Source organism: Alnus glutinosa, chromosome 6, assembly GCF_958979055.1.
Source record: "Alnus glutinosa chromosome 6, dhAlnGlut1.1, whole genome shotgun sequence".
NCBI classification, from domain to species: Eukaryota; Viridiplantae; Streptophyta; class Magnoliopsida; order Fagales; family Betulaceae; genus Alnus; species Alnus glutinosa.
The window spans coordinates 9,738,869-9,795,485 of NC_084891.1; the positions used below are offsets into that span (position 1 = coordinate 9,738,869).

The 56,617-nt window shown below is 36.1% G+C and overlaps 4 protein-coding genes and 1 non-coding gene across 5 annotated transcripts; 3 read left to right on the forward strand and 2 right to left on the reverse strand.

The window, feature by feature from the left end:
- Positions 1-1,279: 1,279 nt before the first annotated feature.
- LOC133870347 (uncharacterized) lies at positions 1,280-5,648 on the reverse strand. Its single transcript, XM_062307442.1, has 10 exons — positions 5,395-5,648; positions 5,204-5,309; positions 4,462-5,108; positions 3,375-4,284; positions 2,950-3,194; positions 2,616-2,849; positions 2,414-2,506; positions 2,198-2,299; positions 1,685-2,105; positions 1,280-1,577 (listed from the first exon to the last, which is right to left on the reverse strand). Exons 3-10 carry the CDS (start codon positions 4,477-4,479, stop codon positions 1,405-1,407), a joined length of 2,196 nt encoding a protein of 731 aa, XP_062163426.1. The 5' UTR covers positions 4,480-5,108; positions 5,204-5,309; positions 5,395-5,648; the 3' UTR covers positions 1,280-1,404.
- A 32,684-nt stretch (positions 5,649-38,332) lies between these two features.
- On the forward strand, positions 38,333-41,862 carry LOC133871409 (uncharacterized). The gene is made up of 4 exons (XM_062308864.1): positions 38,333-38,878; positions 39,884-40,421; positions 41,238-41,505; positions 41,599-41,862. Exons 1-4 carry the CDS (start codon positions 38,514-38,516, stop codon positions 41,733-41,735), a joined length of 1,308 nt encoding a protein of 435 aa, XP_062164848.1. The 5' UTR covers positions 38,333-38,513; the 3' UTR covers positions 41,736-41,862.
- Positions 41,863-45,051: 3,189 nt separating this feature from the next.
- Positions 45,052-45,124, forward strand: TRNAR-ACG (transfer RNA arginine (anticodon ACG)). Its single transcript has one exon. It is a non-coding gene; the product is annotated as a tRNA-Arg (tRNA).
- A 1,590-nt stretch (positions 45,125-46,714) lies between these two features.
- On the forward strand, positions 46,715-47,140 carry LOC133871503 (uncharacterized). Its single transcript, XM_062308943.1, has one exon. It carries the CDS (start codon positions 46,715-46,717, stop codon positions 47,138-47,140), a length of 426 nt encoding a protein of 141 aa, XP_062164927.1.
- A 1,710-nt stretch (positions 47,141-48,850) lies between these two features.
- Positions 48,851-52,181, reverse strand: LOC133871252 (trihelix transcription factor ASR3). The gene is made up of 3 exons (XM_062308651.1): positions 52,094-52,181; positions 50,891-51,456; positions 48,851-49,577 (listed from the first exon to the last, which is right to left on the reverse strand). The coding sequence occupies exons 2-3, from the start codon at positions 51,369-51,371 to the stop codon at positions 49,048-49,050; spliced, it is 1,011 nt and encodes a 336-aa protein (XP_062164635.1). The 5' UTR covers positions 51,372-51,456; positions 52,094-52,181; the 3' UTR covers positions 48,851-49,047.
- Between the last annotated feature and the right edge of the window lie 4,436 nt (positions 52,182-56,617).

Sequence of the window (56,617 nt, forward strand, 5' to 3'; positions counted from 1 at the left end):
TCACAGGGGGTACATCATGAAATTTATAAAATCACAAGAGGTATACAATTGAAAATCGAAGTACCATTTGTGATACTTAATGAAATCACATGGGGCAAAACATGAAATTAATAAAACCACAAGGGGTTCAAAGTTACATAATTTACATATATATATATATGTCAAACTACAAGTCAACGCTGACGTGGTGTTAGGGGACAGGTGTTGCAATATTACACTGACACGTGTTGAATGGCGTGGCAATCTATTAGTTTTGGACGAAAAAAATTGACAGAGGTACCATTTCCGTCTTTTCCCATAGCACAGGTACCTCCTATAAAAAAAATGAAAACTCCGGAGACGAAAAATAAAGTTTTGAAACCATAATGGGCAATTAGGTATTTAACCAAAAAAAAAAAAAAAACCCCGACGCTCTACACAGTGGCTGGCCGACCACCCGTTGGAGTGGTCAGCCAGCCACATAGGGCGCTGGTGGTACTGCGACCACCTCCAGAGCAATTGAGGGTGGCACAGGCCACCCCCAGGGTCTGGCCACCCATTTGGGTGGTCGACCAGCCACCATTTTTTCAATTTTTTTTTTTTAACATATATATATATATATATATATAATGTGGGGTTTTTTTAATCATTTTGATTGGATTCCAATTAAAGTTATGTGTTATCACTACAAAAATGTATGCACTTTGACACGTGCATTTTGACACGTGTACAGTGCTGTACACGTGTCAAACATTTAGACACGTGCACTTTGACACGCGTAAGACGCGTGTCAAATGTGCACGACATTAAGTGTACAAGTTGACACGTGTATTGAGATACACGTGTCAAATTTGACACGTGTATCTCAATACACGTGTCAAAGTGTTTTGACACGTGTATTAAGATACACGTGTCAAACCGTTTGACACGAGTATTTTAAATACTCGTGTCAAAACACTTTGACACGTGTATTGAGATACACGTGTCAAATTTGACACGTGTATCTCAATACACGTGTCAACTTGTTTTGACACGTGTATTTAGATACACGTGTCAAATTGGTTATATTTTTTTAAAAAAAATCCAAATCGAATTTTTCATTTAAATAAAATTTTAATTTAATTATTTAATTGTATTTTTAAATTAAATTAAAAATACGATTAATTAATTAAATTAAAAATTTAATTAAATAAAAAACCCAATTTGGATTTTTTTTCTTCAATTTAGTTTTGGTATTGGTTATTTAAAATTATTTGGTATAATAATTTTAATAGTTATTTCAAATTTTATTATTTCCGACCACAAATAACAAAATATTGATTTTACAGAAAAACTACACAAAATAATATTACACAAATCATAAGTTAATAACGTATTCGTTAACTAAGCAAATATTTACACATAAAAATTAATTACACAAAATATCTACAAATCTGAAGGGCGTCCCTGCGAATGAGGAGGTACCGTCCCAGGCGTGTTATCGCCAACCGGCGATTGCTGAGCAAGGAATGGTGTAGCGGGCGAAGGTGTAGCGACAATGGAATGCTGGGTCAGCCGTCGTCCAACAGGCGACAACGTACCAACCGTTGTCGAATTACCTGCAAATCATATAGACAATTAAAGTATATAATATTACTTGCAAAATTAAAGGGGTAATTAAAATAAATTGAAATTAATTTTTTCCTACACACAGTATAAATCATACCTGCAGATGCACTACTAACAGACGACGTACTACCTACGTGTGCAGGTGAAGGCGTACCAAGACATGGTGCTGATGCTCCCATGGAGGACATGAAGACCTCAACCTGTCGCAGGCGCTGCTCCAACAGGTCATTCCTCGCTCGCTCAGCCTGTAGCTCCGCTTGCATCTCTTCCATCTTCCGAGTGTTTTCGGCCCAATCCCGAGACGTGCCCTGAGATGGTCCCCCTTGTGACCGAGGCCTATATGAGAAACATGTCCCCCGAACAGGTGTGACGTTCGGCCCAACCTGCCGAACCCTCCCTGCATACTCAGGCCTCCCAACCGCCTGTTCGTAAGCGTCGTTCGGTGCCCAACGCACCGTGTCTGCGGAGACGCTTTGCGTGGCGGCTGGATCACTGGATAAACTCTGCGTCATCCTCTCCTGTACGTCGTCAACATGAACAAGTCATATATTGAATAATGACAAATCACACATAATTTTAAAAATAATAGTAAATTAAATCAGTAGCATACGCATAGGACCCGTGTACGTTCGTTCACGTGAGTGCCGTCCTTCCTTGTGTGGGTCTTCACGAACGACGCGGCGCGAGTGGGGGGCGTGCCAGATGTACATGTCTGTCGTCATGCAGTTGACATATATAAGAAACAGATAGCGATAAAAATAGTATAAATAAAAATAAAAACAATTATCAACAAATATATATAACATAAACATATATATTTTCATACCTCCTCGTGATTAAATCTGGCATAACTTTTAGATCCCGTACAATGAGGAAGGTCATTCTGCTCACGCAGCCTCTTCATCCGTTCAGAGGTTGCCTACGCATTTAACATGAAAATAAAAATGTAAGCATTGACACACTTAAATTAAAACTAAAATTAAATAAACTGTTATTAAAAAACCACAACATTTTCTTGGCTTACATACGATTTTTTGCTCACGGCACCAATCTCTCAGCAGGAACTCTACATCTTCTGCGTCATAGTTGCCAAAAAAATTGTCCGGCATTCTCGCACGGATAATCTCGGGCGTGTCACCGTCTCTAATACGTAGTTTGGTTTTGAACCTCGACTTCCACGAGCGGTGCTTACGGCCAATATCACATAAAGCCTCCTGTTGTGCCCTGCGCGCGTCTACTGATACAGGTACATAGAACTCCTCCTGCACATTCAACACATTTTTATAGGTTTAAAAACTTCAAGAAATACATTAATCTCAAGTTTAATTCAAATAAATAATTAAATTATATTCATAGACATACCATCAGCGCGTCCCACATTGCCTGCTTAATCTGCCTATTTACCTTCGCCCATTCGTCCCGCATGTGTATGTAGGACCCACTCCTGATCATCTTGCCCTCAGCCCGCCGAAATCGATTGCAGGCCCGTCCTACAGGTTGTATAGCAGCATTGTACTGCAATACAACCTTCTTACCCCTCGGGAGGACCCAGTTTCTCGCTGGGTCGTCAATCACCTCATAATAAATGGTCCCGTCTGGGTTGTACCCTAATGAAAGAAATATTCAACATTAATGTTAAAAATTTAATCATAAGATTAAAGAACATATATATATATATATATAAACAATTTCTAATCAAATATTTATTTATTTAAAAACCAAAAAAAAAAAAAAAAAAAATTTGGTAAGAGAATATGAGTTTTAAGGATGTCTAAATATGTACTTACCCATCAACCGAATCTGCTCAATCCGTATGTGCTGGGTCGCTGGGTCGCCCGCAACCTCCTCCCCAACCCCTCCGGCTTGTGGATTCTGCTGATCATCATCTGAATCCATATCCTGGGGACTACCGGGGGCCAACTGATCGGTACCCAACATCGCAACGTCCTCCTCATGGGTACTCTGGCTCCCCCCCACATCTGGCATCTGACTCTCACCGGAAAGTGGCATCTGACTCTCACCGGAAAGTGGCATCTGACTCTCACCGGAAAGTGGCATCTGGCTCTCACCAGATAAAGGCATCTGGCTCTCTACATGCCTCGGGCCCTGACTCGCCCCCGATGCTGGCATCCGTCTCGGCCCCGGGCCCTGACTCGCCCCCGATGCTGGCATCTGTCTCGGGCCCGGGCCCTGACTCGCCCCCGATGCTGGCATCTGTCTCGGCCCCAAAATCTGGCCAGGCATCGCCGCCTGTGCCGGTATCTGTCCCAACCCCATAGCCGGCATCTGCATCTCCCCGGTCTGTGACAGTGGAAATCCTACATCCTGCGTCTCACTATCAGGGTTACACGTCATAGGTCCACTATACGTATACGGAAAGTACGGCGCATAACCCTGTGACCCCATCCCTTCTCGCAGCCACCATCGATATGCGTTACCCGGTTGGGTGAACCCTATCTGAGATAATGTCGGCAGCTCCGACAATGGAGAGCTGCAAGGTCCAGCTGTGCTGCTCTGTCCGTGATCTGACGTGGGCACGGCCACCGTACCCGGCAACAATGGTCTATAAGGCCCGTCTGGGTGGTGTGGCCACGCTGCAGAATACAATGCCGTCGAAACAGTGGGCGTGGTCATGGGGGGCACGGGTGGGCTAGGTGCCCGATACGCATAATGAGGGGGTCTCTGGTCCATCAATACCTGCGAACAAATGCAGACAAATTAATTAGAATATGTTTTTTTAATATATTTTTAATGAACATACTAAAGAACAGCGAAATTTATACAATTAATAAAAATTTGTATTCAGTACAAGCGAATTGTACAAGCAATATATATATCAGTCAAGTGTATTGAGTTCAAGCTAATTATACTCACAACAAATACATCAATCATTGTATCACGGGAGCTTCAATAGGATCTACGTCGGGCCTGTCGTACTCGAATTCGTCATTCGTATCTGGTAGGTCAGCAGTGGCTAGTACGAGCGGTACGCACTCATGGTAGGTTGTACCATCCTCATTACTCCCATCCCCCTGTCCAACGTCGTACACGTTGCGCGGTTTGGTCCTAACCGCACAAACCCAATTTGGGTTCCTTCCATCTTCTACGTAGAATACTTGATCCACCTGAGATGTAAGCACGTACGGCTCGTCCTGAATCTGTTCTCCCCTGTGGACGAGGTGATTGAAGTTGACAAACACTAGGCCATACTCGTCTATTGTGAATCCTCTGTCCATTGTGGGGTCTGCCCAATTGCACTTAAATAAGACGTACGTAGTCCTGTCATAGTACTCGACCTCAAATATATCGGTTAACTGTCCGTAGTACGTTTCGCCTTCAACGGTAGGAACACAGACGCCGCTATTCTGAGTCCTCCTTCCCACATCATGAGCAAGCGTGCGAAATAATTTTCCATTTACCACGTACCTGTTGTACTTCACCGCTGTCTCCTTTAGCCCTCTACAACGCATAACCAACTTGTGGCCCAATTCCTCCCTACGTTGATCGTCCAGGCCATCGACCTATGTTTTAATTACAAATAGTAAACATCACATTGGGTTATAATCCTGAACCCGCATAAATTTATCCAATTTAAAATTTACAACTATTTCCTTACATATGCACGGTACCATTCGCAGAACTGCTCATGATGTTGTGCTTCAATAAGAGCCTCCGTAATGCGACCCCTAGTGCATGATCGCCTAAGCGCGTCTTTGTGCATCCTACATTCAGCGTATACAATTATGTAATAATTGTTATTAATACTTTTACTCGAATTCTGCTAAATATAAGGTTAGGACTACTTACGTCCGCAAATTGTGAAACTCTTCAGAGTTGAACACAATATAACGATGAATCTGGTGCATTATCAACCGGTTCATGGTAACACGCGTGCCCGCTCCCTTGGATCCATCAGGATTCCTCTGAGGTCTGTTGTGGAATGTTGGTGCGTTATTCAGATACCTTGAACAGAACGTTACCAGCTCGGTCGCTATGTACCCCTCCGCAATGCACCCCTCAGGAGCTGCTTTATTGCGCACATTATTTTTGAAATTCCCCAGACTCCTGGTTTAAACACATACACGACAATTTAATTGTCGTCAATTAGGATTACAATTAAATAAAAATATTTATTTACATATTACGCCGAATTTTACCTCTCTGCCGGGTACATCCATCTATACTGCACGGGTCCGCCTAGTCTACACTCGCGCACAAGATGCACAACCAAGTGGACCATGCTGGTAAAAAACCCTAGAGGGAATATCTGTTCTAGCTTGCACAAAGTGATACAGACGTCACCCTGCAGTCGGTCCATATCTTCTTGTGATAGCTTTGTTGAGCATATGCCTCTAAAAAATGCAGAAATCTCCTCAAGAGGTCTAACCACTTTATCAGGCAATGACTTACGCAGTGCAATTGGAAGAAGCTGTTGCATCAGTATGTGGCTATCATGGCTCTTCAAGCCAGAAATTGTACGGTCCTTGAGCCGAACACATCGTGAAATGTTCGAAGCGTATCCGTCCGGGACCCTAACATTTCGAAGAACCTTTAGAAAATTTTCTTTGTCCTCTCTAGACATTGTGTGACAGGCAGCGGGAATATACGTTTTACCGTTGGCGGCCGTGAACGGATGCAACTTAGGTCTCAACCCCATTTCCTGCAAGTCCAGCCGAGCTGCCAAGTTGTCCTTCGTTTTCCCTTTTATATCCAAAATAGTGCCAAGTATATTGTCCATGACATTTTTCTCTATGTGCATAACATCAAGATTGTGCCGAAGCAAATTGTCTTTCCAATACGGCAATCTGAAAAATATACTTTTCTTCTTCCATATAACATCGGAACTCCCTGCACCCTTCTTCCGCTTCTTCCGTTTCTTCTTCTTACCCGCGGTCTCATCTCCAAACGCAACTCCGTCCAACTGTTGGAGAACCTCGTATCCGCATGGCACAATCGGTGCGCTGGCAAATTCTTCGGTACCGTCAAATGTCCTCCTGTTAAGCCGCCACAGATGTTCAGGCGGCAGATATCTCCTGTGCCCCATATAGCAAAATTTGCACCCGTTCTTTAAGCGTATAGAACGCGTCGATTGCATACAGCAAGGACATGCCTTCGCACCCCTGTTAGGCCAACCTGATAAATCTGCATACGCTGGCAAGTCGTTTATCGTCCACATCAACTGAGATCGCATAACAAAATTTTCCTTCTTTGAAGCATCGAATGTTCGTACCCCTACATTCCACAGTTCCAGCAACTCATCAATCAATGGCTGAAGGTAAACATCAATATCCATACCTGGTGAGCTCGGTCCAGGGATAACCAAGGAAAGGATGAAGGACGACTGTTTCATGCACATCCAAGGTGGCAAATTGTACGGCACAAGCATTACGGGCCATGTGCTGTGAGATGTGCTCATGTTCCCAAATGGATTAAATCCATCTGCTGTCAAACCAAGCCGGACGTTTCTACTCTCTGCCATAAAATTTGGATGTAAAATGTCGAACGATCTCCATGCCTCACCGTCGGCCGGGTGCCTCAATACGCCATCCCTAGTGCGGCCTTCTGCATGCCATCTCATATGGGGCGCAGTATGCTCAGACATGAATAACCTCTGCAACCGTGGGATGAGTGGAAACCACCTCAAGATCTTCACCGGGCGTTTTTTTCTCGCTGATATGATCTCACCATCATCATCTACATGTGTATCAGCCCTCCACTTAGACTCTCCACATACGGTACATGAATCTAATTCTTTATTGTCTTTCCAGAATAACATACAGTCGTTACGGCACGCCGGAATCTTCTCATACCCCAGACCCATGCCACTTAGGAACTTCTTCGCCTCGTACGTGTTATCTGGCAATGCCTCATCGCAAGGAGGCAACAACTGATTGATGAATTCCAGAATGTCTGAAAAAATCTTGTTACTAATACCTCCAACGCACTTCAAGTTGTACATGTGTACAGTAGCACTCAATTTACTGTGCTTTGTACCAGGGTGAAGGGGCTTCTCGGCAGTCTTTAACAGCTCTTGGTACTTCAATGCGTCCTCGCACGACGTATCTTCATCAACTTGTTACGGAAGAGTACTTGCGGCTTCAGGAACATCGTGCACGCCGAAGGCGTCACGCAACATGGCGTGCATGTTATCATCCTGTTCCACGGCGACACCCTCCTGTTCTGTGACTTCACCATGTTCAGTGCTATGGTCAGCGGCCTCTGTGCCACTGTGATAACTCGAACACTGACCAGGAATAGCGGATCCAGTCGTAGTCTCACCGTGCATATACCACAAATGGTATCCCGGATTCATCCCCCGACCTCCAGTCAGGTGGGCAAGAACGTAATCAGGAGTGTGACGCTGGTTATTTCGACAATACTTGCATGGGCAGTAAATTTTTCCATCGACGGCCGTACAGTTACGAACGGCAAATGTCACAAACGCCCTACACCCGTCGTTATACGTTGTCGTACCCCTAGGTGCTGACATCCAAGACTTGTCCATATTCCTCTGTATAGGGTTAAGAGGACAAGACAAATCATACGTCAAACAAATAAACGTGTAAAAAAGTTGAGCATGTCACGCAACATGGGGTGTACGAATTTATTTCCCTTTTAAAGGGTTTATGGTTAGAGTTTAGGGTTTTAGTTTTTTTGTTAGAGTTTAGGGTTTAGGGTTTATGGTTTTTTAGGGTTTAGGGTTAGGGTTTGTAAGGGTTTAGGGTTTAGGGTTTAGGGTTAGGGTTTGTTAGGGTTTAGGAGGGTTTAGGTTTTTTTTTTTTTTTTAGGGTTTAGGGTTAGGGTTTAGGGTTTAGGGTTTAGGGTTAGGGTTAGGGTATAAATTTAGAAAGTGTAAGATTTTTTTTTTTTTAAAGGGTTTAGGGTTAGGGTTTGTTAGGGTTTATGGTTAGGCTTTTTTTTTTTTTAAAAAAAAAAAAGTGTAGGATTTTGTTTTTTTTTTTTTTCTTTTCTTAAGGGTTTAGGGTTAGGGTTTGTAAGGGATTAGGGTTTAGGGTTAGGGTTTGTTAGGGTTTAGGAGGGTTTAGGTTTTTTTTTTTTTTTTAGGGTTTAGGGTTAGGGTTTGTTAGGGTTAGGGTTAGGGTATAAATTTAGAAAGTGTAGGATTTTTTTTTTTTTTAAAGGGTTTAGGGTTAGGGTTTGTTAGGGTTTAGGGTTAGGGTTTGTTAGGGTTAGGGTTTAGGGTTAGGGTTAGGTTATAAATTTAGAAAGTGTAGGAATTTTTTTTTTTTTAAAGGGTTTAGGGTTAGGGTTTGTTAGGGTTTAGGGTTAGGGTTTGTTAGGGTTAGGGTATAAATTTAGAAAGTGTAGGATTTTTTTTTATTATTTAAAGGGTTTAGGGTTAGGGTATAAATTTAGAAAGTGTAGGATTTTTTTTTTTTTTAAAGGGTTTAGGGTTAGGGTTTGTTAGGGTTTAGGGTTAGGGTTTGTTAGGGTTAGGGTTTAGGGTTAGGGTTAGGGTATAAATTTAGAAAGTGTAGGATTTTTTTTTTTTAAAGGGTTTAGGGTTAGGGTTTGTTAGGGTTTAGGGTTAGGGTTTGTTAGGGTTAGGGTTTAGGGTTAGGGTTAGGGTATAAATTTAGAAAGTGTAGGATTTTTTTTTTTTTTTTTAAAGGGTTTAGGGTTAGGGTTTGTTAGGGTTTAGGGTTAGGGTTTGTTAGGGTTAGGGTATAAATTTAGAAAGTGTAGGATTTTTTTTTTTTAAAGGGTTTAGGGTTAGGGTTTGTTAGGGTTTAGGGTTAGGGTTTGTTAGGGTTAGGGTTAGGGTATAAATTTAGAAAGTGTAGGATTTTTTTTTTTTTTTTTTAAAGGGTTTAGGGTTAGGGTTTGTTAGGGTTAGGGTATAAATTTAGAAAGTGTAGGATTTTTTTTTTATTTTTTAAAGGGTTTAGGGTTAGGGTATAAATTTAGAAAGTGTAGGATTTTTTTTTTTTTAAAGGGTTTAGGGTTAGGGTTTGTTAGGGTTTAGGGTATAAATTTAGAAAGTGTAGGATTTTTTTTTTTGTTAGGGTTTAGGATATAGGGTTCGTTATGGTTTAAGGTTAGGGTTTGGTTATAGAAAATGTAGGAATTTTTTTTTTTTTTAAAGGATCTAGGATTAGGGTTTAGGGTTTAGGGTTTTAGTTTCTTAGGGTTTAGGGTTTAAGGTTAGGATTTTTGTTTTTAGTGTTAGGAATTTTTTTTTTAGAAAGTGTAGGAAATTTTCTTTTTAAGGGTTTAAGGTTAGGATTTTTGTTTTTAGTGTTAGGGTTTCTTTTTTTAGAAAGTGTAGGATAATTTTTTTTTTTAGGGTTTAGGGTTTAGGGTTTAAGGATAGGACTTTTGTTTTTAGTGTTAGGGTTTCTTTTTTTAGAAAGTGTATGATATTTTTTTTTAGGCTTTAGGGTTTAGGGTTTGTTAGGGTTTAGGGTTTAGGGTTTAAGGTTTAGGGTTAGGGTTTTTAAGTGTAGGAATTTTTTTTTTAGGGTTTACGATTTAGGGTTTAGAGTTTAGGGTAAGGGTTTTTTTTAAGAACGTGTAGGATTCAAAGTTTATTTAAGGGTTTATTATTGTGTTGGTTTTATGGTTATGATTTGAAGATATAAAGTTTAGGGTTGGAGTTTAAGTATTTCTTAAAAAGTAGACGGTCAATTTTAATATTTTTTCTTTTTTTATTCAAACCCATTTTATTGGTTGTTCCCATTTATTATTTTCAAAAGTGTCATCGTTGGTTTATAACGTTAAACTAATATCGGACATTGTTTGATTTTGTTTGACTAACAAAAAAACATTGTAATCCATAATAACACATTCAAAATATATATATATATATAACCTCTCAAATAAAAAATTAGGATAGGAAAAATTAAAAACATAAAAAACACAACATGGCAAAAAAGAACATGGCTTTCAAAAAAATAAAAATACATATAACACTAAATGACACAAAAATACAAACGCCTACACAATTTCTAAATATCAAATCTGTACTAACACAAAAATACATGCAGTATTGTTAAAAAAAAAAACACAAACTATAGCAAAAATGAAATACCTACTCCAAGAAAACCCCCCAAAAAAAAAAAAAAAAAAAACAGTAATTTAAGCTTACACTGATTCAGCAAAATTGAAAAAATAAAATATAACACAGTCCAAAAATTATTACAATTATCAATCAAGAACAAATGTCCAAATTATTACAATAAAAATTATTACAATATATATTCAATCAGTATTTCATTTACATGTTGAAAAAAAAAATGAAATACAAATTTAAGGGGAAATTACTCACTGTCGACGGTAGGTTGTGGATTTAGGGCTCCTTCTTTATATATATACCTGCATATTCGGATATACATTATGGAGAAAGGAAAAAAAAGTTAGCAAATGTATATATATATAACACTAAATTTATCTGCAATATATATTAAGAGCACCGGCGACTGAACAGAGAGAGAGAGAGAGAGAGCCACTGACCCGACCGGAGGAAAGGGAACCGACGGCCTAGCCAACCCCTGCCGGAGGGACGTCCCAGTAGAGAGAGAAAGAGAGAGAAAGAGAGAGAGAGAGAGAGAGAGAGAGAGAGAGAGAGAGAGAGAGAGAGAGAGAGAGAGAGAGCGAGAGAGCTAGAGGGAATCGGTGAGAGAGAGACAGTCGGTGAGAGGGAGACGTGACGACGCCGGAGCTCACCACACCGGCCGGCTGAGCTCGCCGGAGAGACAGAGAGAGAGAGAGAAGAAATGAGAGAGAGAGAGAGAGAGAGAGAGCGAGAGAGAAGAAATGGGTAGCTTCCTCTGGAAGCTACCCATTTCTTATATATAAATATAAGTATATAATTTATATAATATAATATATATTTATATTATTAATTAGTTTTACGTATATAATATATAATGTTTGGCCAGGTGGCGCGCGGGAGAATTCCCGCGCGGCATCCGGCCAAACAGTTGGAGACGTGTTTATAAATACACGTCTCCACATGCTATATATATTTAATATTTAATATATATATATATATATATATATATATATATATATATATATATATATATATATATATATATATATATATATATATATATATATATATTATATCTATTTTATATAAACCCATGCAACCCTAAGTTCATGCAATGCATGTACTGCATGTACATGCACTGCATGAACTCATGTTAATTATTATTATTATTATTTTGGGTCTACATATATGCTTCACAAAGTTGGTTTAATTATGCATATAGTACAATATGTCAATTTAGGGTTAGGGTTTACGTACTTATAAGTACACCATATATATATATATATATATATATAACTCATCATATAAACCCTAATCATAAGTGTATGTATTTTGTATAGCAAACAACCATAACCCTAACTGTATGTACTATATATAGAAAAAAACCCTAACCCTAAAATACACGTCCCCCATAGTAGAAATTGTATTTAATTTAAAAAGTAATAAATATATCTATATATATAATAAAAAATAATTATATATAGAAATAAATATATTATTTAAAAAATAATAATTTAATGGTCCAAAAAATTAAACTATAACTCTAAGTGTATATACTATATATAGCTATAAACTATAACCTTAAGGGTACGTACTATACTAAAACCTAAAACCATAAAAAATAAAAACTAAAACCTAACCATAAAATTAAACTCTAACCCTAAGTGCTAGACTATATATAGCTATAAACTCTAATCATGAGGGTACGTACTATATCTAGTCATAAACCCTAACCCTAATCCTCTATCCAAAAGTATATAATATATATATATATATAGCTATAAAACTAAACCCTAAGTAAATGTACTATAACTATAACTATAACTATATATATATATCGGAACAATCTAATTTTGAACTGCTCATGATTTAACTTATATATATATATACTTAAAAGTGTACAATAATGACACGTGAAAAATATATTGACATTATTATTCATTAAACGTAAAATCAATAAAATTATAACACATAGCCCTAAGTGTATATATTATATATACCTATAAACCCTAAAACCCAAACCCTAAGTGTATATATATATATATATATATATATATATATATAGCTATAAAACTAAACCCTAAGTAAATGTACTATAACTATAACTATAACTATATATATATATCGGAACAATCTAATTTTGAACTGCTCATGATTTAACATATATATATATATATATACTTAAAAGTGTACAATAATGACACGTGAAAAATATATTGACATTATTATTCATTAAACGTAAAATCAATAAAATTATAACACATAGCCCTAAGTGTATATATTATATATACCTATAAACCCTAAAACCCAAACCCTAAGTGTATATACTATATATATCGATAAACCATAATCCTAAGTATATATACTATATATAGGTATAAACCCTAGCCCTAAGTGTATATACTATATGCTATAAACCCTAACCCTAAGGGTATGTACTATATATAGCCATAAATTTACGAGGGACTAAACTATAAGTATTTAATTCATTATGTAGCGCAGAACTCTAAAAATAATTGCATTTACTATATATAGACATAAATAAAAAGGTTACTGTATATAGTTTCTAAACCGTTTACATGCATGCATATCTATATATATAGTATTAATTATAGGTTTTTTAACTTTGTTATGTTTAATTTTTTTTTTTTTTTGGTTTCTAAACGTAGATGGTGTACAAAACTAAACCCTAATTTAAACTATTTAGTTTAATTATATATTTAGCATCAAATTTGTATAATTATGCATATAGTACAATATGTAAATTAGGTTAGGGTTTACGTGCTTAATAGTATACTATATATATATATAAATAAGGAACCTAAAAAGTATAAATTCCAACCAACAAATTTACATATAGCATATAGTACAATATGTAAATTAGGTTAGGGTAATCTACACCGTATTTTTGGATTAGATTTGTATGATTAATAATGTAAGGAGTTTTTTTTTTGATTTTTTTTTTTAAATAATTAATACAACACAGAATTTTTTTTTTTAATATATATTTGGCGAATTAATAAATTTTTGACACGTGTATTAATACACGTGTCCATTTGGACACGCATATGAAATACACGTGTCCAAATGGACGCCTGTATTCCATATGCGTGTCCAAATGGACACGTGTATTAATACACGTGTCCATTTGGACACGCATATGGAATACACGTGTCCAATTGGACGCGTGTCTATATACACGCGTCCAAAATGGACACGTGTATTCCATATGCGTGTCCAAATGGACACGTGTATTAATACACGTGTCCATTTGGACACGTATATGAAATACACATGTCCAAATGGACACGTGTATTTCATATGCGTGTCCAAATGGACACGTGTATGTCATACACGTGTCCATTTTGGACGGCTTCACAAATTGACACGTGTCTAAAATGACACGTGTCAATTTGGACGCGTGTCTACAGTAACGGGTACTGTAGACACGCGTCAAAATGAAGGTGTTTTTGTAGTGTATTATCAAACTAAAGTTTAGGAATAATCATTCTATTTCACTCTCTTTTATTCTTAGGAATAACTATTCATTTTTCTAATGAAATACTCATTCCGCAAACTAAACGAGACTATAGTGTTGAACGAAAACATCACCATATAGTTGATACCGGATTAGATCTTTCTCATTCGAAGGTTCCCTTCACATTTTGGGATGAGGCTTTTGATACAGCTACATTCCTCATCAATCAATTACCTTCCTCAATTAATCGCCATAAATTTCCTTTTGAAATATTATTTGGTCGTAGCCTGATTATAGATTTTTTAAAATCTTTGGGTGTGAATGGTGTGAATGTTTTCCTTATTTAAGACCTTACAAATCCAACAATTTGTCTTTTCGTTTGAAATCATGTGTGATCCTTGGCTACAGCAAGCTTCATACGGGTTACAAATGCTTTGATATTCAGTCTGACAAAATGATCATCGCTCGTCATGTCATTTTCAATGAAATTGTCTTCCCTTTTCAGCAATGTTCCTCTACCGAGTCACTGTCTCCCAGCTTCCCTTCCCCAATTAATTTTCCTTTGCATTTATCACATGCTCACTCTATCTCACCTACTCTAGATAGCCTTCCCATTCATTCACGTGACCCCTCAAGTTTATTCCATGCGTTGTCCCATCTTCTGCACATCCTGGTGTCTCTTCTCACTCCAATGTCCCTCCTACAGGTATCCCCATCTCCACGCTTGAGCAATGTGTCACTCAGTCTCCTTCTTGTCACAACGTTATGTCCAACTCAAGTCTCGCAAATCCTTCACCACCGCTGAACCCTCGTAATTTTTATGAAACTCCTCACCCAATGTCTGACGCTACTCCTCTCATTGACACCTCTGTTGTCATACCTGCTGCTACTCATGCATATCAACCGGTGTCCTCCACTGTTGCACTGCATCACACTCATCCTATGTCAACCCGGTCTCAACAGAACATTTACAAACCCAAAAGACCCACCGATGGTACTGATGAATGTCAAATATTATATATTTAGACCCCTTAAATTTGTATTTTTAAACTTTTAACTTTATTATTTTCTGATTTCTTGGTTAGTTTTAGTATTTCAGTGTTTTGCAAGACTTTGAGATAAATTACAATATCTTTGTGGGATTTGCAAAGAAACAAGAGAAAAAGTCTTTAGAACCATTCAAAGCACGGGTGTTAGGGCTAACGTGGCAGCATCTTTGGAGAATCAAGCACCTGGAAGGCGCACAAGTACTCGAGCGATTATCAGGGTTGACGTGTCATGTGCGAATTTCAATGCTCTGGCAGCTGCTGACACCCTAAACCCTAGCACACTTTTCTCCTATTAGGGTTTTTGAGGGGTAGAAGTGTCATTTTAAAAATATAGCCATAAATCCTAGCATGCTTTTCTCCTATTAGGGTTTTGAGAGGTAGAGGTGCAATTCTGTAAAAATTGGGTTTAACCTATTTTTCTGCTATAAATACCACATGCTAGCACCACTTAGAGCATCAATTTCCTTTAGAGCATTGTTTTAGCTCTTGTCTTGTTCTTTTCTTTTGTAAGTTTATACTTCTTTCATATTTCCTTTAATTTAAAGTTATTTAGTTTTTGTTCTTCTTTCTTTCTTCTTCATTTTAATTTCTTTCTTCATGTTTTCAATTGAAGCTAGCGTGTTGTTTTGAGTCATAAGGGGCTAAAATCTTCAATTAAGGTTGAAGATGAAACCTCGTCATCGATAACACACGTTCTAGTTATTTTATTTATATAATCTCGTTTTTCTTTTTATTAAAACATTGTTTAAGTCTAAATTTAAATGATTAATGTATGTCTTTTGATTGAATAATTACTTATTTAAAATTGGATATTCGATGTGTTTCAAACGATTGAAAGATGATATCCATTGTGATTTGTTTATCAAAATTGATACATTAGATGATTTAATTTCAATTGGGTATTCGTTGTGATTTATTCAATGGTTGGATTCATTGAATGATTTAATATGTATTTTTTTGGGACTTTGAACAATTAATAAGGCATAATTGTTTATCGGGTGTATGAATAAAATACAAGAATGTATTGTTTGATATGGTGAGGTGGATTCTAAAACCTTAGTGTTCTTTTTTAATTGTTGTTATTCAATTTTAATTTAGTTTATTATTTTGTTTTATAAAAATCTCAAAAATTCGACACTAGGTTAAAATATGATTAATTTAATTAGAAATTGATTTTTGCAACGCAATTCCCTGCGAATTCGACCTCGCACTTGCACACACTATATTGCAAAAAACTCATGCGCTTACGAGTACTTTTAAAACTCACATCAGGTACCATCAAGTATCCCATACCTCGTGCCCTAATTGGTATCTATTACAAGCATTGATGCTGAACCCAATTGCTATACCTCTGTAGTTCAACATGCACTGTGGCAAAATGTCATGACTGATGAGTTCAATGCCTTGCTAAAAAATGGCACATGGACCTTGGTTCCTCCTTCTTCCACAATGAAAATTTTCGGCTGTAAATGGTTCTTCCACATCAAAAGGAAAGCTGACGATAGTGTTGACAAATATAAGGCACGCTTGATTGCCAAAGGCTACCACCAACAGCCTGGAATTGATTCCAGTGAAACTTATAGTCCTATCAAACCTATTACAATACGTGTTGTACTTTCTTTGGTTGTCTCTGCAGGTTGGATCATGAAACAAATCAATGTCAGCAATGCCTTCCTGCATGGAACTTTACATGAACAATTCTATATGCTACAACCACCCAGCTTTACACATCTACAATTTCAAAGGGTTGTATGTGCACTCAACAAAGCTATCTTTGACCTCAAACAAGCTCCTTGAGCGTGGTTCTCCAAACTTTGCACTCGTCTTCTTGACCTTGGATTTGTTGACTCTAAATCTGACTCTTATCTCTTCATTCTCAAGGCTCCTAGAGTTTGGTTATTTATACTGGTTTATGTGGATGATCATCCTCATAGGTTCCAATCCTACGGCCAGTGGTAACTTAATCAAAGTTCTTTCCTTAGATTTTCCTATCAAAGTTTTTCCTTGGTGTTGAGGTAACTCCAATTCCTATTGGCATTCATCTATCCCAACATCGATATATCACTAATGTACTCAGCCGAACCAACATGCTTCATGCCAAACCCATTACCTCTCCAATGGTAGCCTCCCCTACCCTCAACAAACTCTCGGGTACGTCCATATTGGATCCCACCATTTATCGAATGACAGTGGGGGCACTCCAATATATTTCCATAACATGAGCACGCATTGTATTTACGATTAACAAAGTTTCTCAATTTATGCAAGATCCTAGAGATACCCATTGGTCGGTTGTCAAGCGAATTCTTTGCTACTTAAAGCATACAATTACATATGGATTAATCATCAAAAGAAGCTCATGTTCTAAACTCATTGCTTACACGAATGCTGATCGGGCAGGTTGTCCTGATTGACTGCAAATCTACTTCTGGTTTCTGTCTTTCTTAGCAATAATCTTATTTCCTGGCACTCCAAGAAGCAACCCACAGTCTCTCACTCCAGTACAAAATCTAAATACAAAGCAATTGAAAATGCTGCTTTTGAACTTACTTGGATACAATCCTTATTGTCTAAACTTGGGGTCGTCTTACCCTCAGCTCCCTTATTATTCTGTGACAATATTGGGTCGCCATTTATTTAACCTCCAACCCCTTACTTCATGCTTGTACTAAACACATTGCCATAGATTATCATTTTGTTCGTGAATAAGTTATTGCCAAAACATCAATTGTCAAGTTCCAGTCCAGCAAGGATCAAATCACTAATATTCTTACCAAGCCCCTACTCTCCACACGGTTTCAACAACTTTCATCCAATCTCAACGTGTGTCCTTGCACATTTTTACGGGGGCGTATTTGTGATAATCACGTCAAACCTAAGGAAACTATTGAAGACTCCAAGCCTGAAGATCCTCTAGCTGTCCAAGGTGATTTACATGGTATCCAAGGTCTGCGTGACGTCCGTCCAAGATTTGCACAAAATCTGTTAGGCTCCAACAGCTCCTTGACTTTCATGTTTCATTAATTCCTTATGTGTACTTTGTTTTCCATATTGATTGTATTTGCTAGAATATGAATGATTGTTTCCTTTCTCGTTTGTATAATTTCCTTACATGTAATCCTCAATATACAATATAAGTAGAACCTAATGCCCAACATATTCAGTGGGCTGATTATTGTAATCCTTGGGTAATCATTTGATTATATGCATCACATACCGCCATCATAGTGGCCTTATACTCGGCCTTTAATTTGGTCAAGGAACTATAGGATTATATTGGATCTGTTTGGCTTTATTAGCCGTTTTATTTGTACTTTTATTTTCTTGCATTGTAATAATTGTTTTTTAAGGTATTTGTTGGGTTCCTCCACCTCTACAAACTTTTTTTAGTTCTCTTTTTGTTTTAATGAAATTATTTTTTTTTAAAAAAAAAAAAAAATCTCTTTAAAATCCATGGTTAGAAACCAAGATAACAAAGGGTTGAGTCAATACGAGACACCAATCTAAGGTATAATACGTTCTAGATTGAAGAAAAGTTATATGAAGAACAATAAAGTTAAATTTTGTTGTGACAGATTGTCTAGATTGCTCCCTTGAACATGTGTTCATATATGTGCACTAATATTGAGGTCCTTCAATTTCAAATATTGATGTAATGCATTCAAAATGAACAGTTTGAATTGACTCAAATAAATCTAAAAAATTATAAAAATAAAATAAATAGGTAGAGTAATAATGGGGTACTCGGAGCACCCACTTGAAGTGATCATTTTATCCTTTAAGGGAGTGGGTAGTTAGGGTGGTCGCACCACCTCACCAAGCCTTCAGAAGTGGTGCGATTGGGGGTGGTTGGCTCACCCCAACTACACCTTGGAATGGGTGGACCACCCCTTCAAAGATTGAGGGGGTGGGTGGCCACACCCTTGAGTGGCTTTGTTGGCCAACTACAACGACACTATTAGGGTGGCCAAACACCTCCTTAAAGGGTGATAGGGTTATCAGTCTACCCGAACCTCACCCTTGGGTGTTAGACCACTCCTTTGAGGGCGAGGGGTGGTCAATCACTCCATCTAGGGGTGGTACAATCACCCATTAGTTTCCTTCCATTCTTTTTACTTTTTTTAATAATTTTATTATTTAGTTGCTAAATATAAATAATTCACTTTGATCCAAAGGCCTAGATCTTTGGAATTAGAAGTCCCAACAATTTTAAGATATTGGAGAAATCTCAATCCCCACTTATGCATTAAACTCAATGACAAATCAAATGAGTGAAACATTAAGCACTAAGCTCACTCAACAAATCCATTGGGAATTGCCAGAGTGCTATTAATATGAATAGCTATTGGTCAGAATTTGTCTCTTATACTCACTTAAATAAAAAAAATTTCCAAATTGGTAAGTTGATAATGTTTGACATGACCCACAAACTCAATACAAAATTAAAAAGTTATGATTTGGTGTAAAAGGGTTAATGTCAAAATGGGTCAACCCAATTAGACCAGATTAATAAATAGGTCAAATGTGGGTCAACCCTATTCCTCAATAAACCCACCTAACAAAATTATATTTTTATCCTTAAAAGTTAAAAAACATAGGACCACTTTTATTTTCGTCACGCCACTTTTATATTTCAATTCTCTCGCTTACTATCTCTTTCTCTGTAACACTCCGCTTTTACAAAAAGCGTAAGTGACAATTTTTCAATTTCCACGTAACATTACGATCACATCAGAGTTATAAAATAGAAGCAAAATATATATAATTATCTAATAAACTTGATATGAACAACACATCAAAGCTTCTAACTGAAATACCTCAAAATAGCTATATAAAATGTAACTAAATAATTACATATAAGATAGTAGGCACATATAATTTATAAGCCAAAATAATTAGGGTATAATTATTACACACCAACGGAAATATAAATTGCATTCTCAAAATAATGTAATAAAGGACTGGAACAAAGCAGTCCACAAAATGGAGGCAAGCTAGCATCAAGTACTGATAGTAGGATCCACCTAAGGGTCTGGAAAATCCTGATACTCCTCCTCCTTATAGCCTATAATAGTATATATAATATAAAGAAGAAACAGTAATACAAAAATACATAAGTGAGTCCACTGTTTTCAATAATATCTGAATGCCAATTTATTTAATAAATGCAACACAATGCAAATATAGCTTCATAATCACATGTATATGCAATATATAGTCTACGGTCGCGAATCATAGACATAGATTAAATATAAACATAATCATAAAGCAATAATAGACAATTTTGAATGCAGAGTTTTAAGCATTATCATTTTTCCATTCAGCTGTTGGCCTAGGCACGGTTAGCATTTTATTTGAAGTCTAGACTTCCTTGCATTTAACTTTTCATTATATTTGTTTGGGAGCTTAGGCGCCTGGAAACCTGGGTCTTCCCTGGTGATCTAGATGCACCAGTTTTTGTATTTATTATTCTCTTTTTTGGCACTTCTACATTCACTGCACCTAGGCAAACTGATGAATCCTCATGTACCACTGGTATCTAGATTCCCAGCTTGGTATTAAGCAGATTAATTAAAATAATAAAATATGAAAAGCCACATGTGCAAACAAATAAATAAAACAGTAATCACAATATTATAGGAAAAATCTACCAGCATCACCCTCAGTAAGTATAAAGATACTTACTGTTTTCACTTCAAAGATTATCCTCAGAAACTGCATAATTATAACCATGCAATAATAACAAATTAGTGAAAAGGCACTACGAGAACATTTATTATCTACACTTATTCTTAAGAAATTATTTTTCATTACAACGGCTACAGATTTAAATATAAATATAACTTTATCTTTATTTTATTTCAATTGTAAAATGATTCCATTTATAAAAGTATTGATATTTTGTTCTTTTTAAAGTGGGCAAAATAACAGCATTAATATTTTAAATGATTGTTAACATTTAAAATATTCGAGCAACATACTGGTGCTATTAATATTATCATCTTTTCCAACTAAATATAGTTTCCTTTATACACACATATATGTATATATTTTCTTCAAAAATAAACCCCCACATGCTTAAACACTTTGTTCACACTCACTGTCTTCACTTAACACACACACACACACACATATCTCTCTCTTTTTTTCTTTTTTTTCTCACTCACAGTTCCTTTGCAAAACACACACTCACATCTTCATTTTATCAAACACTCACTCACTTTCACATACACACATGGTACCACAACACCCACATACTTCTCTTCTAATCAAACCACACACAATCACACCTTTGTCCAACACAGCACACGTGTCTCTTACCTCAAACACACACAGCCAACACACATGCACTTCACTCACTACACACACACACACATAGTAAAGCACACATATACACTCAACTCTTCACATCACTGTCCACCCACACTACTCACACAAAACACATATTTTCATTTACCTTACACACACACACATCCATCACAGTGACGCACACACGTTCACTCACCGTCCGAAACACACACATATTAAGTATATATATATATATTGTTTCATCCTTCAAAGCAGACGAAGAACAATCATGGTCTAAAGGAAAGGAAATCAGTGTTTTTTTTAGAAGTAGAGGAAGAAAATACTCACTGATGCTACTCCAAAGTAACCCAAATGAGTAGAGGTGCTGCTGTCCAGAACTAAGAGAACATTAAGACAATAATTGATGCTCTGTTTTTCGGTCTAAAAACAGGGGATGATTCTAACTTTGGTTCATACTGGTTTCGTGGTGAAAAAAGAGTAATTAAAGCTTGAATTCAGTTTACTAAGTGCTGGAAAACATGGAGAAACAAGAGAGAGTATTTTTTTTTTTTTTTTAATGCTTAGAGTTTTTGCATTCAAAAGAACAAGAAACAGAGAGTGCTTTCCATGTGAAAGAAAACTTGCTGAATTTCTTTGGTTTCTTGGTGAAAACCGATCACCCAGGTAATCCTTATATAATGATCTTGAATGGACGAGATCAAACTAGTACAAACTTCTTCAATGGCTGGATTAATGACAGATGGTTTTGTAAAATCTTCACCAAGATCGCAAATCATATCTTGTAAAATTATATTTTCATATCTTAAGTAATAATTGTATTGTACAAGCCAAACTTTGTTTGTTTTGAACTAAACTCAGCTAACTAAACTAACTAGATAGATTTTAATCTTTTGAAACCAATTACACAAAGTGGGTTCAAGAATTAGAAGAAATAAAATCGACACCTATAACTTACACGTATATTGCATCATACTGTAAAACAAAGTCGCTCGATCAACTTCGAGCTTTCATTTATACTATAAGATATCGCTCAATCTATTTTATTAAGCTTAAGTATTAAATCGCTTGATCGATTGCAACTTTTATTAATCGTTCAATTCTATTATCGCATGATCAATTTTAATCGCTAAAAATTCGCTCGATCGATTTCATAATATATATATATATATATATAGAGAGAGAGAGAGAGAGAGAGAGAGAGAGAGAGAGAGAGAGTACTAATTAATCTGCAAGCAAATTAATTAAATCCTAGACACATACCCTCATGCATATATTTATATTTATATGTATTATTAATCTAAGCATGTTATTCTATGGATGTTACATTCTCACTATCACCGCTTTGTCATCAACTATGACTATCTTGACTACGAGCACGAGTGCGACTCACACCACCATCATTTAGAGTCTTCCAACCAACCCTTCAACTCTATCTATTTCCAATTTTGTTAATAACTAATATTAATACTCAATGAGAAGGCTTTATATAAGTTATTTGTTGGAATATAATTTTTTATTATTATTATTCCAGAGTGTTTATTTATTTTGGTAAACTTTATTGGATTGTACTTCAATTTTGATTAACAAAGTTTTTCTCCAAATCAAGTTGGAAGAATTCTTCTAACCCTAATTATTAAACTTAAATGTGTTCAAAATGTATGTACATCACACGTATATTTTAGACATTTATTAGCTTAATAGAAGAGATTAGAGAAAAAAAAAATGTCAAGTTAAATTAGAGAAAACTTTGTCATACTCTCGCAAGGAGTAATGATATGAACCATTTTTTTGTTCTTTTTTTATCTTCTCAAAATTGATGTGACTTTTAAAATTATCATTGGTTTTGAGATTGATCACTATTGAATTTTGATCCAATGATTATTTTAAAAGTTACATCAACTTTAAAATGATAAAAAGATGGTTTCTAGTATATCTAATATATTTATCTCATTTAGATGATTGGGAGATGTATGGCCCACAAGGCTTCTCTTCCCGTCTTCCTTGAGAATGGTTAATTTTCTTCTGGCCATGGGACCCATTGCTCAACTTGTCAAGATAAGGAATATGAAAAATTATTAAATTGGTTTTTTAATTTAGGGTTGTGATAAATATAATTTCTTGAGATTTCAAAAGTGATTAAACACTCTTGGGGTAAAAAAAAAAAAAAAGCTTATGTTAAAAAAATTTATAGAATCTGTTAATATGTCACATCAATATTAATCATATTGTGATGTGTAAATTATAATAAAAATAAAAATAAAAATAAGAAATATATATATAAAGAAAAAACAAATTAATGAAAGGGGTGGTCTAGCCACCTTTATTTGGCTAGATTGGGGTGGTCCCCCTCCATTTTTAAGAAAAGGAAAGGAACAGCTTCAAAAGAAAAAGTTGAAAGAAAATTAAGGATGAACAATTGTGCTTTAGTTTTTTTTTAAAATATATATATAACATTTCTCATTTCAACAACGTCAAAATGTCAATTGGAATTTATATTAATAAAAGTGTACACGACTTGAATCCATCCCTTACAAAACTGAAGTCTACAAGTTTATTACAATTAATTAATACACAATCAATTTTATTTCCAAATCCAATTACATCTTTTAGAGTTATAAAATATTATGGCTATTAGGTTGTAATTAAGAAATTAATTTGAGAATCATACTTATCTAATCTGTGAATTTGGCGTGGAATGCAACTAATCACTACAAAAATAGAAGTAGGTTGACACGTGCAGTTTGACACGTGTACAATGTTGTACACGTGTCAAACATTTAGACACGTGCACTTTGACACGCGTAAGACGCGTGTCAAATGTGCACGACATTAAGTGCACAATTTGACACGTGTATTGAGATACACGTGTCAAACCAAACCGTTTGACACGAGTATTTTAAATATTCGTGTCAAATCAATTTGACACGTGTATGTGATACACGTGTCAAATTTGACACGTGTATCTCAATACACATGTCAAAGAGTCTTGACCCATGTATTGTAATACACGTGTCAAATTTGACACGTGTATCACATACACGTGTCAAATTGGTTATTTTTTTTAAAAAAAATTCCAAATTGAATTTTTCATTTAAATAAATTTTTAATTTAATTATTTAATTGTATTTTTAAATTAAATTAAAAATACGATTAAATAATTAAATAAAAAATCCAATTTGGGTTTTTTTTTTCAATTTAGTTTTGTTATTGGTTATTTAAAATTATTTGGTATAATAAATTTTCGTTATTTCAAATTTTATTATTTCCGACCACAAATAACGCAATATTGATTTTACCGAAAAACAGCACAAAATCATATTACACAAATCATAAGTTAATAACGTATTCGTTAACTACGCAAATATTTACACATAAAAATTAATTACACAAAATATCTACAAATCTGAAGGGCGTCCCTGCGAATCACGAGGTACCGTCCCAGGCGTGTTCTCGCCAACCGGCGATTGCTGCGCAAGGAATGGTGTAGCGGGAGAAGGTGTAGCGACAATGGAATGCTGGCTCAGCCGTCGTCCAACAGGCGACAACGTATCAACCGTTGTCGAATTACCTGCAAATAATATAGACAATTAAAGTATATAATATTACTTGCAAAATTAAATGGGTAATTAAAATAAATTGAAATTAATTTTGTCCTACACACAATATAAATCATACCTGCAGATGCACTACTAACAGACGACGTACTACCTACGTGTGCAGGTGAAGACGTAGTACCAAGACATGGTGCTGATGCTCCCATGGAGGACATGAAGACCTCAAACTGTCGCATGCGCTGCTCCAACAGGTCATTCCTCACTCGCTCAGCCTGTAGCTCCGCTTGGATCTCTTCCATCTTCCGAGCGTGTTCGGCCCAATCCCGAGACGTGCCCTGAGATGGTCCCTCCTGTGACCGAGGCCTATATGAGAAACATGTCCCCCGAACAGGTGTGACGTTCGGCCCAACCTGCCGAACCCTCCCTGCATACTCAGGCCTCCCAACCGCCTGTTCGTAAGCGTCGTTCGGTGCCCAACGCACTGTGTCTGCGGAGACGCTTTGCGTGGCGGCTGGATCACTGGATAAACTCTGCGTCATCCTCTCCTGTACGTCGTCAACATGAAAAAGTCATATATTGAATAATGACAAATCACACATAATTTTAAAAATAATAGTAAATTAAATCAGTAGCATACGCATAGGACCCGTGTACGTTCGTTCACGTAAGTGCCGTCCTTCCTTGTGTGGGTCTTCACGAACGACGCGGCGGGAGTGGGGGGCGTGCCAGATGTACATGTCTGTCGTCATGCAGTTGACATATATAACAAACAGATAGCGATAAAAATAGTATAAGGAAAAATAAAAACAATTAGCAACAAATATTAAAAACATAAACATATATATTTTCATACCTCCTCGTGATTAAATCTGACATAACTTTTAGATCCCGTACAATGAGGAAGGTCATTCTGCTCGTGCAGCCTCTTCATCCGTTCAGAGGTTGCCTACGCATTGAACATGAAAATAAAAATGTAAGCATTGACACACTTAAATTAAAACTAAAATTAAATGAAGTGTTATTAAAAAACCACAACATTTTCTTGGCCTACATACGATTTTATGCTCACGGCACCAATCTCTCAGTAGGAACTCTACATCTTCTGCGTCATAGTTGCCAAAAAAATTGTCCGGCATTCTCGCACGGATACTCTCGGGCGTGTCACCGTCTCTAATACATAGTTTGGTTTTGAACCTCGACTTCCACGAGCGGTGCTTACGGCCAATATCAAATAAAGCCTCCTGTTGTGCCCTGCGCGCGTCTACTGATACAGGTAGATAGAACTCCTCCTGCACATTCAACACATTTTTATAGGTTTAAAAACTTCAAGAAAAACATTAATCTCAAGTTTAATTCAAATAAATAATTAAATTATATTCATAGACATACCATCAGCACGTCCCACATTGCCTGCTTAATCTGCCTATTTACCCTCGCCCATTCGTCCCGCATGTGTATGTAGGACCCACTCCTGATCAGCTTTCCCTCAGCCCGCCGAAATCGATTGCAGGCACGTCCTACAGGTTGTATAGCAGCATTGTACTGCAATACAACCTTCTTCCCCCTCGGGAGCACCCAGTTTCTCGCTGGGTCGTCAATCACCTCATAATAAATGGTCCCGTCTGGGTTGTACCCTAATGAAAGAAATATTCAACATTTAATCATAAGACTAAAGAACATATATATATATATATATATATAAACAATTTGTAATCAAATATTTATTTTTTTCTAAACAAAAAAAAAAAATATTTTGGTAACATAATATGAGTTTTAAGGATGTCTAAATATGTACTTACCCATCAACCGAATCTGCTCAATCCGTATGTGCTGGGTCGTTGGGTCGCCCGCAACCTCCTCGCCAACCCCTCCGGCTGGTGGAGCCTGCTGATCATCATCTGAATCCATATCCTGGGGACTACCGGGGGCCAACTGATCGATACCCAACATCGCAACGTCCTCCTCATGGGTACTCTGGCTCCACCCCACATCTGGCATCTGACTCTCACCGGAAAGTGGCATCTGACTCTCACCAGATAAAGGCATCTGGCTCTTTACATGCCCCGGGCCCTGACTCGCCCCCGATGCTGGCATCTGTCTCGCCCCCAAAATCTGGCCATGCATCGCCGCCTGTGCCGGTATCTGTCCCAACCCCACGGCCGGCATCTGCATCTCCCCGGTCTGTGACAGTGGAAATCTACCATCCTGCGTCTCACTATCAGGGTTACACGTCATAGGTCCACTATACGTATACGGAAAGTACGGCGCATAACCCTGTGGCCCGAGGCCCTCTCGCACCCACCATCGATAGGCGTTACCCGGTTGGGTGAACCCTATCTGAGATAATGTCGGCAGCTCCGACAATGGAGAGCTGCAAGGTCCAGCTGTGCTGGTCTGCCCGTGATCTGACGTGGGCACGGCCACCGTACCCGGCAACAATGGTCTATAAGCCCCGTCTGGGTGGTGTGGCCACGCTGCAGAATACAATGCCGTCGAAACAGTGGGCGTGGTCATGGGGGGCACGGGTGGGTTAGGTGCCCGATACGCATAATGAGGGGGTCTCTGGTCCATCAATACCTGCGAACAAATGCAGACAAATTAATTAGAATATGTTTTTTTAATATATTTTTAATGAACATACTAAAGAACAACGAAATTTATGCAATTAATAAAAATTTGTATTGAGTACAAGCGAATTGTACAAACAATATATATATCAGTCAAGTGTATTGAGTTCAAGCTAATTATACTCACAACAAATACATCAATCATTGTATCACGGGAGCTTCAATCGGATCTATGTCGGGCCTGTCGTACTCGAATTCATCATTCGTATCTGGTAGGTCATCAGTGGCTAGTACGAGCGGTACGCACTCATGGTAGGTTGTACCATCCTCATTACTCCCATCCCCCTGTCCAACGTCGTACACGTTGCGCGGTTTGGTCCTAACCGCACAAACCCAATTTGGGTTCCTTCCATCTTCTACGTAGAATACTTGATCCACCTGAGATGTAAGCACGTACGGCTCGTCCTAAATCTGTTCTCCCCTGTGGACGAGGTGATTGAAGTTGACAAACACTAGGCCATACTCGTCTATTGTGAATCCTCTGTCCATTGTGGGGTCTGCCCAATTGCACTTAAATAGGACGTACGTAGTCCTGTCATAGTACTCGACCTCAAATATATCGGTTAACTGCCCGTAGTACGTTTCGCCTTCAACGGTAGGAACACATACGCCGCTGTTCTGAGTCCTCCTTCCCACATCATGAGCAAGCATGCGAAATAATTTTCCATTTACCACGTACCTGTTGTACTTGACCGCTGTCTCTTTTAGCCCTCTACAACGCATAACCAACTTGTGGCCCAATTCTTCCCTACGTTGATCGTCCAAGCCATCGACCTATGTTTTAATTACAAATATTAAACATCACATTGGGTAATTATATTGAACCCGCATAAATTTATCCAATTTCAAATTTACAACTATTTCCTTACATATGCACGGTACCATTCGCAGAACTGCTCATGATGTTGTGCTTCAATAAGAGCCTCCGTAATGCGACCCCTAGTGCATGATCGCCTAAGCGCGTCTTTGTGCATCCTACATTCAGCGTATACAATTATGTAATAATTGTTATTAATACTTTTATTCGAATTCTGCTAAATATAAGGTTAGGACTACTTACGTCCGCAAATTGTGAAACTCTTCAGAGTTGAACACAATATAACGATGAATCTGATGCATTATCAACCGGTTCATGGTAACACGTGTGCCCGCCCCCTTGGATCCATCAGGATTTCTCTGAGGTCTGTTGTGGAATGTTGGTGCGTTATTCAGATACCTTGAACAGAACGTTACCAGCTCGGTCGCTATGTACCCCTCCGCAATGCACCCCTCAAGAGCTGCTTTATTGAGCACATTAGATTTGAAATTCCCCAGACTCCTGGTGTAAACACATACACGACAATTTAATTGTCGTCAATTAGGATTACAATTAAATAAAAATATATATTTACATATTACGCTGAATTTTACCTCTCTGCCGGGTACATCCATCTATACTGCACGGGTCCGCCCAGTCTACACTTGCGCACAAGATGCACGACCAAGTGGACCATGCTGGTAAAAAACCCTGGAGGGAATATCTGTTCTAGCTTGCACAAAGTGATACAGACGTCACCCTGCAGTCGGTCCATATCTTCTTGTGATAGCTTTGTTGAGCATATGCCTCTAAAAAATGCAGAAATCTCCACAAGAGGTCTAACAACTTTATCAGGCAATGACTTACGCAGTGCAATTGGGAGAAGCTGTTGCATCAGTATGTGGCTATCATGGCTCTTCAAGCCGGAAATTGTACGGTCCTTGAGCCAAACACATCGTGAAATGTTCGAGGCGTATCCGTCCGGGACCCTCACATTTCGAAGAACCTTCAGAAAATTTTCTTTGTCCTCTCTAGACATGGTGTGACAGGCAGCGGGAATATACGTTTTACCATTGGCGGCCGTGAACGGATGCAACTTAGGTCTCAACCCCATTTCCTGCAAGTCCAGCCGAGCTGTCAAGTTGTCCTTCGTTTTCCTTTTTATATCCAAAATAGTGCCAAGTATATTGTCCATGACATTTTTCTCTATGTGCATAACATCAAGATTGTGCCGAAGCAAATTGTCTTTCCAATACAGCAATCTGAAAAATATACTTTTCTTCTTCCATATAACATCGGAACTCCCTGCACCCTTCTTCCGCTTCTTCCGTTTCTTCTTCTTACCCGCGGTCTCATCCCCAAACGCAACTCCGTCCAACTGTTGGAGAACCTCGTCTCCGCATGGCACAATCGGCGCGCTGTCAAATTCTTCAGTACCGTCAAATGTCCGCCTGTTCAGCTGCCACAGATGTTCTGGCGGTAGGTATCTCCTGTGCCCCATATAGCAAAATTTGCATCCGTTCTTTAAGCGTATAGAACGCGTCGATTGCATACAGCAAGGGCATGCCTTCGCACCCTTGTTAGGCCAACCAGATAAATCTGCATACGCTGGCAAGTCATTTATCGTCCACATCAACTGGGATCACATAATAAAATTTTCCTTCTTTGAAGCATCGAATGTTCGTACCCCTACATTCCACAGTTCCAGCAACTCATCAATCAATGGCTGAAGGTAAATATCAATATCCATACCTGGTGAGCTCGGTCCAGGGATAACCAGGGAAAGGATGAAGGACGACTGTTTCATGCACATCCAAGGTGGCAAATTATACGGCACAAGCATTACGGGCCATGTGCTGTGGGATGTGCTCATGTTCCCAAATGGATTAAATCCATCTGCTGTCAAACCAAGCCGAACGTTCCTACTCTCTGCCATAAAATCTGGATGTAAAATGTCAAACGATCTCCATGCCTCACCGTCGGCCGGGTGCCTCAATACGCCATCCCTAGTGCGGCCTTCTGCATGCCATCTCATATAGGGCGCAGTATGCTCAGACATGAATAACCTCTGCAACGGTGGGATGAGTGGAAACCACCTCAAGATCTTCACCGGGCATTTTTTTCTCGCTGATATGATCTCACCATCATCATCTACATGTGTATCAGCCCTCCACTTAGACTCTCTACATACGGTACATGAATCTAATTCTTTATTGTCTTTCCAGAATAACATACAGTCATTACGGCACGCTGGAATCTTCTCATACCCCAGACCCATGCCACTTAGGAACTTTTTGGCCTCATACGTGTTATCTGGCAATGCCTCATCGCAAGGAGGCAACAACTGATTGATAAATTCGAGAATGTCTGAAAAAATCTTGTTACTAATACCTCCAACGCACTTCAAATTGTACATGTGTACAGTAGCACTCAATTTACTATGCTTTGTACCAGGGTGAAGGGGCTTCTCGGCGGTCTTTAACAGCTCTTGGTACTTCAATGCGTCCCCGCAAGAGGTATCTTCGTCAACTTGTTGCGGAAGAGTACTGACGGCTTCAGGAACATCGTGCACGCCGAAGGCGTCACGCAACATGGCGTGCATGTTATCATCCTGTTCCCCGGCGACACCCTCCTGTTCTGTGACTTCACCATGTTCAGTGCTACAAGCAACGGTCTCTGTTCCACTGTGATAACTCGAACACTGACCAGGAATAGCGGACCCAGTCGTAGTCTCACCGTGCATATACCACAAATTGTATCCCGGATTCATCCCTCTACCTCCAGTCAGGTGGGCAAGAACGTAATCTGGAGTGTGACGCTGGTTATTTCGACAATACTTGCATGGACAGTAAATTTTGCCATCGACCGCCGTACAGTTACTAATGGCAAATGCCACAAACGCCCTACACCCGTCGTTATACCGTGTCGTACCCCTAGGTGCTGACATCCAAGACTTGTCCATATGTCTCTGTATAGGGTTAAGAGATCGAGACAAATCATACGTCTTACGGTATAAACTTGTAAAAAAATTGTGCATGTCAGGCAAAATGGGGTGTACGACTTTTTTTCCCTTTTAAAGGGTTTAGGGTTAGGGGTTAGGGTTTTAGTTTTTTTTTAGAAAGTGTCGGAATTTGTTTTTTTTTTTTATTTAGGGGGTTTAGGGATTAGGGTTAGGGTTTAGGGTTTTAGGTTTTTTTTAGAAAGTGTAAGAATTTTTTTTTTTTTTTCTCTTAAGGGTTTAGGATTAGGGTTTAGGGTTTAAGGTTGGGGTTTTAGTTTTTAGTGTTAGGGTATTTTAGGGTTTAGAAAGTGTAGGATTTTGTATTTTTAAGGGTTTAGGGTTTAGGCTTTAGGGGTTAGAGTTTACAGTTAGGGTATTTTTTTTTTTAGTGTAGGAATTTTTTTTTTTTTTTTTTTAAAGGATCTAGGATTAGGGTTTAGGGTTTAGGGTTTTAGGTTTTTAGGGTTATGATTAGGATTAGGGTTTAGGGTTTAAGGTTTAAGGTTATGATTTTTGTTATGGTTTAGGCTTAGGGTTTTTTTTTTTTAGGGTTTAGGGTTTAAGGTTAGGATTTTTGTTTTTAGTGTTAGGGTTTTTTTTTTAGAAAGTGTAGGATTGATTTTTAGGGTTTAGGGTTAAGAGTTTAGGGTTTAGGGTTTGTTAGGGTTTAGGGTTTAGGTTAGGGTTTGTTAGGGTCTAGTGTTAGGGTTTAGGGTTTTAGGTTTTTTTTTTTTTTTAAGGGTTTAGGGTTTAGAGTTTAGGGTTTTAGGTTTTTTTTTTTTTTTTTTTTTAAGAGTTAAGGGTTTAGGGTTTGTTAGGGTTTAGGGTTTAGGGTTAGGGTTTGTTAGGGTCTAGGGTTAGGGTTTAGGGTTTTAGGTTTTTTTTTTTTTTTAAGGGTTTAGGGTTTAGAGTTTAGGGTTTTAGGTATTTTTTTTTTTTTTAAGAGTTAAGGGTTTAGGGTTTGTTAGGGTTTAGGGTTTAGGGTTAGGGTTTGTTAGGGTCTAGGGTTAGGGTTTAGGGTTTTAGGTTTTTTTTTTTTTTAAGCGATTAGGGTTTAGGGTTTAGGGTTTTAGGTTTTTTTTTTTTTTTTAAGGGTTTAGGGTTTAGGGTTTGTTAGGGTTTAGGGTTTGTTATGGTTTAGGGTTAGGGTTTTTTTTTTTTTTAAGGGTTTAGGGTTTAGGGTTTGTTAGGGTTTAGGGTTTGTTATGGTTTAGGGTTAGGGTTTTTATTTTTAGAAAGTGTATGATTGTTATTTTTTTTTTTTTGGTAAAGTGTTTAGGGTTAGGGTTAGGGTTTGTTAGGGTCTAGGGTTAGGGTTTAGGGTTTTAGGTTTTTTTTTTAAAAAGCGATTAGGGTTTAGGGTTTAGGGTTTTAGGTTTTTTTTTTTTTTTTAAGGGTTTAGGGTTTAGGGTTTAGGGTTTATTAGGGTTTAGGGTTTGTTATGGTTTAGGTTTAGGGTTTTTATTTTTAGAAAGTGTATGATTGTTATGTTTTTTTTTTGGGTAAAGTGTTTAGGGTTAGGGTTAGGGTTTTTATTTTTAGAAAGTATATGATTTTAATTTTTTTGGGGTAAAGTGTTTAGGGTTAGGGTTAGGGTATTTTTTTTTAGAAAGTGTAGGATTTTTTTTTTTTGTTGGGTAAAGTGTTTAGGGTTAGGGTTAGGGTTTTTATTTTTAGAAAGTGTATGATTGTTTTTTTTTTTGGGTAAAGTGTTTAGGGTTAGGGTTAGGGTTTTTATTTTTAGAAAGTGTAGGATTTTAATTTTTTTGGGGTAAAGTGTTTAGGGTTAGGGTTAGGGTATTTTTTTTAGAAAGTGTAGGATTTTTTTTTTTTTTTGGGTAAAGTGTTTAGGGTTAGGGTTAGGGTTTTTATTTTTAGAAAGTGTAGGATTTTAATTTTTTTGGGGTAAAGTGTTAAGGGTTAGGGTTAGGGTATTTTATTTTTAGAAAGTGTAGGGTTTTTTTTTTTTTTTTTTTAAAGGGTTTAGGGTTAGGGTTTTTTTTTTTAGAAAGTGTAGGGTTTTTTTTTAAAAAAAAAAAAAGGGTTTAGGGTTAGGGTTTTTTTTTTTTAGAAACTGTTAGTGTTTTTTTTTTTAGGGTTTGTGTTGGTTTTACGGTTATCAGATTTAAAGTTTAGGGTTACAGTTTGGGTTTTTCTTAAAAAGTAGACAGTCAATTTAATTGTTTTTCTTCCATATTCAAACCAATGGTTTGTTTTTTTTTTATAATTCTTTTTTGTTTCCATTTATCGTTTTCAAAAGTGTCATCGTTGGTTTAAAACGTTAAACTAATATGCGATATTGTTTGATTTTTTTTCCACGAACAAAAAAAACTCATGAATTCATAATAACTCATTACAATAAATATATATAAAACCTCTCAAATCAACATTTAAAACAAAAAAATTAAAAACAAAATAAACACAACAACATAGTGTAAAAGTACAAAGCTTCATAAAAAAAAATAAATAAATAAAATAAATAAAACCCTAAATGACACAAAAAAATACCAAGATGTACACAAAAATTTCATAAAAAAAAACTAACCAAATATATATATATTAGGAAAAAACACCAAAACCCAAATGCAGGAGTCCATTACAAAAAAAGCAAAAACAAAAATTCAGTAACACTGCAATAAAATAACAGACCAAAAAAAATATCAATACAAGACAAATACTCGGCCGGACATGGAGAAAAATATGCAGAACATGGACAAAAAAATTAAATACAAACAATGAGGGAAATTATACTCACTGCCAAATTGGGTCTATGGACAAATTATGCAGGTATATATCTGCATATTTGGAGGAACAAAATAAACCAAAAAAATCGACGTTAGCAAAATATACCAAAATGCTATATATATGTAGAAACCGGTATACACAGAGAGCAAATGAGGGAAATACCGAAGCAAAATCACGCACGGCCGGAGAAGGAGCTGCCGGAGAGTAGTTCCGGTGGAGAGAGAGAGCTAAGATAGATCCGGTTAGAATATATATCGGTGAGAGAGAGCGAGAGAGAGAGAGAGAGAGTCGGTGAGAGAGAGATGCTCGTGCGCTGACGGTCACCACGCCGGCCGGCTGAGTTCGACGTCCGGGGGAGAGAGAGAGAGACAGTGAGAGAGAGACAGTGAACGTAAGAGAAATGGGTAGCCTCCAGAGGAAGCTACCCATTTCTATATAATATATATATATATATATATATATATATATATATATATATATATATATATATATATATATATATATATATATATATATATATATATATATATATATATATATAAATTATTATATAAAATAAATTTTAATTTTCAAAAATTAAAAATTTGAAACACGTGCACGATTTTTGGCCAGGTGGCGCACGGGAGAAGTCCCGCGCGCCAGACCTTGCCAAACAATTGGACACGTGTACAGAGTACACGTGTCCAATTGGAGACGTGTATTTTAATACACGTCTCAAATTGTAGATTTTTTTTTTTAGAAAAAAATTATATTATAATATTATATAAAATAATATATGAATAAATATATATAAAATTTATTCAACTAAATACAAATACAAACTCATGCAGCCCATGCAGCCCTAAACCCTAAACTGTAAACTATTAATTCAAACTCTAACACTTAGTATATATACTAAAACCTAAAACCATAAAAAATAAAAAAATAGAAACTAAAACCTAACCATAAAATTAAACTCTAACCCTAAGTGCTAGACTATATATAGCTATATATATATATATATATATATATATATATATATAGCTATAAAACTAAACCCTAAGTAAATGTACTATATATGTAGCTATAAATCATAATCCTAAGTATATGTACTATATATATCGGAACAATCTAATTTTGAACTGCTCATGATTTAATATATATATTTAAAAGTGTACAATAATAACATATGAAAAATATATTGACATTATTATTCATAAAATGTAAAATCAATTAAATTATAACCCATAGCTTTAAGTATATATATTATATATACCTATAAACCCTAAAACCCTAACACTAAGTGTATACAATATATATAGCGATAAACCATAACCCTAAGTACGTGTACTATATACATTGCTATAAATCATAATCCTAAGTATATGTACTATATACATCGAAACAATCTAATTTTGAACTGCTCATGATTAAATATATATATATATATAAAAGTGTACAATAATGACACGTGAAAAATATATTGACATTATTATTCATAAAATGTAAAATCAATTAAATTATAAATTATTGCTTTAAGTGTATATATTATATATACCTATACACCCTAAAACCCTAACCCTAAGTGTATATGCTATATATAGCGATAAACCCTAACCCTAAGCATATATACTATATATAGTTATAAACCCTAACCCTATGTGTATATACTATATATATATATCGATAAACCCTAACCCAAAGTATATATACTATATATAGCTATAAATCCTAAGTTTAAGTGTATATACTATATTTACATTTTATGAATAATAATGTCAACATATTTTTCACGTGTCATTATTGTACAATTTTATATATATATATATATATATATATATATATATATATATATATATATATATATAACCCATAATCCTAAGTGTATATATTATATATACCTATAAACCCTAATCGTATATACTATATATATATATCGATAAACTCTAACCCTAATCATATATACTCTATATATATATCGATAAACTCTAACCCTAATCGTATATACTCTATATATATATCGATAAACTCTAACCCTAATTGTATATACTATATATATTAGGGTTTACATACTTATTAGTATACTATATATATATATAAATAATGAGCCTAAAAATTATAAATTTCAAGCATAGAATTTACATATAGCATATAGTTTTCAAACCTAATTTTATGTGTATAAGTTATGTACACCGTATTTTCACAGATTTGTATGGTTAATAAGATAAGGAGTATTTTTCTTTGTTTTTTTTGTTTCAAAAAATTAACACAACAATTTTTTTTTTTTTTAATTTTTTTTTTGGGGAAAAATTAACTGTTTGACACGTATCTAGGAGACACGTGTCAAATTGTAATACATCAACAATTGGGAGCGTGTATAACATACACGTGTCAAAATTGGACACGTGTATTATTACACGCGTCAAAATGGACAAGTGTATTATTACACGTGTCCATTTGGACACGAGTATTTAATACGCGTGTCCAATTGGACGCGTGTATTTAATACGCGTGTCCAATTGGACGCGTGTATTATTACACGCGTCCAATTGGACACGTGTATGTTATACACGTGTCCAATTGGACACGTGTACGTAATACGCGTGTCCAATTTTGACACGTGTTTAACATATACGCCCCCAAATGTTACTGTGTTACAATTTGACACGTGTCAAATTTAACGCGTGTCTACAGTAACCGGTACTGTAGACACGCGTCAAAATGCTGAAATTGTTGTAGTGAATGGATATATACCACATCGTATACTTGACACTATCATAAATATTTCTATTAAATTAAATTCAGTTTTATAGGTTCCAACTAGCTTTTTTTTTCTTTTTCTTTTTATTTTTATTTTTTCCTTTTGTTAGTTTTTATTTATTATTATATGTTTATTTCCTTAATTTTGGATCCTTTTACCCATCTAATTAAGGGCATTGCAAATGGAAAAGCAAAGCAAAAGCACTTCCGGCAACGCTTTATTCTTCACTTCCTTGAAACCCCTACCAAAAGTCAAAGAGAACTCTCACAAGGCAAAGCAAGTTCTTGCCTTTTCTTTTCTGCTTTATAACTTCGTAAACAAGAAATTTATTTATGCTTTCGGCACCCCGATCATCAGTCCTGAGATGAGATGGCCGGGCAGACAAACAAGTGGCCGGTCAATATTAAGGTGCTTGACAGGCAACATCAAATTAAGGAGCGCCATATTACTTTTTATTAAGGGTGGCAATTCGTATTCATTAAGGGTGGTAATTCATGTTCACGTATATCTTGGGTTCAGATTATATAGAAACATAAGTATAATTAAGACTATATATATACATCAACTCTAACTCAACTTTTTTAAGTAAACGGGTTAAATCTATCAACCCTAATTAACCCGTTAATTTTGTGTTAAGTTCGTGTCAAATTCATGAATTGTATTAAAAATTGACAACCTTAAATATCAAATGTTAGGTTTAGGGTTTCGTCGAAGCATGTGTATAATATTATATAGTTAAATTCTAACTCAACTCGTGCATTTAATTAAATGGGTTAAATTCTAACTCACTAATTTCGTACCGATTAAGTGAGGATTTAAATTTTTATTCAAGTACACTGTACTCCTTTTAACATTCTAGTTAAGTGATCAGTCCAATATTTTAAACTCACACAGAAAGGAATATATATGCCATTATAATTAAAACTGTCGGTGCAACATCAATTCACGATTCTCTTTTTATTTTATTTAAAAAAAAAATCTGATTATAGAAACTCAACTTCTTAGATATAATTGATCAATGATAACTTTCTAAAAAGTGAGCTTTGTGATTAATGACAATCTTGTTAAGGGCTTCAATTACGAATTAGATCTATTTTACGGTCAAAAATAAAAATTTTATAAATTTAATAGTGAATAATGTATATGTTGTCCTATTATTTAAACATTTTAAATAACGTGACATATATATATATATATATATAAAATATGTAACAAAATAAAATATTGACTATAAAAAACAAATAGAATTGGACTTATATATATTTATTCAGTAATTAAATATATAATTAAAAAATCAACTTTTTTATGGTTTTAAATTTTTAAAATAAGTGATAATTTAATAAAAAATTTATATGTGCGTTCACCTTTTACACAATAATTAACATGCATGTACAGTAGTACTATATATTGAGAATCGAAGAAGCATATAACTCTTGTCCCATTTCCAAGCAATACTTTCTCACTTTTCAAAAGGCTTACCGGCCCGATCTTCACAACCAGAAAAGCTTCTCCTCCACCAATCCATATAAATATACACTCCCACACTGATCGATCATGTTCATGCAGATCTTCCAAACTCCTTAATCAATTCCCTGAAATCCAACCTCATTGATGAATACATCCGATCGTGTAGACATCAACATCCTTTTGCGTGATGAGTCCAACGGCAACACCGTCCCCTTACTCCTCCAGCCCTCCTATGCGAGATCGAAATCCATAATGTCCGACGAGCTCCGCAAATTCCGCATAAGCCTCAGATGGTGCGCCCTCGACCACTCTTCCTGTGTCGGAAAATTCATCTCCTACTTCACCTTCATATTCTTCGCCCTCCTCGTCCCCCTTATAGCCTGCTTCTCCGCTCGAGTCCCAGCCTCCGCCGCAATCGACGACCCTATCTCTTTCAACAAGCTTGTCCAGCTTCCCGAGTCAGGCCTAGCCGCCATAGCCTTCTTCACACTCTCCGCCTTCTTCCGAAGGTACTGTTTATAAAATCACCTAAACTGCACTTTTCTTCGCTATATATGTTTAGGCACATTTGTAATTAGCTCAAAAAGTTTTGTTTATACGTACTTGAGAAATAATATAAATATATGTCTCTAATACATCTCATTTTTTAATTCTATCAATAAATTTATGAAATCAACATTGAGTTCTATAAATTCAATAGCAAATTTAAAACTGGATTGTATAAAGATTTGTATGAAGATGTATGTGTATCCTAAATCTCGTAAATATTAATAGAGGACACCAAAATACTCAAAAATACCCTTTTTTTTCTTTTTTCTTTTTTTTTAAAAAAAAAAAAAAAAAACTTTTTAATTGTTAATTATTTAATTGGGATAATAAATCCTAACGGTAGCTAATTAGGGGTGACATTGCAAACTTAATTTTAAAACATAAAGCATTCACAATGGCTTCTTCTTAATTTCTCTAAATTTAACTCTAAAAATCTACTTTAAAAGTTTTAGTTAATTACTTTCTTAAACCATCAAACAACAAATTCTCTAAATGTTTCTCTACTTTAAATAAATACTATTTTTTAATCGTTCACAATACTATCATGAATATCACCGTCTTTAAATAAATACTATTTTTCTCTACTTTGGCACGGTTTGTAAAAAATATTATTAAAAAATTATAATATTGTCTTATTGGCTCTTTGAATTAATCTAGAGAGAAAATTTGAGAAACATTTGTTAAAGAGTCTATTATACGAGTCTATTTGCGATTTTTATTAAAAATATAAAGATCGAAAAACTAAATATAAAGAGGTAATTAATGGTGAGTGCCCTAAGAATTTGATATTTAAACTTTTTAAACTTTAAGAATATAATTAAAAAAGCCTCGAATTAAACATAATGATTTATTGGATTTTCCCTAGCTATTTCATGCATGTAAAAACTTAATTAATAAAGCTGATAGACATATATTAATTACTGTACGTTCTATCTATTCACGGGTAACCGGGCGGCCGGGCGCAGGTATGGCCTCCGCCAACTTCTATTCCTCGAGGGCTTACAGGAAGATTCTTCATACGTACAGCGGGGATACACGCGCGAGCTTGACAAGGCGTTCCGCTACCTGGCATGCATACTTCTACCCTCGTTTTTCGTCGAACTCGCTCATAAAATCATTTTCTTCTCGACCGTGACGATATCGTTACCCTTTCTCAGCCCCAGCGTCGCATTGAATTGGATTATGTTTGCTTTCGTTGTGGTCTCGTGGGTTTATAGGACCGGGGTGTTCTTGCTGGTCTGCGTTCTGTTCCGGCTGACTTGCGAGCTTCAAATACTGCGGTTTGAGGGGCTTCATAAGATGTTTGAGGGGTGTGAGTCCGACAGCGGTGTGATATTTAAGGGGCATGTGAGGATTAGGAAACAGTTGTTGGCGACCAGCCACAGGTATCGGTTGTTTATAATAGTGTGTATGGTATCCATCACCGTCTGTCAGTTCGTCGCTTTGTTGCTGGTTTTGTCATCAAGTTATGAGAAGACTTTCTTTAATTCTGGTGACCTTGTGGTAAGTATTCTATACATGCCCAAAGACCATTAATTTTATAGTTCATCACGAAAACTTTACTTGCCACACACGACCTTTCATCATTTTTTTAATTATATTTATAAATTTTAAAAAGCGTCACTTTAATGTAATTATCTTTCAATTTTTTTTTAATTTCACTTGTCTATTAGAATTTTCTTTTAAATCATAATGGAGGGGTGTCAATGTTCCTAAAATACTCTTACTTTTTATGATTTTTTTTTTTAAAAAAAAAAAAAATTACTAAGATTTAGGCGTTGGTCAGGATTTAACAGAATTTATAAAAATACTTATGTTTAAATGTTTGAAATTTTAAAAAATAAATAAATAAATAAAAATAAAAAAAGTTATTTTGAGAATTTTGACAGAATTTAATGAAAAATCCTAATGAAATTATGAAATTAAAATAAATTGAAACATAAATATACTAAATTGACATTTTTCTAAAGTTTGAGGGTATGATTGGAAAAATGATGAAAGATCAAAGGTAATAAGTGAAATTTTCTATTACTTTTTTTTACCAATTGTTAGCATTCCGAGCAAAAAATGTGGGAATCTCTATAAAGCTCACTTGCCTCAGCAAGCTAGTGGCGAATTGTTTGCATGTGACCTATTCAGACGATAAGTCTTACAAAAGTTCTTTCATATTTGCTGACCAAATTGTTAGCAATTTAAACAACAAAATTGTTGGGATCTCTATCTCAAAAATTAAAGACTTGCATGCATGCATGCAGTTCTCTCATATTTGTATATAGTTCGTTGATATATAAAATTATATATATTTGGACATTAATGCAGGTATGCTCAGCTGTTCAGCTTAGTGGATTCTTGTTGTGCCTACTTGGGGCTGCAAGAATCACACATAGAGCTCAAGGGATCGTATCTGTTGCAACTCGATGGCAAATGGTTGTGACTTGCGCATCTTCCGGATCAGGCCAATTACAAGGCCATACGCCGGAGGCCGACGAATGCGGTGACATTGATATTTCTGTGTCACCGTCCGACAACATTTTCACCTCAATTTCCCCACAAGACCCTTCCTTATTCCAAACCAGGCAAGCCTTAGGTAAGTATATATACTATATATGATCGATGCCGGCCAATGCCGCCGCTATTTGTTTGTTGTTTATGATTGGTTTCCCGGCCTACATGCTTGCAGTAACATACTTGCAACACAACACTGGGGGGATCACGCTGTTTGGGTTCGCGCTTGATCGTGGATTGCTTCACACACTCTTCGCATTTGAGTTCTCTCTGGTGCTGTGGATACTAAGCAAAGTGGTTGTTTTGTCTTGAACAAATTAAATCCTCTGCATGGAGTTTCTTCCCCTTCATTAAATTTTCAGTCAAAGCTGGGGAGCAAATCTGATGTTCATGGGTATATAAAGGAATAGCTAAAAGAAATATATTCATTTCAAAGCTATTATTCTTGTTATGTAAGGAAATAAGATTCAGCAAACGCAACTCAGTCTACTGATTACGGAAAATTTCATCGCAATGTAAAGGGAAAGTTTCACATACAGGCCCTGTTTGATAACCACTTTCCCCTCCCCTCCCCTTCCCTTCACTTCTCCGAAAAAACATTAACTTCAAAACATTCTTAACTTTTTTCACTTTTTATATCACATCAACACTTTCTTATTACTTTTTAAATAAAAAACTCACTACAATACAAATTTTTTTCACTTTTTCATATAAATTATATCAACTTTATATCACATCAATTTTAATTTTCAATCATTCAAAAAAAAATCCAAGGGGAGGGGAGGGCAAGGGGGTTTTCAAACGGAGCCACAATCTTTTATCTTTTGTCACTTTTATAAATATCATAACCTCAAACTTTAAAAAATGTTAATTTAGGGTATCTATTTTTTATTTTATTTTTTTCAATTTCAACCATCCATTAAAATTTTTCATTAAATCCTGTCAAAATTTTTAAAATAACCGTGTGTTTTTTTTTTCATATATAAAAAATTATATAAATTTTCAAAGATTTGTGCATGGCCGGGCACGTATTTTTACAAATTCCATTAATTTGTGATTAACATCTAAATCCTTTTAATTTTTTCTTTTTTTTCCTAACAGGGGATTAAACAGAAAAATTATGAAAGATGAAAGATTGTACATAATTGAAGTTTTCCCTTTATGATTACATGTAAATAGTTTTGCTACCGTACGTAGTTGCATGTTCTCAATGAGTAATATATGATTACTAATTAATTAAACATGTTTGATGAAATGCTTTTCGCACACTTAATTGGTGTTGAGATTTTGACTTTGTATTTATAATAAACTGACAACCTTCAAATCCACTGAAATCAAGGTTTTGTAATAATCTCACTGCTAATATGAAGGATGAAGGATCATTATATATCAAAACAATCTATACGTATTTCACATTTTCTGGAATGTTTTGGGTGGCACCATGACGCGGTAATTAATCGGCTTTCAGAAATTAAGAATCCATGAAATTAACCACATAACAAGATATGTAAACAGAGAAATTAATAAATAAATAAAAAATCTAAATATATATATACATATATATTTAAGAAATCTGGATGAAGGGGTAAATATTTTGGTAAATACACACCTCACTTTGGGCATTCTTCTTAAATATTGTTAAGAAATCTGGTTGATAATAAAACCTACGTTTATTAACAAAAATTTGCCAATCAAATTACATGTAAAGATGTATGCCAATAATAATCTACTGTAAAGCCCCTATATATCACCCTCGCCAGATTAGAGAATGAGAGACGGAGTAGTTATCCAGAATCTTAATTACCCAACACTTTTTCTTACCAAAAAACAAATAATAATGACTAAATGAAAAAAAAAATTTAAAAAAATAATAATAATCAGTTCATTAGTCAAAATCGTTATAAGGACATGAAATGATGACAATACCCTAAGCTTAGAAATTAAATTTACTTAAATGCTCTTAAAGTTAAAATGTAAAAATATATATATATATATATATATATATATATATATATATATATATAAAATAAATAAAATTAAAATTAAAATTAAAAAATAAAATAAAATGATGTACTTTGTCTTGGTTTTTACTTGTGTTCAATGTGGGTTCCGCATGAAAAGAGTTACAAAACACTTGGTCGCATGCTATATCAACTTCACTGTCATACTACTCTACCATCATACCTGTGTCGTATTTCAACAAAATTGGTTGGTGTGTCAAGTTGGCCCGGTTAATCCGCCAACCCGTTAGGGTCAATTCGAACCCGACACGATTAGTTAAACGGGTTAGTACCCTAAACCCTAACACGACACACTTATTTGCTGAGAAACTCAACGCAACACGACATACATACCTGTTGACACGAACCAATCCCATCTCTCTCATTTCTTTTCTTTTCTTTCTTTTTGATTTGTATTCTCCACTAGTACAAAGACCAATTTGCTACAAAATTAATAAAGAACCTAACCAGGGATGGGTTAGGACTTGAACTTGAATAATAGACCAATGGGTATACAGTATACCCACTTCACAAAAATTAATATGAGTAAGGAAAACGAGTTTACCTTAAGGGATATAATATAGTAGGTCTTTAATGGATTAATTAAGTTAGTGGGCCTTTTATCTAATGGGCTTTTATTTGTAAATAAGTTAGTTTGGTTGAACCTTTTACTTTGTAATTTTGTTAAGGTATTGGGCCTTATTGTAAAGAGTGAATTAGGGAGCAGATAAAGATAAATAAGTGATGAGATAGCAGAAAGCTCTAGAAGATTAGCTGGCAACATTCTGTTATAAAGAACCCATGCCAACGGGTAGAAAATGAAGGCAAGAAAAAGAGTATTGAGAATTGAGTGGTTAATCGGAGAGATCAGGCCTCTCGAAGAGCATATTAGGCCTCTCGAAGTGCCTATAGCTATTGTTTCCCTAGAGATTGAGCAATCTCAAATCTGCTCCTATCATTTCAATACAAGTTTATCTAGAATTTTCTATCATCAATCCATCATCTTAAAAAAAAAAAAAAAAACCAAAAATATCCTTAAACCTAGAAAATCCCATTACATTTACATCATTCACTAATCTAAAAATTACCACGGTATCATCCATGCATATTGCCCCAATATGAGGCCTACACAATACAGTGAGCATTCTCCTCTTCTGAATGCAATGATGTGTGGGAGAGAGAACCTCAAATTGCTATGCTAACTGCAGCGCTGAGAGATAGAGAAAGAGAGAGAGGGAGAAAGACGACGAGCTAGAGCAAGAGAGTCATGGCGTCTAGAGAGTGGAGAGTAACAGTGACTAGGGTTAGTCGGTTAGGACTTAGGTGGTTTCTCACTTTTTTGTTTTTTTCTTTTTTATTATTAACGAGTTGACAAGTAGACCTGTTTAAAACGTTTATAAACGGATTGACCAATTTATAACTCAAACTTGTTTAACCTAAATCCAAACTTTATATAACTGTGTGTCGTGTTAAAAGTTGATAACCCTAATTTCAATCAAGTAGTCCAAAGCCCAGAGATATGAAAAAAAAAAAAAAAAAAAAAAAAAAAAAAAAAAAAAAAAAAAAAAAAAAATTGACGAAGTAGTTTTATATAAATAGTAATTACTTCCAGCATGATTCAAACAGATGACTTCATGGCCCAATGGATAAGGCGCTGGTCTACGAAACCAGAGATTCTGGGTTCGATCCCCAGTGAAGTCGTATTATATATCTTCAGCTTTCACAAAAATTTTGAAGAGCTTTTGGGATGGCCTACGTCTCTCAAATGGAGCGTGGGGACTTGCATTGGTGGACTCACTATGTCCAGCTGGGTGCAAGTGTATGGACTTTTATCCAATTGACCAAAATCTATCCATACACCATAACGGTTGCCCAACTAACCACATTAGAACATTCGCTGCCTCACAAAAATAATTTCTTTTTGGCTATTTTGGCGAGGTAATTTGGTAAAAATATACAAAAATACACTCCAGCATTTGTTAATACTGTTCATTCACCAAATGTTTAAAATATCATTAAATTTGTTCTCTCTTTCCCTTTTCTTTTTTTTTTTTTTTTTTTTTCTTTTTTTTTTTCTTTTTTTTCTCGTTTCTCTCTCACACTGTCCATTCTCTTTGGTCCCCTCTTGTAATGCTAATTGCTGAGTAATGACTTGATGAAAATTGATGAAAAACTTGAATATATTAATCTTATGATTTTTGAGGTCTTGTGTCGTTTTCGTATTCATAAATATGACCATTAAGAAAAAAAAAATTAAAAATATAACCATTACAAAAAGATAAACATTCAAAAAAAAAATTATAGAAAAAGAATAAAGAAATTTGAAAAAAATTTATCTAAATAGAATGGTGACAGTAGATAGCTAAAATGGTGAGGCTGCTGGAAGTGTTTTTAAAAAGTTGATGGTTAAAATAGAGAAAAGTGATTTTTAACTATTTTGACTAGTAAAATTTGATGAGACTACTAGGATTCTATGAATGCTTTTAGACTCACCCAAAAGCTATTTTGATGAGCTAATTTGTTAAAATAATCCAAAATGAGCTCTAATTTGGTAAATGAATAGTACTCACCAATAATAGTGAGCACTGTTCATTCACCAAAACAATAAAAAGCTATTAAAATTTTCTCTCTCTCCTTTTTTATTTCTCTCATACATCACACACAACCTCTCTTTTGAAAAATAAATAAATTAATTAATTAAATAGAATAGTGAATGTGGATAACTAAAATGGTGAGGTTGTTGGGTGTGATTTAAAAAAGTTGATGGCTAAAATAGAAAAGACTGATTTTTGCCTATTTTGACTAGTAAAATTTGGTGAGACTACTAATAATACTCTTCGTAGTGACTTTTCTTATATATTTTTTAAAATTTAGAGAATCAAGCTACTTTTTTGTTTCACTATTCAAATAAACTTCATAACAGCTTCTTTTATCCTTTTTCTATACTATTTAAATATTATTTCAAATAAATACCTATAAAAAGTGAAAGAAAATGGAAAGTTATTTAAATATTCTTTCAAATACATGAGAGAGGATTTAAAAATTAAATAAATAAATGAGAGTGGGTAGCACTTTTGGTTCCTTTAGAGTATCTCCACCAGATGCTCTACTTTAGCCAAAAAGTCAAATTTAATTATTTTTGTCCTTTTTTCTTCTCCAGCAAATTAGCTACTTTAACCATTTTTCCTTAACAGTGAACAATAAATAGCCAACAATGGCTATTCACTGTTCAACACTACAAACATTTTTTATTAATATTTTCTTACTCTCCCACTCTCCCTCCCGGTCCTGATGCCCTTATTTCCTCCACCCCTCTCGGTCACCACCGCTGCCCTTCTTTCCTCCGTCCCCAGCAACGTCATCGTTCTCACCCAAGACCTCGCCGATGAACTCGTCCTCGTCGACACCAAGCTCGACAAGCTTCGCGGCGAGATGCTCGACCTCCAGCACGCCGTTGCCTTCTTCCCCCACACCAAAATTCACGCCTCCGTCGACTACGCCGTCACCGTCGGATCCGATCTCTACATCGTCACTGCCGAGGCCCGCCAGATCCTCGACTCATCCAACTATCCAAGTATTGGTTCCTCGTTCCCGATCATCTCGACGCTCGCCGATCCTCATCGCAGATCCTTAACTCCATCGACTATGCCGATCACTCGGCTTCGGCTTTGTTGGGATTCCTTCCATTTTGCTAGGTCTGAATACTCAAAGAAATGAGACAGGTTGGGGTTGGGGTTGGGGTTGGGGTTGGGGTTAGGGTTGGGGGTTGGGGGAGACCGGAGAGTGAGAGGGAGAGGGAGAAGAGTGAAAAAAAAAATTAAAAAAATAAAAAAAAAAATTAAAGAAAATGAAGAGTGGAATAGAGATTATTGTTGGAATGTTTTTAAGATAGCCAATGATTAAAGTAGAGATTAGTACTTTTTGTGTAATTATTTTAACTCCAACTGCTGAAGATGCTCTCAAATTTTTTCTTACTTTAGAGAACACCAAGTGAGTTTGCTGTTGCAAGGGTAATTTTAGGAGTTTTTTTTTCTATATTTAGGAAAGGAAATAAAAATTAGGGAGTCAATTTCTAGTGCTCTAAATGCTTATGTTTGTGGAAGAATTGTTACGCGCCTACTACGACAATATTTAACTCCTTGATTATTTCATTAACTTGCTGGTGTCTTTAAATAGACACTTAAAAATAAAATAGGATAAATAATAATCAATTAATGATAAAGCAAATTTAAAAATAAAACTAATCTTGATTCTTTTTTTTTTTTTTTTTTTATAAGTACATCAGAAACTATTACAAAGAGAAATTAAAAGAACAAAAACAGGGGTTGGGCAACCCAAATATAAACCTATGAATGAAAGTACGCGGGGCCAATGCTTCCGAAGATGCGGGCCCTTTGGCTCGAGGCACTGATGCCACAAAGCCGGGGTCACCAATAAAGGTGATATCACAAGTGTATTGAGTCACAAGGACCCAAACACAAACACAGGGGTAAACTGGGGGAGAGGGATACAACAAATAAGCCCAAAAAAACAAGGTTACAATAATAAAACATAACAACAATACAAAAGCAAGTAAAAAGCCAACAACAGAGGCCCGGAGGGCAGGGGGATGGGAGCCACCTCTGGTGGCGCGTGAGAGACACGCGCGGCCAGGGGATGGCCTCTCGCCAGTGGGAGACGCAGGAGCCGCCGAAGTACGCCGCAAGACGCGGTGGGGAGAGGCGGCGGGAGGAGACGTGTTCCACACGCGCCAGGAAGAACCCTGGCGCGTGCAGAAGACGCTCCGGCGAGTGGGAAGCGGTGGGAGGCACGACGACCGTAGACGGACTCGGAGGACGCCGGCGAACCCACTGGTGAGGCGCGTGTAGTGCGAAAATTGGCCGGGAAGTGTAGATCTAAATCCTAAGATGTCGACCCAAAAACCCAACCAAAAAACGCACAGAACACGGTGGAAGGAGGCGGGCGGTGAGCTCTGTGTTGAGAGCAGAAGAAGAAGAGCTGGAAAAAGGTAAGATAAGTCCGGTACAGAGCCGGCTCTATGGAACCAGTGCAAAGCCGGCATGGTTTGAGAGAAAGCTCTCAATCTTATTTGGGTATGGGTTGGTGTGATGTTGGGTAGTTGTGGGGAGAGTGAAAGCACAGCAGAAAACGATGGAGAGGGAAGCATAAAGCTTCCCTCCCATGGAGGGAGCACCAGCAGCAAACTAGCAGAAAGAATTGTAGAGAACTAATCTTGATTCTAATTGAGAACTAGGGATCCTTATTAAATAAAATTCTACCTTAACACAAATTCTAATCTCACATAAATTTTAATCCTAATCCAAACCGTAACAAGAATTTACTTTAATCCTGGAAAGAGGGGGAAAACACACACACACACACAAAATAGATGCATTTTAAACGCGAAAAGCAAGCACAAAGGAGACATTGAGCCTTGAACTGCACAAATTACCAAGGCCAGAGGAGGGACAGAGTATTCATTCATTCTTGCTGATTTTGTTCTTCACTTGCAAGTAACATGGAAATGGAAGCTACCTACTACATCACAACTAGCATTTAATTAGAAAATTTAACGTCAATTTCTTAACTAAAAGGCTTTATATTTCACTTCTGAATGCATACAGCTATTCACATTCTTGAACAAGATCACTGAACTGATCAAGGGTGTTTACAATGTCTCTGAGGCATGTGATAAGTTTGTCTCCTTGACGTCTTGCAAAATCAGTTTGGTAGTCCTCAACATTCTTCACATCAGCAGCCCCAAAGTCTAAATTTTCAGAAACAATGGCGTCAATCAGTTCTGCATTCTCATGCAATTTCTTAATCATCATTTGCTCCGGTTCTTCTATACCAATTGTCCCCTTTTCTTCCACCCAACTTTTCTGAGGCTTTCCTTTACCATGACTTTGGTTACACTTCTCTTCTATAGGGCTTTCCACAGGATCTTCTTCATGGCTTTTCTGATACTTTTCTTTGAAGCAACTTCCCTGAGGACTTTCTTCCGTTGGGCTATTCTCAGGATCTTCTAGGAGTCTTTTCTGAAGCTTTTCTTCAGTGTGGCTTCTCGGAGGCTCTTCCTTTTTGTAGCTTATCAAAGGCTTTTCCTCTAAACGGATTTTTGGAGATGTTAACCGCCGCCTTTGCCTCTTGGACCCTGGTGACACAACATTTTAAGAATACAGCTAGGGCTGACATAAAATTCAGTAACACAAGTTCTAACAAGCATCTTGCGTTCTTAAACGTTTTATTCGTTCCGCACAAAAGCATCCAAAGAAGCATAACAATAATCAGTTTTTGGAATAGAAATGGTCATTCATTCCCAATCCTGGAACAGAGGGACGCCTAAGCAAACTTGCTACTGTATCCATGCATCTTACAGCCCACCTAGTGAAAACAGAAGCTATTTAAGAAAGATATAAAAAGAACCGTTCATCTGGAGAAATCATAGGAAACAGAATAAAAGCTTTCTCAGTTTTTTTATGATTTGGTCTTTCAGATGTCTCACAATTATTAATCTACTGCTTATCTATTTATATGCCTGTAAACTATAATCATCCATCCATAATGAGAATGATTTCTGAGTAATTTATTAATCATTATGCTATGTATTGGAGGCCAGATCTGGCCCTCCCACTTGAGCCACAAATTCTATATTGACAAATCGATGAAATCCTATTAATCATAATAGTTATCATAGTTATCTCAATTCTCAAATTCTCTTAAATCCTTGGAGTTGTTTGTGTGGCAGTCTCTAATGTTTCCTAGCTAGATCTGAGCCATTCATGGGCAGTTTGGCTCATCAGCAGCCCTATGTGTGTGTGTGAGCCAAGCTGCCCATAACAATTAGCAAACAAAGCTTCAAATCCTGATATATCCTTTGGTGGGATCAGATATGGGAGACAATAACACATCGAACATAAAAACAATAGATGTTCAGGTTGAGGGAAAACAATTCTTGAAAGGACTTGATTCCTCTTATCAACAAGTAATCTTCTAATTTTATTTTTCTTGGTATTCATATTGCATGTAAAAACCAAATACAAATCAAATTTTACAGAATATTTGTGTAAGAGACCATCTACCCATCTGCCTCCCCCACAGAATTTGGGGGAGTTAGTTAACAGAAAAAGATAAATCTACTCTATCATCAATGCAGTATAACAGCAATAATCATGAAATCCCTTCTTTTTTGGCTAAAACAGCATTATAAATTCCACAGCATCAAGTAATAATTGCAAGTCACAGCCTAATAGAACACTTCAGCGGACATCAAGAAAACAATAGGCAATTGCTAACAAAAGGAGACAGCAGAACTAAAATTTTCTCAGAACTCCAATATAATAAATGATTATCGAAACATATCAGCTAGATATTATCCATAAATGCCATTCATGGAGATAACCATTTACATACATTGAAGAGATTTTATTCGAAAGCACCATTCTTGGTCTTGGAGATAAACCATACCTAGTTCTGCAGCTACATCAACCACCTCAAGCTCTGCTTCTGGATCACTATCTGGGTCTGTATCCGATTTCTTCTCCCGTGCCCTTACAAGATCATCAACCGCTTTGAACAGCTCACTGTCAAAATTTTCTGGAAGCCCACATTGTCTTCTCCTTTCACTTTCCAGAGACCAATACAAACCACTCCCACACTGCAACTCCCACTGCTTGATCTTGTTGTACTCAGATACCAGGGAGTCCCACTTCCTCCGACACTGATTCAAAGTCCGCGGTTTATCCAAAGCAGTGCAGTTCTGCGCTATTATATTCCACATCTGATAGCTAGACAAAGCATTCGAGCAATCTGCTTCAATAGCAGCAATCTCATTCACAAGAATGAGTGCACCCTCTACAGACCACTCTGGAGCTGCCTGAGAACGCGTGCGTCTAGAACCCGAAACACATAATTGTTTGCTTTCTTCATTTTCCATTTTATGCTTCATGCCCTTCTTTTAGGTCTTCTTTAGTTTTCAAAATTTTCACCCTACTGGGTTGCTTTCATTTTTCTCATTCAATCCAAGCCAATGCCTGTTATATAAAAATAGAGCAGCCGTTTTTTAGAAACTAAAATAGTTGATGAATCCTAGCAATGTTCAATTAAAAAAAACAAAAATAAAAAAGTTAATTTCTTTGGCTTTCCATAATGAGAAATGTGAAGCTTTCCTCAAGCATCAACTGAGTCTAACTTAATTCAGTAAATTTCGTGATTCATATCAAAAATCTAAAAGGCGTAATTATATACAACTGTATTTTTTTTTATCTTCCTTTCCTCATCTTTCTGTCAAGAACAACCAAAAAACAAAAAAGAAGACGAAAAAAAAAAATGAATGGAACTGAGAATAGACGTTATAGAACGAACGGCATCGAATTTGATTACAAGAAGTCGAGGACATAAGTAATGTAATGCAGCAATAATAATGAAAACAGTGATGAAAATGAGAATCAAAACAGTAATCAAAGAATAGAATCATCCAGTTAATATCTCTAGACTCTAGGCCAGTACCATTACTGGAAGCCATCAAACTCCTACCAAAACTAATGGAAATCAGAGAGAAAAAGGGGTACGATGGAAATCGAGAAAATGACAACCCGATACAAAGAGATACAAGGCAATCGGAAATCGGAAATCGGAAATCGGAAATCGGAAATCGGAAATCGGCCTTACCTACGGAGCCCCATTCAGCAATAAGCCATCTCTGTGATCTTCGACTTGTTACGACTAGAGATGTGTGTGTTTGTCACTTCAATGGAAAACGACAAGGACGAGAGGGAACGACATCTTCTTTGATTCTTGATGGGCTGGTCTAAGCAAAATTCGATGGTCTATGGGCTTTAGGTGGTATATGAGGTTTATCAATGTGACCTGTTCCTCAAAGGTAGACCCCTAGGGCTCTCTTTGATAACATTTTTTTTTCATGCCCCATTTGTTTCGGCGTAAAATAATTTTGGAGAAGTCATTTTTCAGAAAAATATTTTCCGTCGAAATTATTTTTCGGTGTTTAACGCGTACGAAAAATTACAAATATTTTTTATATTTTAATTTAATCATATTAATTTTAAAAAAAAATAAATTTTATTCACAAAATAAAAAATATTAATATAAAATAATATAAAAATATTTTTTAAAATATACAAATTCCGGCAAAGTTGCCGGAATCCGGCCATTTTCGCCGGATTCCGGCGAACTTTGCCGGGATCCGGCACAAAACGGCCGGATCCCGGCCAGTTGACCGGAAACCGGCCGTCCTGGCCGGAGATTCGGCTAGAACAGCCGAATCCGGCCAGATGCCGGGGGTCCGGCCGTTCTGGCCGGATCCGTCGAGGATCCCGGCCAGATGGCTGGTGATCCGGCATCTCCGGCCAGTATCCCGGCCGGATCCGGGCCGGGATCCGGCGAGATAGCCGGATCCGGGCCGGGATCCGGCGAGATAGCCGGAGATCCGGCCGTTCCGGCCAGATTCCGGCATGATATCCCCGGAATCCGGTGACATCTGCCAGACGTCCCCGGATTCCGGCTTAATTTGTCGAATTCCGGCACCAACCGGAGTCGGAATCTGACTTGTCGAAATTCGGCAATAGTCAACTGCTTGAACGTAAAGATCAAATGTTTTGTTTAAAAAAGAATCGACTGCATCTACCATTTACGGAAAATGATTTACGCTTTTAAAAAGCGTAAATCATTTTCCAAAATTTATTAAGTATTTTTGGTCAAACGGAAATCATTTTCCGGTTGATCATTATTTTCGCCCCTACCAAACACGGGAAAATACCGAAACCATTTTCCAGAAATCATTTTACGCCGAAACAAATGGGGCATTAAAACAAAAAAAAATAAAAATATTAACAAACAATTTAAAATATTAAAAAATTGAAACTACTTTTACTTCTATGTTATGTCATAATACTTTTTTCAAATAAAAAAAATATATTATATAAAAAGCATTAACAAACGTAGTCCCAGCTTTTGCTCTTGCCAACCCGAACGGAAGTAAAAGTTAGGGAAAATATATATTAGCCCCCCAAACTACTACCATTTTCTCGAATGGCCCCCAAAACTATCAATGCTTAAATTATGGCCCCCTTAACTACTACTTTCTGATTTTTTGGCATCATCCGTCCATTTATGCCGTCAATTCTAAACAAAATTCTGAAAATATTCCTCCTACACTTTAAAATTCTCACGGTTAAGGGAGGGGTATTTTCGGGTTTTTGGCCAATTTCTATTAGAATTAACAGTATAAATAGACAGATGGGGCCAAAAAATCAGAAAGTGGTAGTTTTGGAGGTCAGAGTACAAGTGTTGATAATTCAGAATGCCATTCGAAGAAAATGTGATAATTTGGGGGCTAATATATATTTTTCCCTAAAAGTTAAAAAGTACTCTAATCAATAAAACAATGAAAATAAAAAAGTACAGTGAAAAAACAAAAGCTAAGGAACGTGAAAGAACAACTTTTTTAAAAAGTACTCTAGTCAACTTTTGTTAAAAAGTACTTTTTAACAAAAGTACTCTAGTCAATAAAAGTACTATTCATTAAAAAAATAAAAACAAAAAGTCAGAATACTTAAAAATAGGGAAGACGAACAGCCGTAACTTTTTGCTGTGTCTTTTCGCAACACAAGAAGTCAGCAAGGAGCAAGCCTCTCTCAATTTTGCAATGCAAATCCAAATTAGCTTCCGATCTCAATTTCTCTTAATTTTTGTCTATAAATTAATTTTGGAGTCACGGTATAAAAGCATTCCTAATAAGCTCTTCATTTCAAATTTTTCACCAAAATTTGATGAAAAAAATCAAAAAAGTCAACTTTAATAAACCCTCTATAATTTTTCTATTTTAGCTTTTGTCAAAATTTCACTCCAAATTTAACTCACAAATTTTATGAGTTATTGAATATTTTATCATTTCTCTTTCATTTTACTTAACTTTTCACTTATTTTCTCTCTTCATTTGTTAGGAGTGGCTGCTTAAAACCAATAAAAAATTAATATTTAGTTGAAATAGATAAAGATTTATAGAGTTTGATATAAAAAGCCTTTTAAAAGTGATAAATAAAGTAAAAAAAAAATAGATTCTTGAGTTAAAATTTAGAGAAAAATTAAAAAGCTCACCAGGTATGCTCTAAGTATTCACCCACTATGTTTATAACTTCTAAATTTCTTCTTTGCTATTATCTTTTCCTAAAGGTTCTTAAAATGAATGTCCTCTTACTTATGTTGCTTTTGTAAGACTAGATATCAGAATCATCGCCAACCTCTAAGATTTCAATTTCTAAAAATCGTCCTACAAAATCTCGAAAAGTTGACGTCAAGGAAATTGATACTAATTCATTGGAACGTGATCCTGGATTGCATCCACAGATATGGGATTATGGTGTTAATCAACTGGATGAAATTCGACGGGCTTACTTAAAATTTGGTATGTGCCAAACTACTCTAAAAAATTACCCGAGATCCAAACCAATAAGCCATCTTTATAGCTATCAATCTTCATGATTCAATCTATTTCCTTCATGGCTTAAATATTCTGTAGTGCCTCGTATAAATTAAATAGGAATCAAAGTGGTCATAGTGAGCAAGACAAGGTATAAATAATTTGTTACTAGTGGTGTATATTAACCATTAATTTGATTCAAGTTTCTAATTATTTTCAATTTATGTAAATTTTTTTTGTTTCAGATCAACGAGGCAAAGGCTATGTATCGGGAGTTCAATAACAATATCATATTTCAATTTAAACATTGTTGGAACTTAATGAAGATATTGCTGAAATGGAAGACGATGGTTCAATTAAAATCGAAAGGGAGATCTGCTGGTACATTTCATTCTTCTCCTCAAGATGTTATACATTTAGGGGAAGGTAATGATTGTGGAGATGCAGTTGTAGACTTGGAAAGACCTCTTGGCAAAAAGGCCTCGAGAAAAAGAAAGAGCATAGATTGTAGAGAGAAAGAGATCGTGATGGAGGTTTTAAATGGATTGACGGAAGTGAAGAAGAGATCGCATGAGGAGAGAGAAAGAGATTGATACGGCAAAAGAAGAGATTATTCAAATTGAGAAACAAAAGCTTGAGGGTGAACTTAGAAAAGAGGAAAGGGAATGAAAAGAGAGAAGAAATTGGGAAACAAAAGCTTGAGGTTCAACTTAGGAAAGAGGCAAGGGAACATAAGAAAGAAAATTTTGAAAAAGTGAAGCTTGAGGTTGAGCTTAGAAAAGAAGCAAGGAAACAAAAGAAAGAAGAAAGGGAAATTATGATGATGGATACAAGCCATTTGTCTCAAGTGCAACTTGAATATATTCAATCTCTCCAAATAGAAATCATCGAGAAGTGTAGGAGTAAATTGTCATTGGTATTTGTCCATGTATGTATTTAAGTGAACTAATAATGTCATTTTGTATTGTGCAAGCATTTTGTCTTCTTTTTGTTCAATGGTTGTTTCGCCATTGGGGGGTTGTGTGTTCTTTTTGTTGAAGCACATACCTCTTTGTTGCACATTGATGGATACTATGAATACTTGTGTTGTTTACATATATGAAGATCTTTCTCTAGTTGTTGTTTTGCTATTGTGGGGTTATCTTGTTTTTTTGTTCAATGGTTATTTTGTTATTGGTGGCTGTTTTTGTTCAATAGTTATATGAAATAAAACAGCCATTCGGATTCACAACTATCACAGAGCTTTTGACCTGTCATTGCATACTCTGGAGCACAATATCCATAGGTGCCCATGACCCTTGTAGATACATGTGTGTTATCCCCGAAACGCCCAAGTTTGGCCATCCCAAAATCAAATAGCTTGGGATGGTATCCTTCACCAAGTAAAATGTTGGAGCATTTCAAATCTCTGTATATAACAGGAGGACTAGCTTTGTTATGTAAATATTCCAATCCCTTTGCTGCCCTAGCCACAATATATTCATAAACTAGAAGCCTTTGATCTTCATCCTTTGTCTTGCATCAGTTATTTTTGTAATCCCATATCTTTGCAAAAAACAAAAGCAATTGTTGGCAGGAAAAAAATAAGAATAAATGTGACTTTTTTTAGGCCCTCAAAAGTTCTAAAAAGATATGACTCTTGTCATAATAAAAATAGACCGGTTACTAAAAAGAAAAAGTTACAATTTAACAGGCATAGTATGGTCATATGAAATAGGCCCTCAAAAGTTCTTATGATTGGCTATGAATTTGCCATA

Coding starts and splice junctions, on each gene's coding strand:
- LOC133870347 (XM_062307442.1), bottom strand. Junction 2,507..2,615: donor GGTGCCGTGAGCAAAAAATC/GTATGTAAGCCA, acceptor TTAAATGCGTAG/GCAACCTCTGAACGGATGAA. Junction 2,106..2,197: donor AACGTACACGGGTCCTATGC/GTATGCTACTGA, acceptor GACGACGTACAG/GAGAGGATGACGCAGAGTTT.
- LOC133871409 (XM_062308864.1), top strand. CDS start 38,514: ATGAATACATCCGATCGTGTAGACATCAACATCCTTTTGCGTGATGAG. Junction 38,879..39,883: donor CTCTCCGCCTTCTTCCGAAG/GTACTGTTTATA, acceptor GGCCGGGCGCAG/GTATGGCCTCCGCCAACTTC. Junction 41,506..41,598: donor CCAAACCAGGCAAGCCTTAG/GTAAGTATATAT, acceptor ACATGCTTGCAG/TAACATACTTGCAACACAAC.
- LOC133871503 (XM_062308943.1), top strand. CDS start 46,715: ATGCCCTTATTTCCTCCACCCCTCTCGGTCACCACCGCTGCCCTTCTT.
- LOC133871252 (XM_062308651.1), bottom strand. CDS start 51,371: ATGAAGCATAAAATGGAAAATGAAGAAAGCAAACAATTATGTGTTTCG. Junction 49,578..50,890: donor TGATGTAGCTGCAGAACTAG/GTATGGTTTATC, acceptor TTGTGTCACCAG/GGTCCAAGAGGCAAAGGCGG.